Source organism: Mastacembelus armatus, chromosome 15 (assembly GCF_900324485.2).
Source record: "Mastacembelus armatus chromosome 15, fMasArm1.2, whole genome shotgun sequence".
NCBI lineage: Eukaryota > Metazoa > Chordata > Actinopteri > Synbranchiformes > Mastacembelidae > Mastacembelus > Mastacembelus armatus.
In genome coordinates, this window is record NC_046647.1 from 7,252,188 (window position 1) to 7,324,276 (window position 72,089).

A 72,089-nucleotide genomic window follows, 5' to 3' on the forward strand; every position below is an offset into this window, starting at 1 on the left:
GAGTGGCAAGTTTGCATTTGCCCATACCAACAAGCTCCTATCTCATTAACAAACCGCTGAAATAAAAGAGTGCTTTTTTGGCTCACAGCTATAAAAAAAATTATCATAGTGATGATGTTCCTCAGCCGTCAACAGAGCTGTGATAACGTTGTTTGATGATGACTTTCCCATGAATGTTAAGCAGCCGCCACGGCAGAGGAAAGGAGCTTATCAGCGCCTAATGCCCATCTCTAATTCCTGCCCTTCTTGAACTAGCCATTTTCTAACAGCGTTAACTGTCAAATTTACATCCCGTCTTAATGCCACTAAAGAGTACGGGGGATGAAGAGTAAATGACAGCAGTGTAATGAGGAAGGCAAGGCATTCCTTCTGCCACTTTCTCTCCCCCTCTCCATCTCTAAGGAGAAGGAGATTTCCACAAAATGAGCTTTTTTTCCCCTTCCTCTGCCATGATGCTGTGATGGAGAGCTTACCTGTGAACTTACTGTACTGTAGCTACACGAACACAATTAGCAATGAGCTCTTTAATGGAGGAGGAAATGTTTTTTTTTTTCAAAGCGCTAAAAACACATACATGGCATAAAAATATTTAACCATACGGGGGAGACATTCATAAACGAGTATTATGACCAATCTATTGGTAACAAGCATTTTCTTCAGCAACAGCAATTTGTGCTGAAATTTCACAAAAGCCATAATTTTACGATGATAAATGGAGGCCAGGAGGGTGTTTCTGAAGTACGGCATGATTAGCAATCACATCATGTTTGCCATGTTTTGCTAAATAGAGCTTTTTCACATGTTATTATTACTTCTTCAGCAATTATAATCATGCTGCTCTGTAGTTTACCTGAAAGGCAGTTACAGTTATATCTCCCAATCTTCCAAAACCATTTTACATGTTATATTATTGGTCTTTGGTGCCTTGTGCACATAATGAAACAACACAATTAATTACATCAATACTATGATTTGGTACAACTGAGTAATTGTTATCTGGGAAATGACCACTTTCATTTCCTGTTTTTAAATTGTCATTTTTTTTGTATTAAGTCAATTAAAAATGCAGAACATTTGCAAGACACAATTACTTCTGACATTCAAACAAAACAATAGGGAAATTGCCACAGGTTCATTGAGCTTTCACAGCAAGCAGAGATTGAGCCATAAGTTAAGACATTTTATCTGTTTTCTTCTCATTGCTATGTGATTTATAATTTCTACAGTACATTCATCAGGGTTCCCAAAGAAAGCACTTCCCCTATTGCTAAAGAAGCCTTCACATTTAGGCATGCCTCTGTACCTTTTATTCAATGAGACAGATTGAAAGTTTCTGCATGTAATTTAAGATGGCATTTAAGCCTCCTAGTAGATGCTATCATCATAATTAATTCGTTAGGTAATATGTCCCATTATTCCAAGGTATTATTTTATGTCAGGAAAGGTAATGAATAGCTATAAGGGCATACACACTACTTAGCTATAAAGTACTAAAGTGTCCATAGTATACATTATACAGTGGACTGCTGGAAATTTAAAAAAAGTATATATTATATTTAAAACTTCAACTTTGCAATGACACAAAACATAGACTGAGTGGTTGTGTAAAAGCATGTGTGATTTATTCATAGTTACACTTGCCTTTGCGTCAGATCATTATGTCCTTAGGTTTTGACTCAATCAGCATATGGAATTCATATTCAATATTCAATCTTCATTCTCACACAGGAAAATTGGAACAAATAGAAGAAAGGTTGTACCTCCTATGCTGGCATAATCAACCATACAACTGAACCTATGAATATGTGGTCCATTTCATCCAAGGGGTCGGACTCTGGTAGGGCAAGCCAACCCAGATTAAATCTCAGCTCCTCGGATTGGATCACATAAAGACTCAAACTGAGCTAATTTCATGCTGATCTGGTTGCCTCCAGTGAAACTATCCAAAAGGCAAGAGGCTATAAAGATTTGGAAAGCAAGAGAAAACAGATAATAGTGAAATGAAGTTGAAGGGCCTTCTTACCTTTGAGAAGAAATATTTCAATTTAAATGTATCATTTTATCAGGGTAAGGTCCTCCAGCTTAGCAGCTCTGAGATTACACCAATTAAACATGAAATATGGTGAACTAACTGCAAATGAACAAACGCCCGATGTGTCCCTGTTTTAAAGCTGCCATTCTGCTGTTATTCAACATATCTGGTTACAGCTACAGCTAAATCTGTATAGGTAGATGCTTCACATGGTTCATAAACACATCTGCTGTGCTGATACATAGGTCTCAGGTGTATAGGTCCCATATCTGATTTTGAATCTTTGAAGTGATTCTCTTGTATACAGATAATTTGTCCCATTCTACTGTGTATAATAACTATGATTATGTTTGCTTATATTTATTTAACTAGTTTAACTGTATGACTGTATGTTACTTGTGCACTCAGGTGTCAATATACTTGGCCAATAAAGTCGATTCTCAAATGCAAATTCATTTTGCAAATTCAAGCTATTGCTTCGGAAACTGCTCACCTTTGAATAGTTGCTAGCAGACTTTTTTCTTTTACATCTTGTAGAGCCAGTGTTTAATTTAGTAGTCAAGATGTAGAGGGATGGACCGATGATCTTTGGATTATTGAAATCAGTATTTTGGCCCTACATTAAACTACACATAGTTCACATGGTTGAAACATTCTGCTCTACCAAGGGTGAAATGGCATATCATTATCAAACTACAAAACAGCCAAAAGTCACCTGAGTCAGGGTAAACTAGGAAGCATCCAGAAGGCACAGGTTTGTCTCCATCCCTCGCTCTGCAGTTTGCGGCCGCTGAGCTCTGCCTGTGGGTACAATAGATTTGACACAAGAGTGCTGATGAATCTCATCAGTTTAATGTGTTTATGCTTGCTAAGCCCTAAAAGCTTGTTGCTGTTCAATGGAGTGCTACAAAGTTACCTAATTTCCCCCCTGGTCGTCTCTTAGTACGCAGTCTCTTTCTGGGTCTATTGGCAATACAGGCTCCTAGTTACATTATGTATTCTGCAACCTGTGGAAGACAGAAGGCACGCTGTGTCTCAGTGATTTGTGTTATCAGGCAGAGAATAGACCTCGACATAAATACAGTGAGCACATATATTACTGTTTTTTCCACCTTAAATTCAGCCCATGACTGTCTCTCTCCCTCCACATTGATCCCTTTTTGCAGCCTTTTCACAGTAAGTGCTTTAGTCTTATCTTCATTGCCCCCACCTCGCCTGTCTCATATTCTAACCAATGAGAATGGCTGCCTATATGACAGCTAACACCGAGTATTAATTAAAATGTCATGCCTCCAAATCAATATTGTAAAACAGTTCAAACACTGCTCATCGCCACTGCTGTGATAAGTGCTTTTGGTTGACAGGTAAGTCTGAAGAAAAAGATGCAGGAGAATGGTATGACGGAATTATCCAGAGAAAACATGTAACATTAAAATTTATGACTCCTCCATGTGTAACTTCATTGCTCACAATTGCAAATTATCCACACTGTCATGAAGTGCACCGCACTAAACTGACAGATCCATAAGTCAGCAGCAACAGGCCAGGAGGCTCGACGCAAGAACTCTTTAGCTTTAGATGTCTGACTGCAAGCACTAAAAGTGACTAATACACACTCATTTAGGAAGGGGGTTGTCAGAAGTGGGATTTACCACTGCTACAAAAATACATGCAACCCATCTGATTATGTTCTTGTTAACTTTACTCTGTTCAGACAAAATGCAGATTATTACCTGACTCTTTTCAGTGGACTTCTGTTTTATAGGGTATATGCTATAACCATGAAGAGTTTCCATGAAAAAAGTCAATAAAACCAAGAACTACTGGCATTTTCCCCAATATTCCAACTATTAAGAGTGACAAATAGAGTTGATTCAAAACTTTGTCAGACTGTACGTGTTCACGCATACTCATTTAAAGACATTGTTCAAAAGCAATGCTCGGGATATGGATAGAATGTGACAAATTCTGTCAGAGTAAATATGGTTTAATAAATGAATTAGCTTCATAAATAATGGCTGTAATGACATTTTAGGGGACAATAAGCCTAAGCGTTGTCAGGAAATAGTTGATGTATGAGTTTCATGCCTCAGCGGTTCCTCAAAATGAATAGGCTTGGGAAGATAGCAGGGGCCTGCAACCAGCCTATTTCCTCGAATTATCTACTTGTTGTCAATTTGCACAGTGGAATTACACATGCAAATTGAACTGCCTGCACAAACACCACTTGGAGATGATAAAAACAAATTAACAAAGGCTATAGAAGGAGGATTTATTTCACTGGCTAACCCAGGTCAAGCAATACATGTATTTTACGATTGTGTGTACCCAATTTTGGTGTAATTATATCAGCAAATTATTCTTTGTAATCTTATTATTTTCCCCCAACCTTCTCCTTACACACATAATTAACTTCCTTCATATCCTCATGAAAAAAAAAAAAAATCTGCTTGCCTCTGCATCAGAGCAACACAGTTTAATCTGATTTAGGGTTCATTCTTACCACCTTTCTGCAGCTCTAAACCAGAGGAAGGTGAGAGGTCAACAGTTTAGTGACACTGTTTAGTGTAACCGCTTGGTAAAGTAGCTATGTAGCAGAAGTCCCAATAATAAAATCTATATAATTACCCCTTAACATCAGCCCTCATATTGGGGAAGAAATTAAGCATCCCCGGACCTCCACGTTTGCTATTAGATATCTCATTTACTTTGTACACACAGCGCTAATCTGCACTAATGAATTCTGCCACACCAAGCCAGATCGAGATGACTTAAAATTATTACCACTTCCACAGATATGCCTTTCCTCATTTGAGGCTCAATTTGGCTGGCTCGCAAAAACAGTCTGTCACAGTAAGATACTAATAATTAGGGTTTTAAGATGATTAGTTTATCTCTGTGCTCTTACAGTCCTCCCTCTTATCCACCATGGCCAAAACTTAATAAGAGGCTCTAAGTTTTAAACAGCCAACTCCAAATTACCAAGAAATGACGGAAATAATGAACTGGAGTGCATGCCAGGGAGAGAGAGTGACAGAGAGGGAGGGAGAGGCAGAGAGATGGATGGTGGGAAAGCTGGGAGACTTTAATTCAAGTGTGAAATAGAACACAAAGTCTAGTAATCAATAAGGAAATGATTCAGACCTGTAATGCCAAAATTGTTTAGTATTAACAGGACTTTCTGCCTCTCATTTACCTTCAGATGCTGCTGTACTCATCATCAACTTGTCACACATGCAATTAAAGTGACGATAATGCTGAGTGAATGATACCAGTTAATGATTGCATATTTTAGAGGATGAGATAGAGATTTTACATGTTCGTGCTGACATTCAATATAGCATAAGTCTTATCGGCTAAGTTTAATATGCACCGCATTTTGCAAAGCTGAACATAGTAAATCTGTCATCTTAACGTACAAGAGGGTCAAGGGCAGTGCAAGGTCCCAAGGTTTTATTTAATTTTTTTTATATCTGGACTACAAGACAGTTCTGGGTAGCAGATCTACTTTTTCTTAGGGATGCAAATGTGTTCATAACATTAAACACTGAAGGCTGGCATCTAACGTCTGGTCTGAGTTATGGTCTTATTTTTCTCTTTGGTCAGGCTGCACTTCAAGACTATTTTCATTATAGAGTTATTATCTATGTTTTAATGAATTGTCAAGTCTATTAAATGTCAAAAAAGTGAAACACAAGTTGTGTTTGACATATTGCTTCTAATATCTAATTTTTTATCCAGGCAACCACTGTAGGGAATGTAAAAATAAAATGTCTTTAATTTTTTATTTACATTCAAGGCAGACAAAAATTGATCACTATTTGAGAAACTGAACCGTGTTTGACATAAAATGATTTCATGATAAAATGATTTACTGGGTTATCAAATTTTCTGTCCAATCACACAGTTTTCCAATTTTTCCATTTTTAACATTTGAGAAGTTTGACCTCCTGTGTTTTTGCTCGCACACATTCTGCAATAACTCTACTATTAGTTTACCTATAAAACCTTCTTTCCTTTTTATATACAATGTCCAACCTACCTGAGGCTAGCTATTAGCATTTTGATATATACGTTGCTGTTATAGGTCTCACTCTTTATTCTACATTCACATAGCACACAAAATACAGGCTATAATTTATGTAGCTTTGCAGTTAGATGCAACCAAAAGAAAGCCTAATGTGAATGAGTGTGAAAGAGCAATTTAAGGGTAGATGTGCCAGTGCCAGTGCCAGGGGCTATACAAGATTTGCATGCTAATCATTCTAATAATAATGTAATGCCCAAAGCACTGGTCACAGAAGGAAGCTTATCTCCCCGAGAACATGACACAAATATAACATAACATTTAAATGAGTCCTGGTAATTCACGGACCTGTCAGTAGCCTGGCTCACCTCAATTAGGAATGCTCCACAACAGCCCGCTCCCGACTTTACTTTATCACAAAGACTCTTAACTATGCTATAACTCCTTCATTTTGTTGCACGGGTCTCTATTTTGAACAGTAAATGTAAACTTTTTGAGGAGGTTTGAGCCATAAAACCGAGTTAGCTAACTTTAAACGGTTATAACGACCTTCTCACCGAAACAACCAATAAGAGCGCTGGGCTTGGACCTTTTATAAGCGCTGGTATGATTGGATACCGCGACTAGCTGTTAGCCAATCGGTGCTTTCAAAGGGAAAACGTCACAATGTTTATCCGGAAATGAGGATCTCTTCCAGCGACTGCTATCGAAATCTATAATTTCTCTAATTGTAATCGTATTTAGTGTGGTAAAATTAATAATTAACTTATGATCTGATCGTACCTGTTCGTACAAATATGTACAGCGGACTCCTGCCCAAAGGTTTAACAGAAGACGACCTCAGTCCAGATGAGGAGGAGGAGGATGAGCCGGAGGATGATGATGAAGAGAAGAGCAAGGAGAGTAAAAGACGTGGGAGCTCTGGTGAAAGGGTTAGCTCTGCCCCAGTGGTGGAGGCACAGTCGACTCACACTGCCAGTGACACCACGAGATGCAGCATGCCTGGTATATCTCAGGAAATTTGGCAGGTATGTTGATTTGCTATGCAGTGAGCTGACTGAAGCTTAGCAGTAGTGTACCAGTGGCGCAGCTGTCTTTGAGTAAGGCACAACTCCCCCAACGTTACTGACATTTACCATTTCTGTTCAATCCCTGGTCGTGCTTGAACTTGACCTAATAAAATGTTATCAGTAACATGTTTCTGGATCCCAGGTGGTGTCTGTGTATATTACATCATTATATGTGGACAGCAGCAGTGCGTGGAGAGTTGTGGTGCTGCTGTGAAGTCAGTGTATGTGTGTGTGTGTGTTCAAGAAATTCCAGGATCTACAGAAGAAAAATGATGAAATGAAGACAGTGACGGTCCCCAGAAGAAGAAAAAGAAGACACAAGAAAGGTGTCCATAAAAATACAATTAGTATGTATCTTCACTAGTTCTGTGGGCAAAAGTGTTTGAAACATTTCATGACAAAAGGAGAATAAAAAAATACTGTAATTTTTAGGTCATGATCTTGTAGAGAAAATGAATGGTGTACTTGTCCTGTCTTTTATGTGAAGACTTTTGTTTGGCTTATGCTAATTTGTATGACACTACCCTAGAAACCCATTACTATGTGTCATGTCATTCAACAGGAACAGAAAGTGAGGAACTTACAGAGACAAGGTACTGAAATATTACAATGTTCACTCTTACTGTTTTTACAGTGAAATAGCTGACATGAGCTGGATGACATTTCTGCTGATTATTGTCAAAACGTATATACGGTTATCCATGAACCAGTAGTAAATGCTTGTGAACAAAATACTCTTTAGCAGTGTTTTTTCACTTTCACTTCATAATGTCCAGTTACAGGATGAACACAGAACAGTGCTGAAAAAAGTTTGTTTTATCACAACAAAGGCCTCCATGTAATGAACAGCACGCGTTTTCTCTGTCGGCAGAGAGTGTCAGGAAAACCGGGAGAAGCACTGGGATGAGCTCAAGCAGTATTTTGGTGTAAATGATCGATTTGATCCCCCTCCATGTTCCAAACCCTCTCCGAAGGTAACAAAGACTTCTTCCTTCCAACTTATCTGCTGACGTTTAATACTGTGTCTGTCATAGCTGTTAGTAACACCTTCACATCCTTTGTGTTTCCATTCCACCGTATCCTGTCATTGTTTTATGTGATATGACAGATGGATTAGAAGAATCCTGATGGTAACTCACCCTGACACTGAGAAGAATATTAAGGATTATGTTCAGCTACATTTAGTGATAAGATTATGATGAATCTCCCTTTTTTGGGGTCGAGATTAAAGTGAGATGTGGGTTTTTCTTCTGCAAGAAACCTAATGAAAATCCAAAATTTGCTTGACAAAAGGAGAGAGAGGTAGCGTACCTGATACAGCCTGTGTGACTGCAGCTGGAACATTTAAATTAATAGTTAGATAATAGATGGTTGGGTGCTGCTACTTCTGTGGAATTCCTAATTAAAGGAATTAAAACTAAACTTTCTTCCATTCAAATACATTTCTAGACTTAAAGATGAATGGACATTTTATGCAAAAGCTTGCAAATTGCCAATGAAGCAAAATATTTGCCAGCTTGATGAACATTATAGCTGACCGAGAGAATGGGAAGTATTCTCATTTCAATTTGAAATCCTTTTAATGATTATTTTGGAGTATTTTGTGCTTAATTTATCTTACAGCAGCATAAAATTGAGTTTTTGCTGATTTTAGCTTCATTTTGAAAAGAGAAACTATGAAGGGATAAAAGAAATTATTAAAAAGCTGAATGAAATAGAACTTGTCACATCAACATAATGAGGAGCTCCTTCATCCCTCAAATGCAGTCCCTTGTAATTAATATATTTTTTAATTCTGCCAAGTCCTGCACATAGTCCTTTGAGGAAAAAGCTGTCATATCTCAGAGATGTCATTAATTCAGCTGCTAACAGGGTTTCTTCAGTGACCTCAAAACACATTTCATGGCACAAAGGAGGACAGTCTGTCATTTTGAATCTTGTTTGTGCCATAAAACACGTCAATTGGGATCACCAATCAGGTTGTATCAGTGCAAGTTTAAGTATAATTGTGGAGTAATAAATTTTATTAAGCAAAATCAAAACTTGCCAACCAGAGTTACAGAGAACATTGTTTTACAAATTTTGTGTTTTTAAGTCTGATGGTATTGTACTTTTATAATTGAGTAAAGATCTTCAAACAATACATCAGAGGGGACGCATTAATGATATAACCTCTTTCCAGTGTATTTTTAACATGATGAAATTTTTGGGGCTGAAGAAATCTGGTGCTGTGCTCCCTCATCACAGCAGAACTGTGCTACCATCAGTAACCAGGGGCTTCTCTGCACCCCTCCTGCCCCCTCCTTAGGCCTGTAATGGAAATGTGTAATTAAAGAGCCACATTTATGTTTGGTAATCTCCTGTAGCATTTCTAAGATTTTCCCACTAATATCCAATCAAAAAGGTTTTCATTTGTGAAGGAAAATCTACATATTTGTAGTAATGGCAATCATATTAAAAATAAGGCCCTGAGGACTTCTGAAGTTACTCTTTGATTTTTTTTTTTTCTATCTTACCACCATTTCAAAAAAAAAAAAAAAATCTGAATTTTTTTTTTTTTCCTCTTCTGCAGTCCGGCCTAGAAAAGAGCATAGAGAAGGCCATAGCTGAAGGGGACATTGCAAAGGCGGAGGAGATGAGCGACAGACTCGCCACTCGAGAGGTACGTTGTGCTGATAAGAGATCTTTGGGGTGCTCCCGCTGTGACAAATCAGGCTAATGGATCCGTAGCCATTTCTGCTGCAAAGACATAGAGGAACAAAAACACATGCAGACACCCACCATTCAGTCCTGCAGCCCTTTTCCATTGAGTTAATGGAAAGCCCTCCCCTTAGTTTTGAAGTGCTGCAGTGTCTAAAGGACTTTTGGCTCTGCTTTTTAATGAAGGGTACATTGCTTTCAACTGTTAAATCATTCTCCAGGTAAGAGTTTCATACCTTTGAAGTGTACATGTTCCTAAACGCAGTGCCTGAAGTTTTGTAACTAACTGCCTTGGCAGGCATCAAGGATCAAGTGGTTTGAATCTAATTTAGCATAAAATGTAGCCCACACACACATATAATTGTGGTTAAAAAGACATACGGCTGCAGTGTTACTCCTTCACTGGGTGAATTCCTTTACTCTGAGCATCAAAGTTAAACTTCTTTGTTTCATGATGCATGTTGCTTACAGCATCACATGAGCTTTTTCATTTGGTAATAGTAGCACAAACATTCACATACTGCAGGCTCAGATTTCATTGTTGGTCAAGGATTGCAGTAGGATTGCAAAGTAGGTGCAGGAAATATGTTTTCTTATTCAGAATTGCCAGTTTTTATCTTTTAATGATACCCTGAGTGTCACCCAGCTTAGAAACACTGGAGTCTCTCATGTCATTTCTTGATGCCATTTTGGTTTATGTTATGACCACTGTTTACAATTAAGCTTAGTTTCCATGTGACATACAGAGATCTACAGTCTACTACAATCCCCATGAACCCTTTTTGTCATTCCTATGGAAAAAAAAACAAAAAACAGTTGGTTTTGTTAGACCAAAACCAGAACACAAAATCTGAAAGTGAACTGACTTACAGTATTACTTCAGGATTTTAGAAAATAACTCTTTCTTGTCTGTACACTAAACATGAAGCTAGAGCTAGCTGCCAATTAGCTTAGCTTAGCACACAGATGGGAAACAGGCAGAAACAGAGAGCCTGGCTTTGTAGGAAGGTCACAGACTCCAGCTACCTGTACCTCTGAAGCTCACTTAATAAAACTTTATAGCTTGTTCTTTTAATCTGTACAAAAACTGAAGTGTAAAAACAAAAAAATGGCATTTTACAGTCGGGTATGTGCAAGACTGTTATTTTGCGAGCGACGGTATAACTTCCTGCTGTTTCTGCTGGTTGCCTGGCAACTGCTGCCAGACACAGAAATTTAAGCACTGTGATTGGATGTTTATTATACCAAAATTTACCTGAGGAGGAGTTGTCAACGCCTTGGCTCATGTTTTTTATTTCCACAGGTCTGACTTTTAATCAAAGAATCAGTTCTGACACTCTCTTCGGATTTTTTGAGCATCCGGTTAAATGATTCCAGCTGTGAATCACTTTACATTGTCTGAGAGAAATTAAAGAGACGTTTAAGAAGAAGAGCTCCTCATGTCACAACTGCACAACACTGCAGCGAACCAGTCGAAAACATCTGTCATCTCAATTTTAGCCTGAATGTATAATCCAAACGATGATATTAATATTATATGTATTTTTATATTTTTATCAAACATTTTTCTAGAAAACCTCACCTCTAAAACCAAGGATCTGTGTTTAAAAATGCAAAAAAGTCTTTGTAATATTCATTGAATTGGCATTACATGCGTGGAACTGGTATCTCTAGCGTGTAATAGACATTAGTGTGCAGCATCAGAGCCCTTCATATTCCCGTCTTAACTGCTAACAGACTGGTCAAATATGGGGGAGTTAAATGAAAGCTCTTGTGAGTGGCACCTGCGCTGTACTTTCAGAAAGCCTCTTAGAGCACTCGTGGATTGGTTTTAGCCTGAGCCGAGGTTTTCGCCTCCCTGGCACCTGCCTCGCGTCTTGCCAGAACTGTGATGGGACGTGACAGCAGTCTGGCAGCCCCAGCTCATTGTTCAACAGTGATAACTTATTTCATGAGGGTCGTGGATTGACCATTTTGAAATCCCCAGGTGACACAAAGTTGTGCATGGTTTTCTTTTGAATACAAAGAAAGGCAACGCTAGATATATGTAAAATATGAAAAGAAGTGGCAGCTAAAAGCCCAAAAGTTTGAAGGTTTTTGAATCAGAACAAATTATGATGTGTCTTAAAGGATGCAGTCTTTAATGCAGATAGCATTAAGAGCAACATGTTTGTTTACAGTAGCCTACTCCTGTTCAATTTTACCAGGAGCACCATGATAAACAGAGGATCAATAATCCCCGCTGTGGCCAGAATCAATTTTAAGGTTATAATTGAGTGGCTCATTTGGTACAGAATGGCTTAGATGTTTAATTTGTTTACGGTCATAACACCAAGATGTGATTGTAGCAAGCTTTTCACTGGGAGAATAGGAACAGGTTTTCTTTGCAAAAAATGCAAAAGCATTCCGACAGCTGTGAAGAACTAAAGAGGCCTGTTTGTCCCTCTAGGCATTGTTTTGTAAAGAAAATGCTGGTACATGCTGGATGACAATGTTTCAGTGTATTTTCATCCTCAATCTAACGGGTTCTCACTTATCTCCTCAAAGCAAAGGCAAATGGAAGGAAGATAGAGAGCTTGCTGTCAGAATCCCTCCTTTTACGAGACAAAAATGTTTGTTTCTGCTGTTTTGAGCTCCCCCAGATCAATTAATGATTTCCATTTGCTCTACTTTCTTCTTTTTAATCTTACCATTAAAACAATTACAACAAGTAAAAAACCTGTTTTGAAGGCTCCTTACAAATACTGAGATATGTGCTCTTTCATCTGTCAAACGTCTAAGACATGCCGCTTGGATATTACAGGTTGAGGTTTTTTATTCTCATTACAATTTTTAAATATTTCCCAAGGCTGTAATTCTTTGTTTTGGATAATTTCATGAAGACATCCTCCATTTTCAAAGAGAAAGAATTAACACCCCCGAAGATGGCAAAAAGAAATCACATCCCTTTTTTGGGTAACAAAATATTAATGTCTACATTGCTTAGACAGATCTCCCTAATGTATTCCTTTAAACTGTGCAGATGGCGTTTCTTTTCTCACAAAGATGTCTATTGATCCTCAGCACGTAAGAAGCCTTAGAAGACACACAATTATGTAAAAAAATCTTCTCACCTCCAAAGTAGTCTGAGTAGTTCAGTAGAATAAAAGAAGACTGGGTCTCGGTTCTTTCATTGCTGCACATTATTTTACACTGATGCAAGTTACATATAGGCTAATTAATTTTGTAATTAGCATAACACCGAGTGATACAAACAGTATGAACGTCTCAAAGGCTGTCAGGAGGCTTGATAGCATCCAGCAGCTCATATTTGACAGACTGATTTTACAGTTCTTAGAAAATGAAGCAATGAAAAAGGATGATAACTCATCAATAGCAGTGTGACCCACAACACAGTGCGTAATGTACTAGTTTGGTCTGTCCTAAATTACATATACATAAGACACAATTCTAAATCTCTTCGTTACAATTACTTAAAAGGTTTTTAGATGAAAGGACCTGGCTCTAAGAGAACCATACCTACCGTACCTGCCCATTCAGGCAATTAAACATATGATTTGCTGCAAAATACTTAACCCCATTAGAAATGTGTATCCATTCTAGTTATTTACAGTGCTTTAGGTTTAAGGTAAATAAGTAAAGTTTTACCTAAACATAATCAAATGGACTTTTGAACTAACAAAACTGAATCATCATCATACAGAAAAGGCTTCAGCCAGCTGCCGATCTACATAGATTAAGAGCAGTAAGGCCTCCAAGACTGAACATGTGCCAAATGGCCACTCCTGAATCTCATATGATTGTATTAATATCTACATACTGAATAACAGTAGCAATACTGAGATCTGATGTAAACCAAGTAACTACTAAATGATTATCAAACCCAATAGCCACAAATTTCTTGCACCAAATACAATGATTTAATGTATCTAAACTCTTGGAAAGGTCAATTAAAACTTTTATGAGGAATAAAACGTAGAACTAAATATATAATGATCTTTTGCCATGCATCTTGAGACATAACTTGTATTGATATCTTCATTCAGTGCTGCACCATAAATCTGGATGATAAAAATCAACTCACCAAGGCAAAACCTGCTTTGTCTACTTTATGCTCAGTAGCATTTTCTTTGTTTGGCTAATCCACCCTCAGCATCATTCCTTACAATAAATAATTACCCTTTTGCTCTTTTTTTTTTTCTCTTCATAAAACAGAACCACCAAGGTCTTTTGAAATAGTCAGGAGCTGTGTTTTATATACAGTAAGTGGGTATATTTCACCACAAAAGATGGTCACGCCATGTTAGAGCTTACAGTTCCCCTGTAGCAATCATCACAGCTATTAGAGTGGCATTACCACTTCAAAACAGAAACTCTCTATAGTCTGTCACAATAGCTATGTCAAGTCCATTTCATGACTTCCAGGAGCTAAAGAATATGAAAAATAAAAAGTAGTTGTATGGCTTCTGGCCTCTCCTTAACCACTGGAAAAAGGCAGCCCTGCACCAAACACAAAGAAGCATTTAAAAGCCACTGGTTCCATTTCCTTCCTGTGAAGCACAGTGAAAACCAAAACCAAAAGGGTTAGAAGTTTGTGATGCTGCAGTAAGTGAGAAACAAAACAGCTTTACTCATCTTAATTATTACATTTACATGTACAAAAACAAAACCAGGTTATTTCAGTGACCTACTTAAGAGCACTTTTCTCTTTGTATGTAAGTGTAATGATGGGTTTACAATCGAGGTAACACCGACGGACAATAAAATGAATAGACATAGTGGCCAACGTACAATGAGCCATCTAGATGAAAAGTGCTATGAAAACACTTCTTTGCAGCAATTATGTATTCTTCTGGGTATATTTACATGCACTAATGTTATTTACTAACTTGCTTACTTACCTTATTTTTCATTATCTCTGGAAAGGGAAATGAGAGTGTAAAAGGTAGAAACAATACTGTAAAAGGACAAAACTTACTTTCTCTAAAAGGCTGAATAAATATATTACAATATATATACCACATCACATTCATATTTATGGGTGCATACTATTTCTGGGTTTTCAGTGCCTGTTATGTGTTGGATTGTTAACTGATTGCCTGAAACTCACTGGCTCAACAATGTTTGTGTCACAGTAAAGTAGCCTTATCTTTGTCCAGTGTCTTTCCCTACTCTAGATGGCATTTGGGTGGTGGACCTCTCTTTAGATGCTGTTTCGAGTATAATTAGTCTGAGTAGTCTAATTTGTTTAAAACGAGCTCCCTCCTAATAGTTACATCACTTAATGTACAACAATTAACCACATGAATATGTATAAACTGGAGCCATTTATAGTTTCCGTAGCCTTTGAACATTGGGATGGTTATACCATCCCTCATTATGTTCCAGCTCATATTTCAATAGAAGCAGCAGCTGAAAGGAAAAGCCCCACTGTCCTTGAAATCGACCCTTTGGAAAGCCTCGCTTAAATGCTGTGAAACAAAGGTGGCGCGGCATTTTGTCGGAGGAGACATGGTGGCTTAGTTATAACAAAGAGCTGAACTAAGAGTGTTTCATGATATTTATGTTATTTAACACCATTTATTCTCTCCTCACCACCTTCTCCCTGCCATCCCCCGTGTTTGTAATCAAAAAATTAATGAGCAGGCCTTTTGTGAAAAGTGAGCTTTATCAGATTCTGACTTTCCCCGCCCCACATCAGAGAAGGGGGCTGACTCCATCTCCCCTGCAAACTCCCCCAGGCAACCTTACAGAGAGTTTAGGGAAACTCTCCTCTTTGTTCATTTTTCCTTCAGCGTAAGCAATTTATCACTGAATGAACTTTTATTGTATCTTTGGATGACTCACATTAAATTTTTGCCCATTAATTTCAAAATGGATTTTGAAATGGGTGCTAAGCTTTTATCAAATGCCTGGGAATCTCATTTGGATTATTGTATTTCATTAATTACTTGATAGACAAAGCATACTTTTCAATGTAGATTTGTGTGCTGTTTAATTAATTAGCATGTTTTCTCTTTTAATTAAAGCTATTATTTAAAATTAAAGCCCACAGCAAAACACATATATAATTTGTTTGTAATTAGGCCTTAATTGGTGGTAGTGGAAGCTTAGCACCCTCGGTTTCTTTTTTCATGATTGCCATTTTATTGCCAGTCACTCATTAATTAAACTGTTTTTTCTAATTAGCTTATAAAACTGTTGATGGCATATTATTGTAAGTGTGAGTTCAAAGCTTGCTAATAAGCCTACCCTACTCAGAAGAGGCAAGATAATGAAATGCACAAAGCAGGGGAACTTTCAGAGAATTTTTTTTTTTTTTTTTTTTTGGTCTACTCCCTAAAGATGACATGTCATGTGTATCTAGCATCAGATTAGTAGAAGCAAAAATGGAGACATGGCTGTTCTACTGTGCCTTCCCTGGAGTGGCTTTCTTTTTGCTTGCCATGTAATTCTGTTTGTCAAAGTGGAGGCAAGATTACAAAATGCTCTTATGAGGCTGCCCCATGAAAAGCTGATAAACTTTGGTGAGAACAGTGTGGGAATATAACACTACACCAAGCACTGTAATGGAAATAATGGTATATATTGTAATTGTTTTTGCTTCCACATTACAAAAATATAACTGCAATTTTGCTATTTCTGAATTAGTATTGAAGCAGTTGTTGTTGACCTATTTCAGGGTAATATAAATGACTCTCAACGTCTCAAACTGCTGTGAATAAAGTAGTAACAACCTGTGGTGGAAGATACCCAAGTACATTTAGTCATGTATTGTACTTAATACTAATTTTAGTAACTTTACTCGATTATTCCTGTTTCATGGCACTTTGGTCACTGCAAATGACACTAAGTTACAGTAATCTGCAACAGTTTGGATAATTGATTGTTTAAATTTTAAACATAAGTGGCAAAAAAAGTCACTGGTTCTTATCTGTGAGGATTTTCTGTTTTTTCTTCATGGTCTGCGATACAAACTGGAATATCTTGTGCTTGAATTATTTGTTGAACAAAAGAAGCCACGTTAAAGCCTCTCCATTTTCGTTTAGGACTTGTTAGACTTTTACTCAGGGAAATAAGCAGTAGATTATTGTTAAAGGAAGTAAGTGTTAGTTGATGGCCTTCTACCAAAAGAGTATTTTTTAACCCTTGAGGTCAGCGTGGTCACATGATGATGTTTAATCACAGTCACATTTATTGTCTTTGCTCCACTCTTTTACTTTTCTTCACAGATAATAGGGCAGCTGAAAGACACTTCGTATCCCTTCCTTCTTAATGCGATATGGGTGGTATTGATTGACCTCTTGATCTTTTGACTTTCCCAATGTCGCTGCAAACACTAAAGCTTTGCAATCAGGGGCACTTTTTTTCTTCCTCCTCCTCCTCAAGTCTAAGAAATTATGCTGAAATAACACACCAAGCTGCCTAATCTGATATTCATTCCTTTCTTATATAGCCCTGCTTTCCAAAGTTGACTAAGGCCACATTATTTAGGCATTAAGGTAGTGTGATAAGGGAATTAGGCTGGTCATTAATCGTTTACACGTCAAATGCAGCAGAGCAGCTCGGGGAGGTGATTTAGCGAGGCAAAGCCATATAGCCCTTGTTAATCCACCTCTCACACGTTTTAATTGGAAGAGGCTTCCTGGATAGGAAATTTATGAATGGGTTTAAGGCCATTTCTTCCTTAAAGCCATCATTTATTTCATATTGTTAATAGGAGCTTTAACACTTTATCCACATGGAGACATTCCTCATCTTTCATTCAGCTATTGTCTTTTTGCACTCGCTGTTTAATTGCCACAGTGTTCTTGTGAACCTTGGGCTGCACAAAAAAAGACTTCCTAATGCTTCATTTATCAAACACCTCAGAAATGATGCAATAGAACCGACACAGCAATGACAACAGAGTGTGGAACTGGTTTCTCACGTGTATGGCCTACACGGTAGCAATACTGATCGTTCGATTTATTTATATTTTCATATTGAAACCCCATGTTTACGCCTTCACTTAAATCTCCATGACGACCCAAACATGAATGAACCAAAAACGGTACTATTGACTTAACCCTCCTAGTGGCCTTAAGCTCTTGCTGCTGCAGTGCCAGTATTGTGTACAATGAATTTTTTTGCCTTCAAATCTTCCAAAGGTCAGAGAAATAATCCTCTGAATAAACCATGTTTTTTAAGGGGGCTGTGCACAGGCCACACCACGGAGAAGCAATGCACAGAAACATGCCAATGATGGACACTTGATTGTATATTAAACTGTTGTGGAGTGGAGCCACAGAAACAAAGACTGGAGGAGGTTTCCTGTCCCCTGCCTTTATTTCCAGTGTTGTACTTTCATTCTTATTTTTCACAAGCCTCTGATGTGAAGGGATTTGGCGCTATGATGCACGCAAAGGGAGGAGGGAGGGTGAATCCTGAAAAGTGGATCAAAAAAGTAAATGAAAAATAATGTCATATTACTGAAAATATGAGAGGCTAATTTGTGCCGACTTTTTGCTAATTTTCTTCTCGCCACAGAAAGAGGAGCCGTCACCTGCTCGGCGCCACAGCGCTGACAGTGCCAGTGATCCATGAAATAAGCTGCCGCTGGCTTTGTTCAGATAAGAATGAACAAATCTGCACAATGTACTGCTCTCGGAATCTCATTTTCATACTTGCATGCAGGCTAAAAGAAATAAGCTGTTTGCAGGCTTGATTAATCAGACATTTGAGGGGTTTTTTTTTTTGTCTCTTTGATCTGTTCTGTCTCCTAGGTAACTTGGTTGACATTAATGTTGAGCCCCAGTAAAGACAATCAGGGATGGCAGACTAAACTGATAAAAAAAAAAAAAAAAAAAAAAAAAGAGGAAAGAATAAAGACCTTTTGCTTTAAGTATAATAAGGAATATGTTGTGAAGAGAGAGAAATGAGGGGCATGGAAGTTTTAATTGTGCTTTTGAAATGTTTGTGAAGGGATGCTTTCAAGACCTTTTGCTTTTCAAATGCAACCCTACAAGAATGTTGGTAATCCTCATGTAAAAAAATCAAATGAAACCTTTTAGCAGTTTCATTTGATTTCATTTGTGTTTTTTTTTTCTACAAACACAGAGACCAGGAGCTGTTCTTCCATTTGTCAACAATTTATTAATGGTTTATAATCTCAGTGTGCATCGGAGCCACTCAAAAGCATTTAGCACCTACACCACAACAACAAAGAGCAGGGAACACTCTGGTGTGGTTTTATCTGCTGGCAGATCTGCTGCAAACGTAAGAGCAATCACCCGTTATAACACTCTTTAAGAGGAAAAAAACAGGATTTGAGGAATGTAAAACCTATAAAATGGCAAAGAACTGGAGAACTGTCATAGTATGTACGCTTCAGGTTATGCAGACGCTTTCACAAATCTGCCAGTGACTGTATAGATGAATGCCTTGAGGGCCCAGCCGGAGCCCAGTACTTGCAGCCAGCCGAAACCCTTATCTTAAATCCAAGCAAAGTACCATTAATCTTTTTGAAAGACCTTTATGGCTTTTAATGTATCCCAAATTAGAACATTTTACACCCTTGGTTCCTGAAATATGGTGATAAAAAGCCTTTAGAGTTTAATTTTTCCTGCCTGCTCGCTCTGACCTGCTTAATCCCAGCATGCATTAGGAGATATTTTAGTTTCAGTCTTTCTAATAAAGTTTATCCCACTTAATTATAATTGAAACATTTTTTTTCCAGCAGGTCTTTTTTTCAAGTGGCGCAGTGGTGGCACATTTCTTCATTACCTTAAGACATCCTTTCCCCCCTGATTGTACTCTGAATATTACAGAGAATTACCCAAAGGTTTGGTGAAATTGTTCCAAGTTGTTTATCAAAGTTTGCCTTTGCTTGAATAATAAACCTATCTCAGGAGTGACAGAGGAGACAGGATTTTTCCCTTTGTTTCCCATGCTTCTGTGTGACTGGGGTTATTGGGATTATTCTGCTTCACAATACACACGTCTTTCCTGGGATTTGAATGTTTGCCTCTTACAGTCATGGTCATTCTCTGCACTTCTGATTTCAGGCACTGCCTGCAGTTCTCCAAACACTTTTCCTCTGGTGATGAGTGAAAAATGCCATTATAACATTTTTGAGACGGAATAAAAAGGGGCAAAATGCTGAACATTGTTTCTTGTTGTTTATTTATTGAGTTACTTCATTTGCACTTGAAAAAAACGATTGAAAAGTAGTCATCAAAAAAAGCAACAATGTGCCGCAGAGACTGTAAGCCAGGAGCTTAAAAATACGAGTTCTTCTTAAAACACTGCAAACGAAAGGCAGACTAGGATGATTTTAATAAAACAACACTCCTCTAATTTGTGGAGCTATGGTGCACTTAACCCCCTATAGACAGCAAAAACAGGCAATAGTTCACAAACTGAACTTCATAGTTTCCTGAGATACGTTTTTGTGTATATGATGGTATGATTCTCTGCTCTATCTTTCCCCAAACACCAGCCTTAAAGTACTCTGTTGTGAAATTTGTTCAATTCTAGGACAGCAGGACAGCATCCATGTGTTTTTGAGCTCAGTAACATTTCACTCTGTTGCGGAGGAGGCAGCACAGGCAGCAGAGACACTGATGAGAAGCCACCCTGACATATTAGTCAGAAAGCTTTTTCTTGCCACAGACTGATTTCCATTCTCTAATGGCCCTCTCCTCTGTCTGCCTCTAAATAGCTGGCTGTGAAAATCGCTCAAGCCGCTGATTGCCGTGACTTCGTGCAACGCAAACAGGAAGAGGACGCTTTGAGGGCAGCACAGAAAAGGAAGAAGCAAATAGCCTGGGGGTACGACATCTCTCTCTGTCTCCATGTTTATGTTTGCCATCATATCTGCCATGTGTGACACTCTGGGTTCAAGTACAGTTAAGATAGTGCTACAGATGCCTGCATTCGCTGGACTTTGAATGAATGCTTATGCACAGCTGAAAGCTGACAGTTAAAATCTATTCAAAAGGGATGATTGAATGTTTTTCCGTGTTCCAGGTTTGAGGCGAAAAAGCGATGGGAAACCAAAAGCAACATGGGCTTCATGTGACAAACACAGAAGAAAAGGAGAAAGACTGTGCTTTTTTTTTTTTTTTAATGGTGGACTGATCCTTTTTTTTTTATTTATTATTTTTAAATTCACTTTGTATATTTTGAAGACTTCACTCTGGCAGTGTGTGACGGGAGGAAAGTCACACAGTTGGCTGAGAAAAAAACAATTCTGAGAGTATAAGAACGAGAAAAAATTATGGAGCATCCAAATTAATTCCTAAGGCGCCCATTGGTGTCTGCTTTGTGTTATTTTTCATTACATTTCAGTGATTTGAGCATTCTGGCCTTTTTTTTTTCCCCCCTTCAAATTAAATCTGGTGTACATTACTGGATGATGCGTTTATTTATTGCTGTAAAGTGGGTTAATCATGAAGGCGCTCCTTTCTTCTTCCGAGAAAGAGAAAGAAAAGATTAGGGCCCTAATGCAATGTACAGGATAATGTGCGATAGGATTTGGGAGTAGAAAATGAAATTTGGCTGCTGTAAACTGTTGTGAGCAGTCGTAAACTGGAAGTTGAGTGAACAGGGATGGGTGGGGTGTGAGACATGAAACACAGGCTTTGCTGCTGGCCCTCACCCATGCTGGGAGACTTGCTATTGTTTCCCAGCCCGAACAAGAGGCTAGCGCTGTTTCTTGAAGCCTACACTCATTGTGCGATGAGCTTCAGCATCTGTAAACTCGTCTAAAACCGTCGATTCCTCTCACTGTTTGATCTTTTTTTTTGATCTGCATTAGCCTCTGCAGCTACTCAACACTTCTGAAATGCTCATTCAGAATACAGAAAATGTTAATTGCAAACAGCATGCAAAAAAAAAAAAAAAAAGCACCAAAATGATAATTACTTTTATTCATAATGCTACATATTTTTAACCATAGAAAATGATTGCTTTGCTTCAAGGTAATGAGAATTAAAATTAATCCGCCTAAGTTGTTTGCATCGCATATATTTGGGCACTTTGTCCCCTGGTGACGAGCCCTGTTCTCATAGCTTTGCTGTGTGGGCTGAGTCAGCACAAGGACAAATTAATAAAACATCAGCAATAAAAGTTTGTAGGCAATTATGACACAAAACACCTGAGCTGAAGAAACCCAGATATCCACAAGTGTAAAAGCACATGAAAAAAAAAAAAATCAAGCTTTTTTTTGTATTTCACATGAAAGAGGATCACATGACTGTCTGTGAAGCTGTCAGTTGGTGAGAATTGGTGCTAATTAAACTATTAATTATCTCTGTAATGAGACGCAAGTGAAAACTGTGTTAAGCACATCAAAGTACAACATGGGATTTCTTCACTTTGATGACTGCTATGAAAAATACGTCGTGACTGAGGAGTGAGGAAACATCAGAGATGCTTCACCAGCAGGACAAAAACAGACCAAATGTTAGCGCCTTCCAAAGTTTTGGAAAAGTCCTTGAGAACAATATAATAGTCTTTATGATAATAATAATCTATTGTTTATAGAGAAGTGCTGGATGCAGGTGAGCGCAGATACTGCACAGCTTCTCCAAGATAAGAACTTTTCAAGAAGGTCATTTTCAGAAATACATTTATCATTTCAGGGGAAGAAGATTAGAAAACAGAAGCCAAAAAGCATCTGTGAATATGCATTTTCCATATGTACAAGGCCTTTTTTTTAAAGCCTGCAGTTGTCAGTGAACATGACCGATGCTGATCCAAGAGCAGCGTGACACTGTATCAATAGCATCTCACTTTATTAATCTCTTTGAACACAGGATAATGCCTTGAGCAGAGACGCTTCTGCTTTTAAGCTGGAAAATCCACTTTTCCCTCTCACTATGTTGAGGAGCTGTTTTCAATAGTCTGTTACTGGAGGCCAATCTTAGCCCCTGACCTAGGCTGATTTGTTGCGAAACATGGAGACAAATTCCTTGGGCACATGTCGAATCACTTCTAGGAAAAGTGTTTGTTGTGTGGAGCCGGGGTAAGGAAAAAACAACAAACCCCATTATATGGTTGGGAAGCTGCTGCTGTATGAAATGGAACATATGTTGTTAGTAGCAAGACATCAGCACTATCACTTGCTGCTATCACCGACTAGAAGAGGATTAACTCGAAAGGAAGGATCCTTGAGATGCAGCCGATAAAGGGCAGTGACGTTCAAAACGCCTCACACCTGGCACAAAGTGTAGCTCAGAGAGATGTGGCTGCGCTTGTGTATTCTTCAAGTTTTATTTTTTTTATTATTATTATTAAATTGCACAGTAGCTGCAATGTGGTTTTATTGTGCAACTTGTCACATCTTTCTTACAACCTTGTTCAAAAGTCCTTGGTCTCTGGATATTTCCTGTAGAAATAAAGGTCTCAATAGGTTAGATTTTTTTTTGTTTTGTTTTGTTTTGTCCAGTGTTGCTTTGCACAGCAGGGCCACTATAGAAACCTTAAAATGTTAGTTTTTCCCAATTATAACATGAAAACTATGAGCACATTTATATACACTATTTTTGTTTGCTTCTTCTCAAAGTAATGTATTGTGGGAGCAACAGGCAGAGTGAATGTTGATATATTTCTTGGCAGATTTAATGATCTGTTTAATTCTGGCACGTCTGCAGCTCTCAGATGTTTTGCAGTTTTAATTAGTGTAATCATCACTCTTGAAAAAGGCCACAGGGTTGTTTAATGGGTCATGTTTGTCAAAATGCACAGAATTATAACACAAAAGACATGTCATTTATTCAGCGCTACAGTCTGTGTGTGATTATGGGTGTCACAATTGATAATTAGAGAACGAACTGATTCATCTGAAAGCCAAAATGAACCTCTGTGGTGTGAGAAAATTAGGTTGACAGTTTGGAGGAGCCGTGTTTACACTGCAGTGTGGCGACGTGGGAGCACTTACCCACTCCAGTAACTGAAGCAGCGTGCACACACTTGATGCTGTCTCTGAACGGGAACGACTGGATAGTTTCAGCAGCGACAAAACTTCATACAAAGTTATGAATATACTATTTCATTCTGCAGGCTTTGGTATATGATAAGTAGAGGTTATGGATCCAATTTTCAAGCAGCAATAGAACAAAGTGCGATTCATAGTTTTCTCAAACTGAGAATTAGGTCACGTTAACATTTAAAGTTTGATAAAGACAGTTTAAATGCACTTTCTACATAATTAAAAGTCATACTGTAAAGTGTGGCTTACATATAAACCCTCTTAATTGTTTCTTGGTAAAAAACTGCTGGGGAAGCATCTACTTTATCATTTAGCATAACTTATAGAGCAAAATAAAAGAAAGAAAATGAACTTTCAATTAATTTTCTTCTTTTGCTATCGTGAAATAAAAAAAATTCCCGTGCACAAATATGCTGAGCATGCACTCATTACGCATTTTAACTCTGCCAACCACATACTGCATTTTATCTGAATGAATGAATTATTAACCAAATTAATGAATATTTCATTTTTCTTTATGAAATCATTTAACAGTCCCAACAGAGGTAATGACGTCCTGAGCAATGCCAAGTACCTGAAAACACAACCAGGTTTTACAACCAGGTTAAAGAATAAATTCAAATAATAATAAAGTAAGACATTTATAATACATCTGTATTTAACCTTGTATTTAACAATCAGTGTGTGTTAATTTAAGACCTCTCCTTTAGTTACTTCAGCTGTGTAACTTACACTGACTTGGCTTTATTTCCACACTGACCTGAAATCCATTTATAGCTTAAGAATGGACACAGCATGGGGGGATTAATGGTGTAATTAATATTACCTTGATTTGTCCCAGAAAAGACCTCGGCAATTCTGACTTGTGTGGTAATTTACTGCTGAGTTTCGATATGAAGAACACACACCTACTGTAGAGCAGGTAATTACAAACACTGACTTGATTAGAAGGGGGAAGAAACCACTCCAGACTTGTTATTCATCAATTAATACTGTAATAATGTATTTGTTCTACAAGCAGACAGTGGCAGTTCAAAGACTGTTGAATTAACCCCTAGAAGTAGAGGTCTAGAGGGGCTATAGGGCCACACATGTTCATATATTATTGTTTTGTTTATAATAAATACATAGTACACTATTCTGTATTTTACTTTGCACAAATAACAAATGGTCACGTGTTCTTGGGAATATTGGACTTTCCTTTCATTCACTTCTTTGGTGGGGCTGTGGCTTTTAAAGAAAAGGAGAGGTTGTCCTGGGTGACATTTCTCAGGACATCAAGTGTTATTGTTTTCACTACATTTCATATAAATGTCACAGGTATTCTTTCATATAATGTGATTCCTAACAGGAGCCGGAGCTGTACGCCGTATACACTGTACACATACTGTCTATACTACATTTGTACACGTTTGAAAAACATTTTTGAAATGAAACATTGCGTCAATAAAAGATGGCGAGAGTGTCCAAATTTCAGTTTGTTAGCTGTGTTTTTTTCTCTACACTGCTTTAAAAAACTGGTTTGATTGTTGGGGGTCACCTTCGGGTTAATTCGTTGTGTGGTTGGACCAGTTAGACAAAAGAAATGCAGACGTAATTTATTGAAAGCCTACAGGTGTCTGAGATGCTGAATGTCAGCCCAACACTGATTCTTCATTCAGTGTTTCTGAGAGTCAGGTCAAAACTACATAAAGAGAAACACAAAAGCCAGAGCATATTTTAAAAAACTAGCACATAATTATAAAATTGTGAAAAGCTTCCTATAAATTGCCATAGGAAATGCATACAGGCTATTTTTGACCGGATCTTTATACTGTTGAGGGACAAAATTTATTTTTCTTTACTGTGGATCAAAGTTTCTGAACACCACCTTTCCCAACAATCTTCTCAAGCTGCCATGTTGACTCCAGATCTTCATTCACACACTGTTGTCTTTGCAGTTCAGTCCTTTGTGTGCAGTAATGTTGCCATGTTGGTCGCTTGTCTAAAAGTCAGGGCAGCACCAGATGAGCAGGGAACCAATTTGTGTCCAAACCCCAAGGAACTCCAAACTCTCCCAAGTAATTCCCTCCATTCTGACTCCTTAAAACCTTGTCTCGACACAAACAATAGCGACACTTTGTAAAAGTGACTCTAAAACCTCTGCCAAGTATAATTTATCATTTGAATGACAATAGACCACTTAGCAGAGCTTAAATTATTTCTGTGCTCTATCTGCTTCTTGACTGTCTTTGTGTTGTAACAGCGGACGATCATTAACTCCACGGGGTGATGTGGCGTGCGCTTATCTCAGACTCAGTCCTCAGAGTTTACTCTTAGATAGAAATTGCTCGGCCATGACAGCAACAGCTTGTGTTTTTTTTACTCCAAGGCTAGTCTAAGTCATGACTTATTAGATTAAAGTGTAACAGAGTGAACAACGTAGAAAGTGAAGTTCTAGTTTTGTTGATGTTTTGTCATTTGAGAGGCCTCGTGTGATTCGTTTATCTTAAATACTTTTAAATGGGAAGAGGAAAGAGCAGTCTTAATTATAACAGTGGTCAGGAGAATGAGTTACAGAGAACCAAGAGGCAGGACATTATACAGAAAATGGAACTGAAGACGGGCAGCACAGCGCCTTAGTGGTTAACACTGTTGCCTCACACTAAGAAGGTTCCTGGTTCAAAACCCAGCAGGGATCTTTCTGTGTGGAGTTCTCACATGTTCTCCCTGTGCTTGTGTGGGTTTTCTCCAGGTACTCTGGTTTCCTCCCACAGTCCAAAAACATGTATGTCAGGTTGATTGGTGACTCTAAATTGCCCATAGGAGTGAGTGTGAGTGTGTGAGGTTGTTTGTCTCTATGTGGCCCTGTGATGGACTGGTGACCTGTCCAGGGTGGACCCCTGCCTTTCACCCAAAGAGAGCTGGGATAGGCTCCAGCAGATCCCTGTGACCCTAAATAGGAATAAGTGGGTATAGATGATGGATGGATGGAACTGAAGACCAAGCTTGAATCACATTAAACTTCTGAGTTAGAGAAGTGAGGTGATAGAGGTTCAATGAAAAAAATGGAAAATGATGTCAGCAACATGATACCTAATATGTGGATACTGTAGGCAATTAGCTATTCACTGATTAGCTAACTGTATTATATAGTTTAATCAATTGAGATGAATTGATACAGAAAATAATCTTTAGTTGAATCTACAATTTAAACCAAGAGATAATGTGGATCATTTTAAACATATTTTGGTAAAATTCTGTGGCTTTGGATGAAGTTTAAAGGAGCAGTTTAACATTTTGGGAAACATGCTTCATTTTCTTGCTGAGAGTTAGACGAAAAAGTCACTCTTAGATGAGTCTATTTAAATATGAGGTTATTGTCAGGAGTGTTTTGTTCAGCATGAAGACAGAAATAATAATACATAAATAATAATAATACAATTTTGACAAAGATGACCCATAAATAATAAAATCCCAATCCATACCCAGGTGAGGGTAAAGATTATACAGCTACAGTACTTTTGTATGGATGCTGTAAGAATATAAGGTTTCTGAACAATCTGTGATGAAATTCTTACCACAATCTGACCAAACAGTGAGTATCGTGTTCCCCAGCAGGCAGGTACCAGATTCCTGTGCCGTGTGGCTTTGTGGCCCATCCTTCACATCCTGTTCTCCATACAGTGATAACTGCCATAATGAGATTTGCCATTAAGAAAGAAAAGAATGAAAAGGACCCCAGCCATCTGTATAGCTCACCATGGTAAAAGGCTCAGTGCTATCAAGCTAGAATTCAATCGCTGAATTATACCCTCTTTGTGTGCGTAGGGTTGGTGAGTACCTCACACTATATTCATTTCAAAAAGGCCTCAATTTAATTAGTCCTCATATGTTGAAAAATTCATGAATTTGTCTGCAATTCCCGGTGCCATTGTTGAGAGTGACTTAAGCGGTGGTGTTAGGCTGGAAGAGAAAATAGCCCCCCCACAAAAAAGAAACAACTGTTTATGTAAATAGACACTGCATGTTTACTTGATGGAAGAAAGCGAGGGCCCTGAACAGAGTGCTAAGCTTAGCGTGGTTCTGCCAAAGGGGACCTCTCACCATCAACTTCAGTCTTATTAAACTGATTACCAACTCCAGCTAATTAATCAGAGACAGTGCCCTTTCTTGTCATGCAGGGAGGGAGCTCTGTGCGTCTCACAGAGTTCCTCTCTCACCGCTCCCCCCTCCCATCTGCTCGCCTCTGTTCCCCCCTTTCTCCCTTTTCTTTTTCCTGCTTTGATTGAAGTAGGGAAATGGTAATTTTCATGCATCATCTGGGCCAGCAGGATGGGAGGACAAGTAGTAATTACCTTAAACAAACAAGGCAGAGATTGCTTGAGAAGCTACCTCTTTATTCAAGCTTGCGAAGAAAGAAAACGGTCTGAGAGCGTAATGGTTTCAAACCACATTTTACAGGCCGTTTTGTTCATTGTGTTGGATACGGTCTTCATCTTAGATAAGTGGTCGACAAAAAAAAAAAAAATCTTTAGTAAAGACGTGAAAGGTGAGTAATAGTTTGGTTCAGGGGCTGTAATGTTGAAGGTTCAGTGCGTTTAAAACGTTATCTCACAGCCTGTGGTAGAAAATGTGTTGATGAGGACATCCTGCATGACCAAAATGCAAAGAGAAGCCTGCACGATCAAGTGACTGAATTGTAGAGAGGCTTGATGCTGGTTTACTAAGACAATGGATGTGTTGCTTTGACATGAAAACATAAATAAGTGAAGAAATCCAATGTGCAAAAGAAAGGAATCAAGACAACAAATGATTTTCTTGTCATTATCAATTATAAATAAATTACATTTCCTACAACAGAAAAAAATGATCCAAACAATCTCAGTATCTGTTTTGGGTGCAAAGTCAAAAATATTTCCTGCTGCCGCTACAAGTGGTACACGGTGACTTCTCTTGTTTTTGCCAGCAGATTGTTAAGAGTATAACTCAAACAAACCTTAACTGGGTGTTAGTGTAGACGGACTGTGCATATAGGCATATACAATGTGTTTAACTTGTGTTTGGCACCACGCAATCTGGTTTAATTTATGTTCTTTAACCTCCCAGAGTCCAAGCCTCCGCTGATCTCCTCATGCCAGTCCACGCTCTTCCCCGCACTCTCCAAACCGGACGGTTTTATTGCTCTTACACGCTTTTACAGGTTCATGTGCAACTGTTTCTCGCTTCACTGACTTCTGCATTGGTGTTAACATGTTTTACCACATGTTCTAATTGCTTTCAATTTCTTTACCAGCGTTAATTGTTGTGCTGTTTGCTGTTTTATACCTGCTCTGCACGTGGGTCCCTGTCTACTGAACCTTTCTCCTTGATTGACAGTTCTGCTTGCTGGTGTTTGTGTGTGGACCACAAGACCTTTTGCTGTTTTCCCCCATTCTTATTGGACCTTTTTACCTAATTAAAAAAGACCCGTAATAATAAAACAATCAATGACTGAACTGTTTTTGGGACTCATGAGAAGATGGTACATAACATCAATATAAATGTGTATGCACAATAAAACAGCTGGAAGATATTTACCTCAGTCTGTCTGAGCGGGGTGCAATGAGCGTGACTATCCAGTGTAGGTCTTTGCCTGAGGAAAGATGAGCTTTGTGTGGGAATGGGGCTTGAGAAGCTCAGATCCTCATTCTCCCAACTCACACTTCCTGCTGTTTTGTGTGATTGCGTTTTGTCTTTGTCTTAGCCTGATGTGCTTGCCTCCTCCTCCGGAGAGGCTAATGCAGGCCCTTTTTTTCTCCTGCAATCTCACCAAATGCCAAGTGTAACTGGTGCCCCTATTGCTCCTAATTAATGCATGATTAAAGAGTGAAATAAGGGATTCTACCAGTGATTTGTTTTTTCAAGGAGTAAGAAATTAATCCCCTTTGGATCTTGCAGAATCATTTAAGGATTCTCCTTGTTCTGTTTATCAAATAAACCAAGTAATTAGAGACTTTAGATAAGTAGGCTAAATTGATGCCCGCCCTATGTCTTCCCAAGCTAGTGTTCGCTGATAGAAACAGCTGTGTTGCTCTGGTAATGTGCGGCATTATACTTGTCCAATAACAATGCCCTTTGTGTTCGGTAGTCGTGTAATTACGCAGGGGAGCCTCCTTGACCTTGGTGAGCGCATCTATCTGACTTGTGGATCAGTGTATTTCATTTGTTAACTCACAAAGATACATCACAAGGGAGTTTACTCACATCCCCTTGAATGTAATTCAGAGTACAGACTACATTACTGGCAATGCATGATTGTGAAGTATGCAATGGTGCAGTTATCCCGGCTCTGGCTATTTAACAGTGTAATCCTCAGCTAACTTATTGTAGCTCTACTGTGTCTGGAGGGGCAGCAGTGTGGGTTTTATTACTTTCACCTGGGTACCCCGAGGAGGTATCTTATCTCCCCACTTGGTTTTATGCAGTTTGGTTTTGAAAGGTCTTCAAATGTTGGAAATTTGAATTTAGGCGGCATGTCTGACCAGATAGACACATGAGGTGACTTTACTTTACTTCTTTGCCATTCCCCCACCCTCGAAATGGGAAGATGTCGGCCATTTCTGGTGTTGCATCAGTGTTTCCAACATTGCACCTGCAGCAAGTGTCCAGTCTGAGACCTCATACAGACACTTTGAAGCCAAGCAGGGCCGGGCTGTTTAAATGACTTCATCTAGTCCAGATGAAAGAGGAAATGTCAGGTTTCTGCGTCACAAACAAAGATAGACGATGTGCATTACTTCTTCCTGCTCATTGCAACAGCTTTTATTTTGAGTTATTTTTTGTATGAGTAATAGTCTATGAAGCCCTGCTGGTGTCAGAGGGTGTTGGAGTATTTTTTCTTGTGAATTGTAGTGCATTATCTTACCATGTTTTCTATATGCCCACACATTATGTTCACACATTACCATCAGTAATCGTATAAGTATGATGAGTTGGTCATGTTTACCTTAAACTGTGAATTTATTTGTTCTTGCAGCTCCTTATTTCTGCTCCAACTCCTCCTTTCTATTTCGCTGACTTCTTATTCCCTCCTTTCCCTGAGCACACGTCTGTCTGTGTTCTTTATTCTTTCATGGCAGGCCTAGCACCGAGTCTTACTCTAATTAGATCAGGAATTATGGTATGGATTAGGTGATGGAGGGGCATGCCAGTTCTTCTGACTATGGTAGCTATTTCAAGTCACCATTTCAAAGTTATGTGCTTAATGCCCCCCACCACCACCACCCCTCATCCCCCCACCCCCACCCCCCTTGTTGCTTTGCATTATAACACAGCTGCAGGAAGGCTGACAAACACTGTTAATCTCTTGTTTGCTGGCAGTCCATTACAAAGGGGTAAAGCGGGATTTTTCTCCACCGCTGTAAACACTCAAAATTCAGCATTGTCCATTACCTCTTAAACACAGCCGATAACAAGCACCATTAATTAAACTGTGGGAGTAAGTGGGGTTACATAAACTGAAATTAATAATTGGGTCAAACAGAAATGGGATGCATGTTTCCGAATTGTTTCCTCACAAACTCCCAAATGTATCCACGTCGATTAAGGAGGTTTGGCTCCTGTTTTGCTTGTGGTGTTTCCACCAATCCTAGGGATAGGTTTAGTCATGGAGTGCTCTTTTAATTTGTTTGCCACATTCTCACATTTTCCCAGAAAAAAATGATCAAGTAGGCATTTAATTACTTTAAGAATATAAATCACTTCCCATAGCTATTGTTTGGCTGCCAAGTCTATTGCACATAAGCTGCAAAGAACATGAAATAGTTTACCACTTGTATTTGAAATACCCACTGTCGAGTCAACTTGGGACAGACAATGGCAGGAAATGTTGACTCCAGTGTGTGGTTAGGGAGAACATGGAGACCATACAGGCTGTAGTGACAAACTAAAGTATATTTCAGATTTACTGGAGAAACAGAAGCATCACACAAGGCGGAGAGACAACTGATACATTGAAGATGCTCATTGTTGGCCATTATGTCATATCTGATTATATTATAACAGCTCCCAGCATCAGTAAGAGGTCTAAATGTCGGAGGGATGATACAAAGCTAAACTAGCATGTTGTTTTTAGAGTGTTGACATTACATGAAACGCCAGCAAGCCCTCAGAGGGCTTCAGCATGCCTGACTAAAGACACAGCAGCCTGTAGCTCTGTTGTCAGGGAGAATCAAGTCAAGACATGCCCATCAACATCTGACAGCAGGCAGAAAGGAACTGCACCTCAAAAATATTTTTAGAATTGAATGAACTTCGTACATTTGAGGGGAGAATCATTCAGATATGACTGTAATCCATAATGTTCTTCCAATTTGAGCATAGATTTTACAGGTGAGCACCAGTGGCGTGTGACTGCTGCCACGCTAGGTGACTGAGATCACTTTCATGTATAAATAACTGCCACACTGGGCCCTAATTTCACCTTTGGGAAAACACCAACCCACGTGATGAAGGCTGATAATCAAAATCTGAGTGAAATCTCCAAAACTCCCAAAAGGTGACACCAAATCCCTCTTGTGCCAAAGCTGAGCAGTGGGTTGGACAAACATCTGCCAAAAGCAGCAGTTGAAATCCATATGGCTGGGAGTTAATTGGCGTGCGCAGGCCCAGGCTTGACATGAGCATGGATACATAAAATTCTGCGTGGGTGGGCAGGAGTGGCAGGAGGTTTGAGATCAGACCTCTGTCCCCTCTCAAACCATTTCACACAGACAACCTGAAGATTATCTAAGAAAGAGAGAGAGGGGAGATCTTGCGGCACTTCCTGCTGATTGCGTGTTAAATGTCTCATCAACGCCAGTGACATCAGATTCATCTATTGTCCATTTCCTTACGAAGAAAAGTATTGCAGCTATTAAACAGTGACTAATCAGGAAGACATGAAGTGATTTTGCAGATCTTTCCATGTAGTACTTTGTGCCAGGTTTTTTGTGAAATTTTGTAATTTCAGACCACATTCTGGCATAACAAGAGTAAAGAGGGATCTCTTGTGAGTTTGGCAGGTTTGCTGAAGCCTCAGTAATAAAGAATCACAGTTTTTCCCCCTCAGGTCCTTCCCACATTGGAGAAGCTTGATTCATTAGGACAGCAGGTCTCTTGAGGGAAATCTCTAGGGTCTTCTACCCATACAAGTGACTAGAATAACACAAAAAACACTCAAACAGAGACAGAGAGAGGAAAAACCTCCCTATGTTTCACTGGAACACAAGACTACACTGAAATCATTTGCATGTTTTAGACAATTTTTAAAAAAAATGTCTTTTCAGATTCATTCACTGCAAAACAAATGAGTTCTCCTTGTCAAGAAATTGCCATAAGCACTCCACCCCCGCCAGCCATGGGAATTTGAGTCAGAATTGGCGTACAAATAAATGACGTGCTCCTGGGAAATCACGGCAACAAGCAGATACATGTTAAAACTCAGGAGAGGCTTCTCATTCGAGGTGGAGAGGGCTTCCCAAAATCCAGATGTGGTGGAAGCACAGGCAGGGCTCAGGCCTCCTCACCAGTAATGAAGCAATTAGGCAGACAATTATGAACACCTGTGACGCTGATTGGCACCATGAAGCTCCGTCTCCTTCCACAGTGCTAAAGACGCCTGAATGTTGCTAAAGTTAACCTCTAACTAGACCTGTAATGACGACGAAGGCCAAAACACACCACACACCATGCACACACACGCACACACACATATACACTCACAGGAGGTTCGCATTAGGAAGATGGGCTCATCCCACACAGCCAGTTGCGTCATATATTATTGAAACCACCCTTGTATAAACACAACTCCAATAAATTGGGGTCTCAATTTTTCTGATTCATTAAGGCTAATGCAGTTTTAATTAGTGCTTGATTTGAAGCCTATTAGACGCAATTTATAAGTCCTTTTCGAGGACCTGAAAAATGATGTTGCACGGGATTAATAAGATAAAAGACACAAGTTGGAATTGTAGTTCCTCCCTGGTTAAGGCAAAGACTGAGGGATTCCTCTCTTTTCACTGTAACTGCTTGTTTATTTGTACAACTGCTTTCAGGCACATTAAAACAATCTAATGAATAGAGAGCTTATAGGCTTCAGGGATTGCATCAGCCGCTGCATGAACAAATGAAGTGGTGGTTATGGTCTGATTAAAAGGATGCTCAGGAAATAGGTTGAAACAGCTGAGGGCTCCATAATTATAAACCACATAATAGGGTTGTGACAGCTTTTTACCTTTCAGAACAACTTCACAGTTTATTCCTGCTTTGTTTTCAAACAAATTCTGTAATTTGCACAAGAGTAGAATGTGGTTACTTCCAGTGCTGTCACAGGTGAAGGAAATTCAAGCACATGAATAACTTTAAAAAGACGTAAACAAGAATGGGACTGCACTGTAATTTTTTTAAAAATTTAGTCAAAATATTCTATCAAGTGTTACCACTTGGGTAAAAGAAAGTAGCAACACAATATATTGTTTAGTTTGAGAATGACACTAATGTTATAAATCTTTTTGCAGTGTATTAAAATTATGGAAATATTAGATGATGTATTACACCAAACAGTCTTACCATACATTACATTATATATAATCCATGGTATGATACAGTACATAGAGTTTATAGAAAAGAATGCAAACCAAACCTCATTGGCTGATGTCCCATGATGACTTCAGACTTTTATTAAACATGTATTTTCTCATTAAATTTCTCATCACTAACTACAATGCTTGAGAAAGTCCATAATCCTTAGCATACTTCTTTGTCATTATTCCTTTTTATTAGAAGATGGAAATCTGTATGACTGGTGACCTGTCCAGGGTGTACCCCTGCCTTTCACCCAAACAGAGGGTCCAGCAGATCCATACGACCCTAAATAGGAATAAGTGGGTATAGATAATGGATGGATGGATCGATAGAAATCTATAAAGTCATGTTGGTATCATCACCAAACCAAATATGAAACGATTTACAAACCAGTAAAAATTCATTAACATACTGGTCAATATATTATAATAAGGGTCCTAAAATAGATCCTTGTGGTATACCATGCCTTATATCAGTTGGTGTGTTATTACATATTGTTGCCTCCCTTGAAGCTAATCAACCAATTTATTGTATTACCATTGAGAGTCTACTGTGTCATTGTAGCTAGGAAAATATCAATATTAATGATTGCTACTTAAGAAAAATTTTAAAAATATGTCAAAATGTAGTCATTTATAGCTGTGTATTTTTCTGCCAGTTTGTAAAAATCTTATATAATACATGTAGTATTTATTTGTACTACACTAACAAATACTTCAAATCCAATAAAATATAAAGAAAATGTATGTGATTACAGCTGTGTTATGTTCAGTCTTTCATTTGGGGTTTACATACTTACTCACAGGGTCTGATTATCTGTATTACCTGGCTGTCTCTTCACATTTAGAGAGTGGAAACTAGGCTTGCAAGGACACCTTAAACATGGCAGATCAAAATGGTCTGATCATCCTTTCAACATCATCTTTAATTCAGCTGGGCCTCATGGGTGTTTTGAAAGCATCTTTCTTTGTGTTCATACAATGCATAACATCAAAACCAGAGCAAACAGTTAATAACCCCCACAGCTTCAGTATGAGTGATAGTGAGCAGCCTTTTGAAATGGTATCAGTGCAGTGGAGATGGCTGAAAATTACAGGAAGAGAGTGTAGAGCAGAACTGCTGACAGCAACAGTCACAATACATTAGCAGATCCTCAACCAGCTCTTTCTGGATGACGTTCCCACTGTACTCAGTCGAATTGTTAGCACACATTGTTTGACATTGTCACAGCTACATTTTTTTTTCTTCTGTAGGCAAGAAAATTGTGAGGTTAGGAGACAGGTGGAACTCCTGCGTTTGGCTCGCAGGTTGTGGCTCAGAGCTCTCAGTTTTGCATGTTTGTAAATTGCCACCAGAAGTGAATAAAATGGTCCCATCTGTAAACTCCAGCTCCGCAGGCCCACTTCAGAGCCCTGAGATCAATTTTGGTGCATTTATTCTGTGAGAGAGGCACACAATGGGAGTTCGCTGAAGATCAGTTTTCAATTGGATAATAGGGTTGTGAAAAGAGGGGATCTAGAGGGCATTGCTTTCACACATTCTTATAGCTTCATATCTCCGTAACACAAACCGTGTATTGCAGTCTCAGTCTCAACACCTCTATAGGTCTTTTTTTCTTCATCAAATTCACTTTGCAACTACAGGACTGTTACGTCCTATACTAGTAAATTCTTAGACCATACTGAGGTGCTTGTTAATGAGCTATCCAAACACATAATCAAATTGAATCAAATTATGCCTCTGTTTTCTTTTAATTTTACAGTCATTTATAGTCATTTCCAAACTCTCTATTAGTTTTCAATGAAAACATGACATTTGTTTTCCTCCGAATCTATCCATCTATCAGTGGAGAGAGCAGCTATTTGAGGTCTGTGAGATGCAACTGACACTGTCCTTTCTCCTTTCACCCACTGCAGCCACTAGATGGGGTATGATAACCACAGAGAGGCTCTCCCAGTGGGAAGCTCTGGTGGGTGCTGCTACTCCTAGAGAAAGGTGAGGAAATTTTCTGCCAAGTTCGCCACAGATTCCTATCAGCTAAAGTACTGCTTTGCTTGTATTTCTTCTCAATCCAAATACTTCACAAACTAATTTACGTGTATACTCATACGATAAAGTATTTATTACACATGAACAGTAGCTGTAAAGCTCTGTCAAAAAAATACTTCACTGGGACTATTGCTGATGCAGTTTGCTTGACTGTTATCAGTTTCCAGTAGTTGCAGATTTTAATCTGTATTTAAATGCTAATTAATTCCATTAACCTAATAGCAGTTGCAGTTGCAAAGTTTAGAGCTCCAGATTTTATTTATATTAAAATACCTCATTTGTTAAGGGAACTATTGATATAACAAGTGTATGCAGATTTTTTGTATGTATTTGATTTAGATTAAGTAACAGTAAATGCTGCAATCCAGTTCATTTAGAAGAAAAAGGTAATTTAGCTGAAAATAAGATAAAGATTGTAATTAATACTTACAGCTTGGCAGGTTTTTAAACAGAAGAACTAATAACGAACGTGTCCGGTTTTACTGCAATATACAACTTCATAATGCTACATTATGCTGCTTAATTTACACTCCCACTCTCCCACAGTTCCCACATTTGAGTTAAAATACGCACTGTACAAATACACAGATGGTCTTTGACTAACGCTGTGTCACTGTGACATGACTTTCTCCTCTCTCTGCTTGGATCATACCCTGAATCAAGTACACTCAACTGTTGAGCAGAAATATAAATATAGATAAAATTAAATTAAATGTCACTTCTGACCAATATCTAATATTTTAACTAATCTAATTTAATATTTAAACTGCAATATTTTTTATATACATTTTAACAAGGAATTGACAATAAGATGATGGTGACAGCATGTAAATAAACAACATTTAACAGTTACTAATTTGTTCTTCGACTCCACTATGATGCTGAAAACAGCTTTACTTAGATCATCATGTATCTGCTGTTGCTGGCGCCTAAACTGGGGCTCAGAGGCTCCCAGAGGTCGCACAGGGGCTCACAGGGATCTCTGGCATGAAAAGGACTTATTATTTATACTCACTAGAGTTTAAATCTGCAGTGGGATCTTAGTTTCTAATCAGAACATTTTGTCTGTTTTTATCCAACTAGAAAAAGAAGAAAATATCTTGCGTCTGTTCTTTGGGATGTTATATATTGAACACCATGCAGAGGAGAAACAAAACAATAATCATTGGTAAAAAGAGAGAAAGCAAGTGATGTGTTCATTTTGTCAATTGAATTCATCTCATTTATGGAACGCAGCTGGATTACTTGTGTGATCACAAATTGAAACCATAAATGTTGTTACAAAAAGCGTCTCTCTCAGCTTTTGGATAAGTGCTCATGATTGGGTCAAATCAGTCAACATTCATAACATGTACTGTGATTGTGCCTGCAGTCCTTGAAACAGTTAAATAAATATTTTGGGGTAAGAAAGTGACCTCTCATAATTGTATTTCTCCTCTGCTTCTGAAGACTGTTTTCAAAAGCTACTGTATCGTAGATGTGTGTGTGTGTGTGTGTGTGTGTGTGTGTGTGAGACGGAGAGAGCTGTTTGAAGAATATAAACAGCAACAAGATTTTTTTGGAGCTCAGTAAATCATTTCAGACAAATTGAAATTGTAATTTCTCTTGCCAGTCCCTGAGTTTTTGGCTGCAAAACACTTGTAATGCCTCTCAAATTCTGAAAAATGTCTTTTAATCACCTTTTACATCCTATTGGAGACTTTGCTGTAACTGTATATATTCCAGAGCAGCTAATTGTTTTACTTTCCCACCGTTTTATTGACATCTTACTGAGATGTAGAATATTTCACAGTGGGACCTACAGTAATAGTTCTGCGGTAGTCGTATTTTAATGATCTGGGTATAAGGAATACATTTTGCTTTATATGCATTAATGCTTTAAATGGTTCACAGAGAGTTCATTCACATCAATGGCCAAAATAGATTTATTTTACTTGGGGCACCTATGTCAACAGTAGTTACAGGAATTACTCTGGATGCGATCCCATTATAGGATGTCAAATATTTTGAGGCCATTGGTAAATGGCAGAATGGTGTGGGGGACAACAACTGGATGGCAATTCTGCAATTTCTGGATCAGAATAAAAAATATACAGCCTGTCTTGCTCACCTTTGCAATCTCAGGGCTCACCTCAGCCTGCAGTGTAATACTGAACAATGAATTTTAAATAAAGTCAAACATTTGCTTCATGCTCCTCTACAGTTTAAACAAGACATTTCTGATGGAGACGTGTGGATTTATTGTAAGTTAGAGATATAAGAGATAACTTAATCCCCAATTGGATTGTAAACCCCACCTCCACTTCACATGGCTCCACCCCATCACACCGCTTTCCTGACCTTTTGTCTCATTTCTCGGTGAGTAATGAATGCTTTCAGACTATTTCAGACGAAAAGATCTTGCACATAGTCCAGAGCATTGGAATGTCATATCAGAAAATCACCCAATCAGCATGCTGGTGTTGAGAGCAAACAGAGAGCGAGGCCGTAGTACGCACAGAACAGCGGTGGAGTGGGTCGTCTGGATGTCAATATAATAGACTGGCTTATGATGTGTAAATAACACACCACTTAATGGTCCTCTCCCACTCTGTCAGCGCATTTTGAATAACATGGAGGGCAGCGTCAGCCTCTCCACTCCGCATTCTCCACAGGTTCTCGTCATCCACTGTTCATCCTGCTCGCCTCTTTCCATCCACAGAGTATTAGATCAACATCTAAAAGAGATATTTAAAATTAAATAGATAAGAAAGATTATGTTCTTTTATAAAAAAAAATACTGTCAGATATTCTGAGCATGTATAATTAATTCTGTAGTAGGACAGAAGTGAAATATGTTTCTCTCTTGTTCTAATATAAGTGCAAAATCCTTAATATAAATGTTCTCTTCTATGGTTGTATGTCTTTAACCCAGTGTCAACACGGCCTCTTTCTTTTATCATCCTTTCAGACAGTTAAAAAAACTAAATTATAAGCTCTGTCACGTAAACAAACTGAAAAAGGTAAAAACAAAAAACTAGCGGAGCTCATCAAATGGGTCATATTTTCACTACTTAGTCAATTTTATTTTTAAAAAACTGCAGGACTTTTTATAACACTGATGCATCTTTAAATGATTTGTTTGAATAATTAAAAAGTGAAATATTTGATGATGTAATTGCAGATTCCTTTAAATCATGTGAGTATGCTTTATGAAACATTTGGGTTAATGTTATCACTAGTGCCCCTTTCCATATTTTGCATAATTCATTTTAATTGTGTAAGTGCTTTAAGAAAAAAAAAAAAAAACCTAATAAAAGTACATTTATTATCCACTTTTGTTTGCTGCTGTACTTTTTTAGTTGTTGTTTAAGTAGAATAAATATACCTGAGTGCATTCTGACTCCTTGAATGTAAACATTAAAATCCAGCATTTACTAAACATCCTAATTAATTCTGCTAGATGAATGGGTGCATACAGGGCGGCAAGCGCATTTAAAAAATATTTACAAAACAAATATGCCCCAGAGACATAATACAAAACCTAGGGTAATATTTTTGTGAATTAATAATTACAATACACACTTCTTTTTACAAGTGTTTGATGTTAAGCGAATTTACAATGGTGGAAAACAGCATAACATTTATTAGAATAGCCTTGAAATTACTATAAGTCAATGTCACACTTTCTGTATTTGCTTTATTTGTTTACAAATTTGAACAATTTTGACATTAATACAATGCAGTCCTTTCTCTGCTAATTTCACACACTGCTGCATGCAAATGAGATGCAGCTTTCTGAAGTTAGAAGTTAGAGGACAGTATCTTCAGCTGCTCTATAAGAGATGTCCAAAATAAAAGGAGTATATCCGCACATGCACAAAGTGATGTGTTGGTGCTGCCGAACGAACACACACAGGTTCAGTCAGTTGTTTAAGCTGTAGTCACTTGGATAATAGCTTTGACGATGACAAGTCATTCACACCTGCTGATGACATACATCAGCCGCCATTACTGTCCCTTCCATTACAGAGCTGCTGTATACGTGATACTCCCCTCCTGCTGTAATAAATAGATGTGACCTCACTGAACCTATCACTCAAGAGCCGTCTTTGATTTGGTCACTATTTCCGTCAGGCCCAGGAGACAACAGCAGTTCCCACATTCACTGACCTTGGAGTCTCTTCAGAGCTCTTTCCAAACCTGCTGCTCAAGGTTGCATCCAATCTGTCTGTTGTTTTTCTACATTAGCAAACCTCTACCCTCCTTCACCCCGGAGTCCCTCTTGAAAACTAACACCTGAGCGTAAGAGCTGTAGTCAGAGGTGGCGTGGGAGTGCAGGTTGAGGCGGGTCAGACAGGGTGATCAAAAACAAAGCAGAAGGATAAAAAATATAATTTTACCTCCCCTATAATCCCAGGCTTCCAAGAATGACCTTTGATCTTGCAGCATGTGTGGTACGCTGAGCCGCCTGCTTGTGCTGCATGCGCTCTGATCCTGGGAAGCAATCACCGAGCGCGCTGCTATCAGAAAGGCTGCTGGGGAAACACTCTAAGCCCGAGTCTGGAGGTGAGCACAGAGCAAAAAGAAAATGTGCAGGGATGGAAAAAATAACCAAGTGCAGCCAACCACATAGAAAGCCTGATGGGCCAGAGCACTGCATGATAAAGGTAAAGTGGATACTGTATCTACAACACAGCCTGAGGCCAGTGGTGATTCAACACCACACAAAAATGGAACAATCTTAACTTGTGAAATGCTGGTTAAAAGAAGGAAATTATTTCACTCATTATTTCAATTAAGAACTATATTACTTTACTAGTTTAACTCAGAAAGAGAAAAAATCTTACCCATTTTCACTAATTACACCTTATGATGTTATAATGTTTGTTGTGGCTTAAATAACGTCAAAATGGGCTTTTTAAAAATTATATTTATCACATAATCAAAACAGAGGTATAGTTCCTTAATATTCCTTAATATTACTATGTTTTCCAAAGTGTCATGTCCAACCAGGGAATTCATAATCACTGCTTCACATGCTCCATCTAAGGGCCTTGGGCATAGCAAATTCCCAGCATGTGCGTTTATTTGATTGTTTAAGAGCGATTTCCGGAAACCAAGTTTTGGATGGGCAGGAGCTGCCTTGTAACAATTATGGGGTTAAATGGCAGTTGGCCACACAGGAGGGCATTTGCCTGCTGGCAGCCCCTTCCTGCTCAGTGTCAGGGGGTCAGAGGTCACAGACTTTTCAGGAAAAGTCCATTTCTCAAGCACCCTGAAACAGGTGGAGGCCCAGACAGCCCTGTTTACTTAAAAAACTCAGAGAAAATGGGAAAGATTAAACTGACGTATACACTTGGTGAGTACTGTGGTAGGATCACTACATCTGTCACTGATTCTTCTCAGTAAACCTCAATCTCACATCATCTATTCATGTCTTCTAAGATTTTCAATGAGAATCTGCATTCATGCTTCATAGTGTTGAGTCATATTCCCTAAAATATTAGCATGACACTGAAGTTTTTATCACAGCATCTAGAAATCTGTGTTACGAGTTACTACACTTAATTTAGTACATTTAATTTAAAGACAAAGGGCAAAAGTCAACTCGGCCGAACACGACCCCTCAGTGCTCTCACTATTTGGATTGGTTAAATCGCTGGGACCTGCAGCTGAACCCATCATGAAGGGCTTAAGTGTTTAGGATTAGGGATGTAAAAGGCATTTGGAGGCCCTGACTCAAACCTGCAGCACCAGGGTGCAGGCAAACCCTGGTGTTTGGCCTGCACCATAATCAAACAGGGGGAGCCAGGACCTCAGCACACCTGCAGGAAGGGCCCACAGCAAAGTAAAAGGTCCCAGCAAGAGAGGCAGGCCAGGCGGCAGGGCTTTTTCCACGGCTGCAGAGCGACAACAGCTGGGGTGGTGTATGGTGGTGTGGCCCAAGGGCAAGGTCAGCTCGGACTGGGGGTTGGGGGCAGCACATGGATTGTTTTCACTTCACTAGTGAAAACAGCAACCGTGGAGATGCTTGAATGTGCCAGCTGCCGTTGTGGATTTCTCGTCCACAGCCTGACCTCATATTAACACTATGAAGGGAAGCTGGATCGCTAATGACCAGTGGCCTCTGGCCTCACCTGAGCTCCTCCCACACAGCAGTCAGACCTCTGGACCCACACTGAGTGCATGTGAGAACACTATTAACTGTGTTTGTATTAACAGTATAAATTAGGTGTATACTACTTTGCTTTACTTGCAGAAAATAATGCACATTTGGATTTGCAAATTCTTTGCTTGAGCCATTAAACACAACATGTACTTTAAATTCCTAATACTACTTTTAATCTCACTACTATTAATTCTACTAATAAAAATAATTTCATCGTTTAAAATCATAGCAAAAAATGTGATTTAAATTTCTGGGAGAGGTTGGTGTGGGGTTGCAGCACACTGACAGAGTGAACCTGAATCCATCCATGAAAGCTCCAGGATTTACACATGTCCTCAGGCCTAATTGGTCTGGACAGTTAACATCAAAGAAGCTGGGCTTTATATGTAATCTGTTCGCTCCTCTGCCACATTCTCATGCCGCTGCTTTTTTTTTTATATATATATATTTTCAGACGTTGTAATGAAGGTCATTCTCCATCCATTCACTTTGATCTAAAATGACAAAATTTTGCATTTTAATAAAACAAAATTCTTCATAGCATTCACCACTCGGTTTGCTGTCGTCTCACACGCTTTCCCTCACTTTTTAATTTTCTCTCCCTCTTTCTCCTAACCTTTATTTTTCTGTCTCGCAGTGTGTGAAAACAACTCACAGCTTATATAAGGTAACAGGAAAAATTGGGAAAAAAGGTTATACTGAAAATACGCTGTGAGTTTTATAATGCAACCTCTGACAAGCTCTAACACCTGCAACAGATATATAATTAAAGTGTGAAAAACTACCACGCTTTGTAATGATTAGCTACTTTTATGGGTAGTACAGAGTCAATTATGTGTAAAGAATAAAACATTTTTCATGGTAATAAAATTCACCTCTGTGGAAATTCCCTCATAGCAGACTAAAGATTATCATTTAGCCACTTAAACTGGGGGGAGGTTTGTTAACTTTGTTTATTGCCACGCCAATATAAATCAGTGGAAAACGACGGTAATAATCTTTTGGAATTCTCTTATAAATAACACATTTGCTTTGAGATGAAAGTTGCACATCGTGGCATGCTGGGGCACCGTCGGCTGCAGCTGTGTGTTTCTATCAGTCTGCTATAATGAGAAATCAACTGTCTGCAGATCAGCTGCTGAAATGCTGTAACGAGCCATGAGCGCTAATACTTGAGGATCAGTTGCACTGGATGAGGCGGCTTTATCCAGTTATTAGGGTAATGTAATGGAGTCTCCTAATCCAAACCCACCAAACCCTTCCACCGTAGGGGGCACAATAGTGAGGCAACACGTAACTCCAGCACAAAGCTGACTTCCTCGCTAATATAGCAGGACACTGAGGCTCACGGCCTGTTCAAACAAGTCCTTCACAGTATCTCCCATAAAATGATTTTCTCCCTTCTTTCTCTCTCCCCCTTTTCCCTGCTTCCTCTCTCCATCCAACAAACGCTCTGCTGGCAAGGCATATTCTACGCTCCTTAATGCCAAATTAAAGCCCAACTCTTTTATTTTAAATGAGAAAAGGCAAAAGAGAGTGCTGACAATCTTGATTAGGGCAAAAAAAAGGAGGGGAGAGAAGAGGGGCAAAAATTAAACAGCATTAAAAAATATAGAACATTACATTAATGCCGTCCGGCACAATTGGTGCTAATTGGCAGATAATCCAGAAGCTCTGGGCTGCCTAATACCGGGTTGAGTATAGGAACAAGACGGGCCTCTTGTCCTTTCCCACCACAGAGTCCTACAAGCCATGGGATGGGGTCAGAGCGCGGTGGAGGGGGAGGGATTAGCAGTGGCATTGTTGGCTCTTTCCATTGGAACATGACCTTGACGAGAGTTTGGTTCAAACCCCCCTCCCCCTTCCCTTCCCAATATTCCAGCAACATAAACGTTAATAGGGGCATAATGGGCAGTTTTAGAGTGCCAAGAGAAACACGTGAAACATAGACACCCTGAATAAAATCTGACATTGCAACACCTTTGAATTTGAACCCACTTGGGAAAGACCTCTCGTAATAGAGTTTGCCCAATATTTGTACAACCCCACATTGCAAATAGTTTCACAAATTATTATATATGGATTTGAACAGAGTAAAAGAAAAGATATAATTTGTGCACAGACAACCTTTTTAAAAAAAACAGGTTTTGTTACAAGCTTGTGGAATGAAAACTGTTTATCCTGGATGCTGCAAGTATTAGAGCAACAATTTTAATAACACTTTGTGCTCAGAAAACAGCTGTTCCATCTACAACAATAAAGCTAAAGTGTGCCAAAACAAGAGTGGCGATCCAAAGTGCTGTGGGAAAGCCAGTAAATGTTATGTGTTTGGAAAATAGTTCTGATAATCTTTATCCTAATCCCTTAATTGGGAGTCAATGTGGTCTCCAGTGAACATACAAAGCTGCTAGCTGGAAGGAGCCCGGGACACAAAGAAGTTCTTACCATCTACACCTGGGCACTGAGCATGCTTTTCACTACTCTGAGAAGGCTTTCAGGCAAGTCCTTGGCTGTGAAAGTTCCCATGTTAAAAGCACCACCTATTAAGGTACATCCGAAAGAGATGTATTTCCGCACAGTGTTTGAAGGTTTGCCATTTGCATGTAAAAAGGGCCCCTGCAAAACTTGTGAACTGATCAAAAGCCAGAGGCCGCTCTCGAGCTGAATGGCTTTCCCCCTTTGACACGAAAGAGGCTCTCTTGAGGCGCCTTTGCGGCGGTGGCCTTGGAGGTTAGGAAAATGTAGCCTCTCAGACCATACGGGACTATTCTCTGGAGTCTGGACAACACTCGAGGCAGCAACAGAAAAGAGCTGGTTTGCCCCTGTGGATCAGTACTTCACCGGGCCTCACTGACATTCCATAAGAGGCCTTTTACTATTCCTATGGATGGCCTTTCATGTGGAGTGGAGTGTGTGTGTGTCTGCATGTGTGTGCATCTGTTTACATATGTGTATCTGTGCATGCTTATGACTGTGTTGTTTTTAACATGCTAATATTATTTCAAAATTATACAAAAATTACACAGCAAACAAACTAAAATTTAATTAATACTAAATGGATTGTTCCCAAATTTTAAGATTGCTTGTGTTGAAAAAGTAATAGTTAAACCTCTTGTTAAGATTTTAAAACACAAGAAACTAAAGCCACACAAAGGAAAATAAATGACTTAATAGGGGTCACACAGGTCACACACACGCACACACACACACACACACACACACACACACACACGTCTTGCAGAATGTATATTGGTGCAAACATCTTCAAAGTGGAGAGCCGAGCGATAAGAAGCTGGGGCATTTGTTATTCGTTCCAGGTCTGTTGAATGTGTTTTGACTGGATGCTTTGCTTGGGAGAGGAGCTGTGGAGCTGCTGAGCTCCGTGAGCTGGGAGAAGGCTTCACACCAACAAAAGTGTCTGAGCAGCGAACACACTGCTCAGACACTGATGGGCAAGCGAAGCTCAGCGATTGTCAGGCCAATTCAGCCACAGTGCCTTCCCGGAGCCTTCCCACTCCCCTCCAACCCTCGCTCGCTCTGTGACTCAGCTGGTTTCACTTAGTGAACATGGAGAGAGGGGGTCACGGGGTCACACCATGACCTCATCAAATTAGCCCCAACCGAGTGAGGTGTTTAGCACGAGTTAAAACAAGTAATCTGAAGGGCATTAAATGCAAATGCGACGACCATATGCCCACTTCAAACACGGACAGCTCCCATCCAGCCGTGCTCCCCCTCTCGCCCTCTCACATACACACAGCGGAACCATTCACATGTCTCACAGAGTGGGGGGCTGTTAGGATGACAATGGGTTTCTGTCATGCCAACCAGGTGCAAAACATTTCAACTGCTGGCCAGGTCCTAAACGGTTTGATATCTGTTAAAAGAACACTTGCGACAAAAAGTCTGCATCTGAATTACTGTTGGCCTCTGAGAATAGATATCTCTTACATATATGTATTATGTGCATCAATAGCACTTTTCATCCCAGCCTTATATGTGGAGTATGGAAATAAAGGGAGAGATGCTTACAAAGGTTATCCAGCAGTTCAGGGAGGAGTGAAGAGAAAAAAGAGAGAAAATGTCGGGCTGATACTTCTGCTGTGCTTCATAAACGCTACACCATGTGCCCCTGTTAGCGGGAGCAAGGGCCTGGTCAGGCTGTGAAGATTATGGGTGAAGACTGATTTTGCCCCCTCAGGCGGTGACCGGGCTGGGAACATGTGGCAGCTCATATGTGCTAATAAGCACCTGTGGAGAAGGGGGAAGAGGGAGCAGAAAACCCCCGCCGGGCTCTATAGCTGTGCCACCTGCACAGACCTCCACTGTGCTTCTGACTCACCGAGGGCTGGGAAACCTGACGAACATAACTACCAGTCAGACAGGCACAGAGCTGGAAAACTGGAAAAGTTAGCAAATAATCCCCACTGACGATAAATTAAAGTGGTACCTGGGTTTTATTTCTAAAGTATCCTTGGTCCTTGCATGTCGTCGCTGTGTTTTTGTGCCAGAGGTGGCAAGCAAATACTGACACGAGTTTAAGATGCACTTTATCTTTTGTTTTGTGACAGTTGGTGTCATTGTTGGTGTTGAATGCATACAAACATGCTGCCACTGCAAAAAATATGTAAAACACATCACTTCCTGTGAAGCATTCTCCAGATATCCCAGTGCCACACTAACAAAATCAAATTTATCACAGTTAAATGAATCTGTCACTGATTGATTTAAAGAGCTGCATCATTTTTCACTCAAAATGACAACCGCAGTGATATGACTGCAGTTTGTACTGTACACTGACTGAATTTACAAAACTCTCAATGACACAAAATAACACTTCTGAAATGTGTCATAAGTGGCACATTCAGGCTAGTGGATAGTTGGTACAAAAGTCCCACTTGTTTCCAAGTCGATAGTGTGTGTGTGTGTGTGTGTGCAGTGCACATTTTCAGCCTTCATCTCATTCAAAACGGCGCACAGCTGCTGACGAGGAATGTGAGAGCAAAAAGAAGACATTGTGGGAGAGCGCTCTCCTGTCAATCAAAAGAAGTCTTATTAAATTTGTTTAAGCTGTGAAAGCATTTTGAAGAAAGGAAACAAAGTTCTTCATGTGTTCTTCACGACCAGCAATTTTCCTTGACAAAGTTTCCAATCAGACAGATTTTACTTCAAATTAGGGTGGAAAGAGTTGTACATTTATTTTTTCCATTAAAAAAAAAAGAGAGAACGTAGTTCATCACTAACTGGACTCTTAAATCCACATGAATAGATTCTTTCTTTTTCCAGCCTTGAAAACTGATAAATAGATATCACAGGAAAGCTTTGTATGAGTCTAAGTTCATACATAACAAAGAACATGAACGTGTTCTTCACATGTGCTGTCTCATGTCAGGACTGTATCTTAGCAGCATATGTTTATATGTGCGAGAAACAGGCAAGTACCTTAATGTTGACTTATCTGTGTCTCCGGTTTATGAATCTTACTTGTTCTCCCATTTGAGTTCTCTGTAAACCACATTAAAAACTGTCACTGTTTAAAAAATATGAAACTGTAATCTTAGAAATCTGCTTTGAGCCATGAGTGATGTACTTATGCATTTTTCAATGGCCAAATGTAGAGACCTAATCAGCTTTTGGTGATTTATGGGATTTCATATTTTTCACATCTGGATTTCATATATAAAGGAATATTTAAGACAGCGCTTTACTACACCCTACATACTTTATTGACAATTGGACTGCATCACCGCAAATATCCTCCTTTTTACGATTCAGGAGGTAGATGCCAGACATAAGAAAGGCTCCCGACTCCGTGTGGAGATAACATGTCCAGGCACTACTGAGGTGGCAGTGTAATGCAATAACTTCATAGTAATTCAACCCAAACATACTGGAAATGACGCTCTTCAGCTAATTTCACACAATCTATATATATACAATATAAGCAAATGTAAAAATATTTAGATTCAATATTAGGAAGACATTATAGACCTTTATCATGGAAAATGACACTTCAAATAAACTTCGCAGATTCTTGTTATTTTTAAAGTTGGTTGAAACATTATTAATGAAATTTCCAATTTGAATTTTAATTGAACAGCAGTACACTTGAGAGTGAAGATGATATTAATTTCTTCTCCAGTTAAGGATGTTTGAGGAAATTAGCCTGTGTCAGCACAAGAGTTATCATCCATGATACTGCACATTTGAGTTGATGTTTCTCAGCTTCCACAGGACAGAAACATTACCAACATACAGACGTCATTAATGGAATGAACTCACATCATCAGCAAATTACAGTTTAATTCTCCGTTTGGTCTTAATTATTAGCATAAGTTCTCTCGTGATTTTTTTCTTTTTTTTTTTTTTAAAGGAAGCATAAACTTAATTTATCTAACAATTTCTTCTCACTCCTCCCCTCTGTCTTTTCTTGTACTATTGCTGACTTTGTCAAAGTTAAATTATTCTTGCTGCTTGATGTAAAACTGTGGTGGAGCCTTTTGCATTCTGCACCTGAGAGATACCGATGCAATTAACTGCATGAACAAATTTTACCTTTTACACAATGAGAAAACATTCTGATATTAATTTGGCATAAGAGTAAGACCGCTTCACTAACAATAAAAAAACAGAGCACTCATCAAACTGGTTTGCATTCATTAAACTTTACAGAGGGCAAGACAGTTTTCCAAGATCAGGTTAATTTTAGGAAAATAAACATAACAAAATATTAACTGCCAAGGAGCATGTATAATTAATAAATATCAACACACTAGAGGCCACTCAGACATCATGGTTGCAGTCAAGGATGGTGTTGTAGCTAATAACAAAGCAAAATCTTTAATCTTTGCCTCATTCTAACAGTGTCAAAACCCCAGGTGAGAATTTTTTCTGACAAATTATAAAAGCATTAAATGTTGATCTTACACTAATAGAGAACTTTACATTCTGGGCCATCACTAATAACCCTTAGCTTCCAAAATAATCCCTTCTGATCCACCATTTAATAACATTTCTCCAAGTCTTTCATTGACTAAACAAAGGGCAGACTCCCCTAGTTTATGTGATGCTGATATAGTTCTGTGAGAACCGCAGAGTTTACACTGTAGACTGTATTTGCAGTTGGCTTTAAATGAAAATAAGCCCCACGCATCTCAAATCCCTTCCCTGAGTCTCTCTGGGCTTTTGCCCCTTCAAGGAGCACAAGTCTTTGATAGTGAGTACATGTTTTAGACTAGAGCACCCCCTCCCTAAACTTCTAATAAATAGCTTCAAACGTAAGGGATCCTGATCAGTGCTTTGAGCAAAGGAAGCATTGCAAGAGCATGAGATCAACCCCTGGATTATTCTGCCCTCGGCTGAAAAGCAGCCCTCTCCAGCTCTTGGCCCGGGTATAATACCCATTGGCTGCCACAAGGAACACTGTTTGGATTAAGTGGTGCCCCTTTCACATAAGCAACAAGTGACAAAGGAGGAGATTGGGCAACTAACCTGCTGTTTAGATAAATAAAGGTACTCTATCAGCTTTAATAATTGCTAACCCCCTCTCCTCTTGCCCCATTGTCCACTGACAAGTGCTGCTTGGCCTCCGTCTAATTGCTGACAGATTTGATTTTTCAGCGACAGCAGGAGCTCTGTTTGTGGCCTTTACATTGAGTAATTGCACTCTCCCTCTCTCCCCACCACAACCTGTTTTGTCTTTTCCTTCGCCTAAATCCGCCTCATCCTCTGCCTCTTTCTGAAGCTAAATCTCCCACTCCCTCAGACCCAGAGTTTCCTTTCCTTCCTATGTGAACACATTTCAGTGTCATTTAAAGATTCTTATTATCAAGCACATGAGTAGCTTTGTTCCAAGTCTTTGATAATAGAAGTGACCGTTGCACAGGCTGGGCAAAAATATTAACTACATGGAAGTACACTTTAATGTAAAAATAACTTAGTCACAATTAGAAAACAGCTTTATTAAAGAACGTCTTTATGGATTAGTTTTTTTTTTTTAAAAGTAGGCCTAGAAAAAGTCCTGATAGTATCCACCAAACATAGACAAACTACACTGACTATAAAAATGAAAAATGAAATTACTAATAGAAGTATAACATATAGTACTACAGTGGACTGGCAAAATACTGCTCTGTGGTATTTACGATAATGTGCCATATCGGAAATTGTGAATATATTAACAAAATGTATTAATTGAGTATAATTACCTGTTTAACAGGACTTGAATGACCATGTTTAACAATTAGGACCAGCTCTGGTAAAACTTGGAAGCTGATAATATAATGGGCTTTTAGCTTTAGCCAAAACAACACTTTTCATCTAGTCTTAACAAGTGTTGCCTTCCCTGCTCTCCTCTGGTCTGCAGGCTGGATGTAACAAGCGCTACTACCCCATGGGAGAGCTAGAGGGCTCACTCCAAAAGCGGCAGAGCCCAGGAGAGACTCCACAATCACCCTTGCAACATTAAAAAGCTAATTATCCCAGGAACAAAAGTGCACTTTATTTTCACTTAACACAATTAGTCATAAACTGCATTTCTGAGTTCTAAATCTACACGGGCTCCCATTCTCTACCAATTATTCATAGTTTCATGTTCATATCACATTCAGAGTTTCAAAGCAAACGTATTTTCAGTGCTGGTGTCTGTGTTAATCATGCCACCCACACATTTCATGGATTAGTCATTCACATTGCATGAAATATGAACCAGAGTGCGGCTCTGCCAACTATATACATACGTATTATCCTCAATATTTCTATTGGGTAGTTTGAAAGGGTTAGGTAGACACTATATATACACTGAGAGAGAGAGAGAGAGAATCAGTGATTCCTAATCCACTCAACAAGCGACTGTGATAATTATGCATTTCATAAATGATTAGCAAAATACAGGAATATTTAATCCATCTTTGCATTGATGTTCTTTAAACAGCTCTTAGGTACACCAGGGCACATGATGAGCATCAAATTGGCCTTTCTACTGGAAAATAGCATATTTGTGGCAAAAGCCATGTTTGAATGTGACTTTTTTTGCAGGCATTTGAATGAGGTTTTTAACATATTCCTAATTGAAAATGGGTACCTACTAACAAACAGATGGAAAGGCTTAGAGTGCACAGCCTTGTTATCAGAATCAATTCAGATTTAAGGGATTTGTTGTCAGGTATGCCAGCACTATATGTTGATTGAGTTCACATGTAATTGACAAGCAGAGTGGAGCCAAACTGGAATTTTTGATACACTCGTCTTGCCACAGGTTCATTGGAGCAGCAAGACAACTGTTGTGAGTCAAACAACTTTGCTGCCTTGAATACAAATGTTTTGCACAACCTAAAAAAAAGTCTACTACATCATTGTAATATCAAGAAATCACAGTACAGTACTGACTGTGCACATCACAAAAGGTCATGAGCCTCAAATTGCCAATCACTGATGTCAACTCGGCCTAATGTCATCTGGGTAACCTTTAGTGGTTGATATGACACGAAAATTACACAATACTTCAGCATTTCACAGACCTTGACCTTTGTTGTCACATTGACAATATAAAACTGATTTCCCAGTTATCAATATACCATCACCTCACAGAAGTATAAGGACTAACATCAATTAAAATATACTTTCCTACTAAATGTTCAGGAAATAAATGAAGGCAGACTAAAAACAAAGTAAATGTCAGTGAACTAGGCTGCTATGGTCACAACATCTGGTAGTCATGTTAACTCGTGCAGAGATGGACTGTGTGTAGACTAGAACATGTCAGTGATGTGTCCTGGAAAGGAAGAGAAGAAGAGGTACGAAGACAGTGGCGTTTCTGACCTGAGTGAAGAACGACTCCAGGGAACGATGACCCTCACGAGACAGTGATCACACTGTTGTTTATTGGAAAAGTGATTTTGCTGCAAAAAAAAAAAGAGTAATAAATATATGACTGTGACTACAGCTCAGATCCCGTTATGGCAGCTATCATCTGACTTGACAAACAATCCACTGTGTAATCTGTGACAGAATGTGTCATTCCAGGTTGTAGATGCTCACACTTTCTTGGCCTTTAGCAGAGTGAACACAAAGGTCATCTCTGTGGCAGTACCCAGGGATGGGGGCACATTATCTTTTTATTCATTACACTGCACAGGAAAACATCTAAAGCTGTTAAAGTATAATTATCACTGCAGACATGAACCCCCAGTTCTTAAGAAAAACACATTTATCATAAGTACATATTTACTGAGTTCTAGTTGTAGATTTCCAGTCTATGCATAATCCTATTTAATTCATATTAAACGTAGCTCTTTAAAAATAGTATATTAATAATGTTTCACCATATTTTGGTTCTGGACCAATGAACAAGTGAAAAAAGTGTGTGTCATGTTAGAGCACTCAGATAGTGTGAGAAAAAAATACTTTTATTCATTGCACTTTTTCACAACTGGTGCTCCAAATGTAATTCATTATTCAACAAATATGTTTCATATTTGGATTAGCCCAAAAATAGTTATTCACATTTGTCTTGGTGTGCCACAGTGTAAGTGATTGCTAATACATGGCCTATTTGTCATATCCCTTGACTTTGTTGTGCAATTGCAATCAAATATAAATGACACATATATTTGAATATTTTTGGTTCAGTCAGTAGTCATGAGTTTGCTTTAAAGTCTGTTCTCGTGAAAGGATTTAGGCCAAAGATCAACATGACTTGACATTGTAAGATCCAGATACATATGACAAACGTCACTATCAAAACAACACGGACTCTCTAAAGTCTTTCTATTATTGAGATTTAGATTTTCATCATGTTTGATTTTCTTCTCTTTTTGGTAAATACTGCAGATAATTCACACATTACATATTCAGACACATCCCACAGGAATTTTTATTCTACAGTTTCATCTTTTCAATATGAAGGTCTGACTTTGCTATATTGTGTTAAATGCGTGTATGTGTGTAGAAGAAAATGTTAATTTGATTCTTAATATAGGCAAATTGCTATAAAACGGTGCACACTGAGTAGATGTGTGGGATGTTTATCCTTGTAGAAACTGGTAATAAGCTGATTCCATTCTGCTCCTAGCTTGGTAGACTGGTAAACGCAATGATACAACCTACTCATTTTTTTTTTTCTGAAGGGCTAAGGTAATACTACTTTATACTTGCAGTATTTGTTTTACATTTTCACAAATGCTGTATATATTCTACTGGCTATGCTAATGTCTGTTCACTATACATTCCTCCTTAGAACGATGATAATCTGGAGCGACTCATTTAAAGCATGCTTTACATTCATTACTTTAAATTACTTTAAATCTTACCTCTGTAAAATAAATTTGCATTTTTATTTTGACTATGGAAAAATCTGTCTTCGGCAGCTGGATTTGATAAAATAAAGTATTCCATATGTTATACTTTCAATTCATAAAATAGCACTGACAGGGATTGTAAATAAGCAACACACTTTCTCCAACATTTCTCATCTTTTAATATCAAACAGGCTGAGCAACAGAAAAACTAGACTGAAAAAATCCACACAAGCCAAGAAAGCATAATGGATGAGCCATGTGCTACAAAACCCCCAATTTCTTTTGGACATTTGCAAGCTCTCTACATGGATTATACACAGATACAAGGAGGTTGAAATGGCCTAACCTCTCTTCTGCCATTCCCAATTCATTCATAGCTGGCAGTTTTCCTTCTCTGTGTGAACATGCGCTTGTCATTAGCATGCCTCTGAACTTTGCCTCACAGTGTCTCTGCTGAACAGTTCTGATGAATTATTTCATCCTGTACATGGCTGACTGCAGGGCATACACATTTGGGAGCCTTCTCTGGCCCAGGTAGAGTCTATTTATACTGATGGAGGGCGGACACCTGTTCACCTGCCCCGCTAAGCACGACCTCAGAGTGTGCAAATTGTGCATGAAAGAATGCACTAATTTAAAAGCATACAGAATCAAGGCCACTATGGGTGTTTTTTACATTTATGGATTTCAGAAGTGTCACCCTTTACATATGATCAGTCCTTAAAAAAACACTGGAACAATTCAATCAAAATACAGATGTATAGATCATTGCTGCCACAAAGGGCAACACACTGTGTGTAGTGATAGCAGCTATATATGGAAGATTGTGTGAGTGTGTGTTTGGAACAAACCTAATATTGTTTACTACTACAGTGTAGAGCTTTGTGTGTTCACTGTTATATTCAGGTACGACAGGTTCAGTAGTGTCTCTGAAGAGACAGGTCTTTCTTTGCTACACTGTAGCAAAGAAAGACTGATTTGGGTGAGACTGGTGATGAGGACTATTTATTTTTTCATTTTCTTTAAAATATGATTACAGGCTGCTTCTTGTGTTGGAATCAGAACATTTGGAAAGCATTTCCGATTTAATGAGGAAATAATCAGGAGCTACAGACAGAGATCGCATTCTTTCAGACACCAGCCAGCGCACATGATGGTAGATGAGGGTTGGAACTTAGATCGACTGATTAATGACTTCACCATGACAGTTCAGGATCTCAAGCTCCATCTCGGCCTCCCTGTTGAACACGATACTATAATCTACTCTAATTTCTTCACTTAGGGTAACAACTTTTTCCTATCCACGGGGGCAATCAACTTTCCATTAGACCATAGTGTCAGGCTGACCCTTGTTCCGATCACTTCATACTCCAGTAAGCCGAGCTTAACAAAACTACATCAAAAAGAAAAAAACATTCCTGTGGTCACCAAACTAGAAACTCTCCTCTCCTTAACTGCACCTACAACCACTATCCAACAAAATCACAAACTGAATCTGAGACACAAAACATATCAACTGAGCTCTGTGCCTACTGCCACTGCTGAGAAGTGCAGACACAACAGCAGTTCTGGTTTTAGAAGGAGCAGCACAGCTTTCACAATGCACCCTTGCAAACAGGGTTGTATTCTGCAAAGGTAAAAATAAAAAGAGGAATTTGCAAAGCTTTTCCTCAGTGACACAATCATATAAGGTGAACCGAGGAAAAGTGCACCTTGTGTAATGGCTGGTTACTGAGTAGAGAGCTGCACACACAGCATGATTGACATATCAGCAAAGGAACACCTCCTGCACAAACCAACCTGTGCTACCTCTGAGTTGTGGATGTTGTAGTTTTTCCGGTGTTAGTTTCATTTACTCTTTTTGAGGTTATGAAGTAGAGGTCAACGCCTTTAGGGAGTCACCGGGCTGACATGTTGCCCCAGCTTAGCAGCCCTGTTTAGCTCTGGTAGTCATGCTGCAGTTGCACATCTGCACCTATATATCAAAGCTGTGCACAAAAACATTCCTGAGAGCAAAGCAGATGTGATTTGTGTGCCTTTCTCCTTCTTTTTTTATTAAAATTCATCTGTGATCTAACTGTTCATTCAGCTAAGAAGCTATACCTTTTAAATCAGTCATCTGTCCAGAACTTAGATCTTCACCATATTGAAACCAGCTCTGACATCACAACCGTTTCTCCTCTCCTCACCCTGCCTCATGGCTCTTTCATATATTTTCTCTTGTCCTCAACAGATCTCACAGCCAGAGATTTTTTCAAAGTGTTTAATAAATGTAATACAACGTATATAGTGTTGAAAAAAGGGGCCTAAACCAGAACCATGTGCACCGAGCGGATGGCAGCCGTTAGGGGCCACAGCTAACGTGGTTCAACATGTGGACACAGCCATGCAGGCAGGTTCACTTACATGCTGGACAGTTTATGACCTTCAGCGCTACTCAGACTTTACATTACTACTCTCTAATTTATAGTGTGATGTTTAAATGCACCGATGTATTCTCTCCTCAATGAGAGCAATAAAAGGATACAGGTGATGTTGGAATGCAGTGTCTTTCATGTTTTATCTTACATAGGAGTAGTGGTATCATGTCCCTATGGAGAATAATATATGAAAGTGTTTTACTTATTGTCAAATTAAGCACAAGTGTCATGACCTTGGTGGTGTAATGCATGCCTCTGGTCATTATTTCATTCAACTCAAGCTGACACTGCTAACCACACCAGATAATAAAATATGCCTAAAAAGGAATGCAAGGAGTAATGGGACTACATAATTCATTTAAAGCCAGTCAACCAGGATCTGTACAGTGTGAATACTTTTGAAGCATTCTCCATTGTTAGGCACACAAGCCTTATCAGCTCCTGTCTTCAACTGCAAACAATGTTGACCTTTTAACAGATTTTTTTTTTGCTTGTCTTCAAACTTTGTCCTTGTTGCCTACCAGACGCTCAACAGCAATAGCCAATCATCAGTCAAGACGGTGTCCTGTAGATATTATTTTTGACTTATTCAACTCTACTGTACTGTGCAGAAAAACACTAAATTCCCACAAGCTTTAAATTAATTGGATTAAATGCTCTATCACACCATACATAACTTTAGATTGTCATATCACTGTATATCATGAATGAATGACTTATAAAAGTGTGAAACACTGTGACAAACCATTTAACATATAAATAAAACACCATTGTCCACCATGGCTGACACCCAGATGGAAAGAGATAGGCCTAGCTCACAGGGTTTTAATTATAATATGGCTTGAATAATTGATAAACGTGTATTATCTTATCATACATAAAGTATCCTCATATTCCCCAACCCTAAATTTTAGTGAAGATATAGCATGATTCATTTCAGGTGAGCTAAACTGTGATAAATAGCTTACACTTTGTCACACACCTTAAAGCTACAGTTACAAAGTGACACTGTGCTGTAATATTCACCTAACATTTACACCAACAGTTAATGCAAAACATCCACAAATGTATTAAATGCTATCTGACTCACATTTTTGTACAGCCCAATATTTCACTAAGCCTTAGCATTTCATTTAGAGACGTACTCCAGATAGCTGCAATAATCTCAGTTTGATGGATGGCCCAGCTGGAGCCCCAGGTCAGTGGTGTGTACACACTGCATGGTTGTGCTATAACGATAAAACCAACATAGGCAGGTGTGTTTGGTTAAGATGCACTTGTCAAGTGGGGTGACAAGCATGTCTGTGTTCATTCAAGTGAACCCCTTATCTGCACCTCCATGTCCCACTCATGAGACAAAAGCTCTTCCCATGTTTGTATGATTTACCTCTCAAGCGGAGTGCACGTACACAACCACATGCTACTGAGGATAACCTGAGATACAGTCACCTGTGTAGCCTCACGTTGCCGCTTACCTGTACGTAAACACCACAGTACATAATTTCTTTTTGTTCGCTTTTACACTTACGCATTTGTATCACAGGTGAAGGTTCAAATTTACATTTTAATGCCTTTGTAGCCGCAGATTAGCGTATGAGGTCTTTTTTTTTTTTTTTTTTTTGACGCTTTAATATTCGTTACGGAGGAAGTGACGTCAGATCAGGAAGTAAGCTGGCCGCTGGCAGACAACAGCGATGGGCAGTAGCAGCAGAAGCAGCAGCGGGAGGAGTAGGGACTAACACTGGCTGGCGTTTGTCTGGAAAGCTGTCTCATTGCTGGATGTGTGAAGCCGGTGTCTGATGAGCTGAAGTGCTGAAGGTCCTTGCGGTGTGGGTTAAAATGACACCGAGGTGAGCGCTTGTGTGCGAGGCTCTGTGTGCTAGCTCACAGGCTAGCAGCATATAGCTAACGTCAAGAAGAGCTACATGTAAACCTCATAACTCCACATTAGCTGGAGTCGTTAGACCTGAAGTTTGAATAAAAGCTGCTCTTGTAAGGGGAAACTACATGTAGCTGTGCCGCTCCCACAGTATGCATCTGGGCTCTGAATGTAAACATTGTTCAAGCTGACAAGCAGAGACAGATGCAGAGATTAGTCATCTGGAGATAAAAGCTGGAGCTGATTTCAGGCATTTAAAAAGACACTTCCACTGACAATTTACTGCACTGTGGGTATATGTTGTTATTCTACTGAAGTAAAATCAGTTTGTTAGTAACAGGTGGCCATCATGCCTGTATCACTCAGGTCAGTCACTAATTTTGTGACAGTGTGTGTCTCTAGATGAGATCAGCGGTTTCTGTCCAGGTTAGAGAGATGTATTTGTAGACACTGTATACTATCACATACCACAATCTAATTTGATTTTTAATCGTTTTTTTCTTCTAAATGTTTTCAAAATCGTATGTTGCAGCTCCCTCTGCACCCACATGAGTCATGCTGTGGTTCTGGGAAAACTACTGATGCTGTTCTGTGTCTTTCTGTATTTTTTCAGATGACTCATCAGTGGCTTGGACATCTGTGATTTGACAGAGGATGAGGCTTGCTCAGTTTGTCAGACTTGTCATTGCTTGTAACTATAGCGATTGCAAACCAGTTTGACATGGATCAAAACTGAATCATGATTTTTGCCTTTTGCACATCACACTCACAAAAAAGCCAACTGCATAAATTATCGCTTAGTTTGTTTTGAATGGTTTTAGTTAATAACCCGTGCTGACAATGTCACTGGGTGAGCAGTCTCAAAAGTGGTTTCCAACCCATGTCCAAGCCACTGTTCTTCAAGCAACTGGTTTACAGCCTAAGGGCAAAAATGGCACCAATGATGCCTACACTATCATCCAACTTGGAAAGGAAAAGTACTCAACATCTGTGGCAGAGAAGACACTTAACCCTGTCTGGAGAGAAGAAGCCTCCTTTGAATTACCTGGTCTACTTTTGGAGGGCAACCCAGAAGTATATGAACTTTGTCTTATAGTGATGCACCGGTCCCTGGTTGGGATGGACAAGTTCCTGGGTCAGAGGTCCATCAACCTCAATGAAATCTTTGCCAACAAGGAACGAAAGAAAACTGAGTAAGTGTCATATGACCATAGGCTGTAATAGGCCAGCATTGCATTTACTTTCCAGGGGTTAGCATTGTTTACTGTTTATACTAATTAACATGCAAAATGTATTAATGTGATCTGTTATTACAATTATTCATTTTTATTTTAATGTCATTTATTACAAATGATATTAAAATGTGCAAACCACCAACTCAAAATTAGAAAACCAGTAACTAGCTCCTGCAAGATTGTCCCCATAATTTTTTGCTTGGTTTATTTTCTAGGATAGAATCAACATTTTTAGGATAGAATGAACTAATTAACACAAACTAAAATATTAAACTGATGATCTGTCTCTATATTACTTAACATTTGGACAATAGGATATATCTGAAAATTTTGAAAACTAAACTGAGTTGTCTTGTTTGCATCTTTGCCTTGTATATAGTACATTTCATGCTTAATGTCTCATTGTAGGCTGAGCTTCAACATGAGTAAGAGGGGGCAGGAAATTCTGCACTGTTTGTTATTAAAAAGAGAGTATATGAACGTTGTTACAATTAAGAGAGATGGAGAAACCAGAAACCAAAAGGTATAGGTGATATTGAGGTCTGCCTGCATGGGATGCCGTGTTAGGGATACAGACGAAGGTCAGGGGGAGCAGACAGGTAAAGGAGGAACAAGAAGCAGAACCTAGTAGCACACAAGTGAAAAACACGCCGCTGTTGTAAAACATGTAGAAAACACTACAGAATACACTTATTTGAAAGTACTTATGTATAGATTATGTATATGAAATTAATTTCAATTGTCACATGGGCATAAAAATAACAACCGGAAAACAAAACAAAAAAGTGGCTATCCTTAACTCCTACGAATGCGTTGTAAACTTGTGAACTGTGATAAGCGTTCAGGTACTGCACAACTTCAGCTCAAAGTCATGCAGCAATGTCCTGTGAGTATGGGGACAGAGGAAGTGGAAAATATTGGCAGAACTATTCCAGTCATAAGTGGATTATAGCATTGGCTATATAAGTTATCCGTCATATTCACCACATGTTATTTCCATATTAGGCCACATTCTGCATTGTGTGGTGATGTGTGTGTTATATTCCATACTCTAAGATTGTGACCTAACTCTTTCACACCACATGATGTAAAACACCATTGTTTCCTCCTCATTTATTAGAAAATCTGCTTCAGTTTAAAGAATTAAACTTGAATTGTTAGTGACCCAGTAGGTGATCTGTTGTGAGATACATTGTCACAAATGTGGTAGTGCATTCATGCTCAGTTAGTGACCACAGATTGGTTGAACTTAAATTTTTCCATCTTGTTGACCCTGTTTTGGTTGAGGTTTAGCACTGAAATGGCCTTTGTTGTTGAGAGATTATTTTTATCTTAATCTTTGCCATTGTGAGTGGTAGTTGGTCTAATTGCAACTAGTGGAGCTGGCCAAACATGTCTAGTTAGTCACTCCTATGCAGTCAGTTTTTAAAGGTGTGCATGGAGTATGCCATTTTCTTCACATCAGAAGTGCCTGGGTTTCAATCTTAGGCTGTGCTCTGTAGATTTAACATTTTCTTCTCATATTTTAATTTTGTCTCAGTAGTCATGTTGCTTTCCTCTGATCAGAATGAATACAAGTCAAGTGAAGTGGAGACACTCAGTGGGCTATAGGTGTGGTACTGGGGGCCAGTAGTGCATATCTATTTAACAGTCAGTCAGGCCATTGATGAATAGCTAACCTATCTAGGCTGTTTACCTGTCTTATGCCTGGTGCATGCTGGTATTAGTGGTTTGTTCCCTTGTGAATTACTCCAAAAAATGTTTGAGCAGTTTGAGTAAATGAATAAATGCAGAGTAAACTAAACCAGCATACTTTACATACTAGCATAGCTTTAGGAGGTAGTGTTATATTTGGCTTGGGATCCTGACCCTTACAAATCCAGCACACACATGTTTCTCAACCCTACATTAAGCAAACAGAATAACCAGATTGGATCTGGTGCTAATTAGCTCACTGCACATTTCAACATGGAGAGACGTTAACACACTTCCTCTTTGTCCATCAGTTGGGAGAATCACAATATGTTCTAATCAGTGTGGATGGGTTGTATTTGTTTTAGGTTCCTGAGCCGATGCACCCCGAGGCAGTGCACTTTTTCAACAGCGGGTTTGTAATGGATACACCTGTGTTGCCTGTTGGCCTAATCCCACACCACATGTATACTTAACAATGACATTGGGACCCTCGATAGTATATCCACAGTGGGTCTGTCCATCCACAATGTTTTTGAACTGACATATTGGGGAGAAAGGCCTGTCTTGATATCTGAGTAGGCAGCCCATAATTATCGCACACCTGTGTTTGTTGATTGTGAGGAGTTTCCCAGCGGTCTGGACCCGAGTGGGAGGATTGTAGTTCCAAGCACAGGGAGGTTTATCTTGGCCTTGAGGCACACGTGAGGTGCAGCCCTGGCCCCATGGCAGCAGCATGCTGTGGCTGCTGATCAGACCGAGCATGGCGCACAGCCTGGGAATTGGATCCGGCAAGGCCTTTCATGGCTGGGCTCCTGGGCCACGAGCTAGACGGTTTAGAATAGCGTTCAACAGCTGTGTTTTTTAAAGAGCCAACACAAACACTTTTTTTTGGTTTGAACTGATAACTGAGATTTCATACTGGAATTCAAGGGGTACTATAAATCCTAATTGCAATCCAGGAAGAACTATCGGAAATTGTATTAAAACAAATATAATTTAAATATGTTTTCAGTTCAAGGCTTCATTAGATTAAAAATTTATTACATTGACAGAACTGCACTGTACTGTAGGTGGATGACTGTACAGGCCAAGTGTAAGAACACACTCCCATTATTTCTCAGCTTTACACTGATTTATGGTTATTTCATTCTGATGCTGGTTTCCTAAAGGCCATTGTCACAAGCCCTATAACACTGAGGATATGTCTCATTACCATGTATGAACTGTTAAATTTCCCTGCAACATGGCTTTGCAATTTCCCAATTGCTTGTCATTACATTTCTGAACAAAGGCCAGATTTGTGCAAATGCCACTATATTTTGCGCAGAGTGAAGGCATAAATCCCATTACTTCTAGTTGAAGAAGCAGAGAGGTTAAACAAACAGAAGCCCAAAATCAGCCTGAAATGGTCTATATTATTCAGCAGCAGGCTATTTTTTATGTTTGCAAAGAATAATGTTTATCCTCTGAATGATGAATTGTATTCTCACTTGTATTCTCACTTGTGTCAAAAAATTCAAATGATTTAAGCCTCTGCATTTGTGTGTAGCTTTTGGATTTCGGATTAGTCTGCTCAAATTAGCCTTTTCAGTGGTGTCCACAAAAAAAGTAGGCAGAGTACATAAAAAAAATGGGCTATTTTTTATTTGTTATATTGTTTGATAGTGTAAGAACTACATTCTGACTGTGTATACTTGCTCTATTATCTGAATTGTCTCATTGACTTTACTCACACTAAGTTTACGCCACTCTGGCCATTTTAGCTGGTATTCCTTGGAGTCCAAGGTGGGGAAAAAAAGGAAAGAACGAGGCCGTATCCAAGTCAGCATCCAGTTCATGAGGAACAACATGACAGCCAGCATGTTTGATCTCTCCATGAAGGAAAAGCCCCGCTCGCCTTTTTCCAAACTGAAAGATAAAATGAAGGGTCGCAAACATGACAGTGGCTTTGGTGACACATCTTCAGCCATCCTGCCTCGCTCTGCCGTGTGTGATTCGGAGCCCAGCCGCCAGTCCTTCACTCCCGAACCACAACCCCAGCCCGAAGCGAAGGCCAAGAGACCACTACTTGCTGGGGCCCATAAACTCTCTGCAGCCCACTCCATGTCAGATCTCATTGGGACCCATGTTCGGCCCAAACTGGACTCCATGAACTCCATAGAAGAGAGTGGTAAGCACCAAAGTTATTATTATCCAGATTGTTTCTTTAATAGCCAGTCAAATTAGTGCATATTTTTGATGTGTCATGTATGATTTGCAGCTTGGCATGTATGACAGAGCAGTGTTATAATAATACTGTTTTGCACTGTGGTATGGTGTCTCTTACCAAGATGTTATTTAAATGTATTATCATAGTGACGTGTGACTGTCTTAATATTGTCGGATGCTATATGTATATATATATATTATACACGTATACCACATGTATATAGGGCATGCAGTTACAGTAGGATTTTTTTTTTTTTTTTTTTTTTTTTTTACAAGCTGCTTTGTGATCACTCAGATTGGCATGCAGGGGAGGGGAAGTTCTGAAAAGAAGGAGTTACGCAGATTTGGCGAATATAAATAATACACTGCGCTGTGCTAAATCACTGCTTCCAATAAAATGTTCCCCTTGTTGTGTGGAATTAGTTGGAAGAGTTAACAAAGCCAGCTTTGAAAAGTGGGGATCTTCATATGTTATACTAAGTTACACATGAATGTTCACATGAACAAAGCTTATTTCTCTGTATGAAACATGCCTGTTGTAATGACATCAGATCAGTGGGTATTGGCCCTTTTTTTAAAAAAAAAAAAAACCCAATCTCTGACATAGATGACACAAATTAAAATTGATTAGATATTTGCATACAAATTTTTTTATCATGACTCCATCATAAGTTACTGTATTGGTTTGCTTTATTTGCCAGGGAGTACAGGTGGACCTCACAGGCGTTCCCAGAGTGAAGTGCCAGGGTGCCAGGACAGAGAAGCACACAATGACCCTTTCACTGATATCACTGACACCCTGCCACAGAAGTATGCCACGCTCCCACGCAACCGCAACCCATTTGAGGGGGAGCACGGGCAGCTGTGGGAGCGGAAGGAGAAAAAGGAGAAGGTCAGCCTACTGGAACGCGTGACAGGAAAAAAGGAAGGCCGCAAGACCAATAATGGGGGGCGTTCGGGGAGCTCTGGAGACCTGCGGTCCCCCAACCCCTTTAGCAGTGATTCCCAAGTGGACACTAACCCATTCAGCTCTAACTATAAAACCAGGTAGTTTCCTTTTTTGTTTCTTTTTCATACATTACACCACCCTTTATTCACCGGGCAGAATGTTTTCAGTTGCCTTTCCGTCAGCATGGTGGTTCCTGAGTTTATTACTGGGTTTCTCATAAGCAATCTGTTAATCAGTCATGTGACCTCTAAATCATCAGAGATACCAAATTTCTTTTAACTTTTATACAATGTTTTTTACAAAAATACATTTATTATTAGAATTTTACAAGAAAAATATAAATGATTGTTAATACAAAACATAATATTATAGCTATCTTTTAGAGTTTAGTAAATACAGTTTTTCATTTTAACCCATTAATTGTCAAAATGATCATTTTCAATAAATATGCTTTAGTCTTTCAATCTCATAGCATAGTTCAGTCTATTTGTTAATATTTACAGTAAAACTAATTCTAAAATCAGCATTTGACCTTACCATGTCCATTTTTTAAATCAATTTCCCATTGTTCCCAAATACTTCTCTTCTCTAAGAACAAATACAGTCCAGAGATGCTTCAAAAATGGTTTTAAGTCCAATTCCTTCTTTATCCCTCCTGGGCTTTGACTGCCTAGTTTAGAAATCCAGAATATTTCCTTCTGAAGGAGCAACTTATAGTTAATATACATTTACTACAGTTACTAAAGTTGCCTTTCCGTTTTTGCATCTCACGTCAACAGACATTGTACGTTGCTGCAGGATTTTAGTTTGATGTTTTTAACAAAATCAGCATCAACTTGGTGTGTTTCTAATAAACAGCACTGACTTCCTAGTATGTTCCACTGAGAGTTTCAGTTAAATATAAAATAAATATTACTCAGTTTCTTCCATGCCTTAATTTCAGCCTTCATACACATGACATTCAGCAGAGCTTTGTAACATACTAGTGCAATATATTTGATCTATTTTATATCTTATTTCATACATTGTCTTGCCGTTCCTTGTACTACAGGAAATTGGTCACAGCATTCTCCTAAGGCTTTGAATACCTTTTTGATTGAAATCTACTTCCTGGCAGATCCTCTTCTCGCTGTCATTCTGTTGTTGTTCAAACATTTCCACAGAGCCAGTTACTTCTATTTCCTGTGTTACATGAGGCATTGGTGAGCACTATGGCTAAGTTCTGGTTTATCAGACTGGAAGGTGTCATTAGTGGCTCTTTAGAGAGCTTGGGCTTGATAACAGAGCCCTCTGAGCTATAGTAATGAGATTCTCTGCAGAGATAGACCACCCAATTAACCACTTATCTCTGTAGGCACTAGTTCATCATCTTTAGTGCTGCCTTTGTCATGCACTAGCTCAGTGGTCATTTATAATGTGGTTCACGAACATACAAATGCTCTTAAAACTATATTTATTGACAAATTTATTAGAGCTGTAACAAAATTAAGCCATGGTGCATACTTTTGTGTTTGATTACATCAATTATCATATTCTTTCTGTCAAAATTTTCCTTATTAAGAGGGGATAGACACCGCAGAGCATCTGTATTAACAGAATGTTGATAATTATACCTCAATATATACTGATGTTTTTTTTTCTTTTCTTTTTTGCTTGCTTTGCAGTGATAAAAAGACAACAAAAAATGAAGACACCTTTGGCCACAAGAAAAAGGACGCCCATGGCAAAAAAAATGTAAGAAAAGCAGCAAAAACCTCTTTGTAAATTGATGATTATTTTTCAGGTGAGATTGTTGCATGTTGTCGAAGGCGATGAAAGAGGAGAAATGACCACAACAGTTGTAACGTTACTTCTCATGTAGTGTCATGCAGATTTTTAATTGAGAACTCCAAGTTTCATTTAACGTAGCAGCTGGTGAGACTGAACTCTGAGGCCTCTGAAAATTCAGATGTGCCACTCAACTAATTAGCAGCTGCACACATCGGTCATCGTGTCTGATCGGATCATAATTTGAAGTGGCGTGAAATTTCGGTCTCTAAGGTCAGTCATAGTGGTGTGCTGCACCACTTCTGTAATTGGAGTTTTTTTTTTTGTTGTTGTTGTTGCAAAAAGATGAACAAATAGCAGTTGTTTTTCTTGTTAGCGATCATCATATTATTCGTACATGATGTTTTACCCTTTTATAGGTTGTGTTCTTTCTATGTTTCCAATTTTTAAAAAAACCTAAAATTTGCTGACTGTTGTACAGCAAAATTGGTACTTACAAGGGAGTGGTGGGAGCCGTAGCTAAAGTGATGCCCAAATGAGAAAGAGAATGCTGATAATGGCTTTCCTCACCTTTCTTTGTGGGTGTTGAGAGCTGTCAGTATCCACACATGTGCCCCCGTGCATGCCGCGGTGCCTTGCAGAAATGGCAGCTCCCATTTCCTCTGCTTCAAGGTCCTAATTAACCACACACGGGGGGTGGGGGGGGGGAGGCAGTGAGAGATTTCAAAGGACTGAGCTTTTAGATTCTCAAAGCTGAGCTCATTAGAAACTGTAATGACACAACTGGAGAATGCCAAGTGTGTGCCTTATCTTCTCCTCACTACTGATCGCAGAAAAATGGTCATCATTACTTTGCCAGTTCATGGTCATTTCCAGGCCTTTGTCACCAGCCACTAAAGCTGATTATTATGCTCTGTATGTGTATGTGTAATGTGTGAGAGAGAAATACAGCGTGTCCATGTACACACCCTCCTATGTAAAACCAACATCCACTTCCACATGGCTGTCAGTTCTCCCAGTCCCTCTCAGATGGCTTAAGTGCAGTATCTTTCAGCGAGATGCCCTTTTTGTGTTGTGTGTGAGGTTACTGAGCTGTGTTCTTGAAGCCCTGCTTACACTGGACATTTAATCTCAGTGGCAAATATTTCATTTTGGTTTGTGTCGCCCCACAGTAGCCTCTATGCTGTTAGAAGCGATAAGATACCTGGTAAGCAGTCCTGCTCCAGGTCTTTCTGCATTGTCTTTAGCCAGCAGTAGAGGCTTGGATGGTGCATGGGAGTGGAAGCTGATAAGTGTGGTATTTTAAACAGGGTGAAGGCTTTGCTGCTCTGTCCATCCGAGGGAGGATGCCCAGCACTGAAGCGATAAAGTGGGCCCTCATTAAAAACGATTACAGCTCCTCTCATACCCACGCAATATGATCTGCACATACCGTACCACACTGCTCTGTCCAAATACATTGTCCTCAAAGAGCAAAGCTGGGCTTGGGTTGCATCCTTATTTTGGTATTTAATAGCCTGACCTTTAATTGCAGAAATATGCAGCTTGGCATTTCCCACTCAAAAACAAAGATTCCATTTTGTTTTTGGGAATTCTGTTGTGTTAAGTACTGCGAGGCTTGCAACAGTTTGAGAGATAATGTGTTTTGATGCGTGAGACCAAAGAAAAAGGAGAACAACTTTCTCAAGATACTAGCCGTTTTCTGTAGTGTTAACTCCAGTTAGTCGCGTTAAATGCTTTTGTTTCTTTTTAAACACTGGTTGACAGTATTAGATCAAAACATCTGCCATATAATTCATCGGCAGGGCTAAATCCCTGGAGAACAGTCTCATCTTAACAACTCTCAATTAGCCTTTATTAGCAACAGAGAACAAGAGATACACACGACTTATGCCAACACATCTAATTAGTCTGTTTTCTCTGTCGTACTGTGAGCAAACTTAAAGAGTGTCTTTACCCTTGCCTCCGTTATCAGATGCTGACATTTCACAATAGATCGTCCAGCCATTTTGGTCTACTTTTACAAAACATGTCTATACACAATATGTTCATTATGGAGCATGTAACCTCAAAACCTGCTGGGGTTAAATTGAGCATTTGCTTGTTTTTTTTGTTTGTTTTTTTTGTTTTTTTTACATTTAAAGGAGGTGACACAAGAAAGCGTGGCCTCCTATAGCAACCTATCCTTTGAAGAAGTTGTGCAGGAACTCATCAAGCAGAAAGAAGTGGTGAAAAAGAAAGACGCCCATATCAGGGAGCTGGAAGACTACATCGATAACCTACTAGTACGCGTCATGGAGGAGACGCCAAGTATTCTACGGACACCCTATGAGCCAAAAAAGAAGGCGGGTAAACTTGGTAAAAAGTAGAAGGAAGCAAAGCAACAAATGATCAAAAGTCACTAATAAAGGTTTAGTGGCAGCTCATGTACAAGTATGTTGGGAACAAATAGGATTGATCAAAGCCAAACTGAATTGTTTTTACTTTAGAATATTTTTTCTCCATAGATGTCATTAATTGACTTTATTTTCAGCCTTTTGGTTATTTTAAGCCATGTAGGTGTTTTTTTTTCTCATTGTTTCAAACTCTTATGTTTCAGTTTTGAATGACTTTATACTTGTGCTGCATTTTAGGTACTTAAAGAGGATGCGATACTTTTGTCAGTTCATTCAGATCAAATGTGTATTTTTGGCAAAGACTACGTTTAGCTTTATTGTATGCACTTGTGAACCCACACGAGGTCTGTTGCACATACAGCTGCCATCTTCTGCCCAGAAGCTCTTTAGGTGCAAATATATCTGAAGTCATGTTTACCTGATGCTGTAGTCTCAGACGTGTGCTGTTTGCTGAAAAGGTAGTCGAGTGGTCGATAAGAAGAAGCTGTAGTACTTTGACTGCACTCAAGCACTGGTCTTGAACTTGCCACCTAAACTATGATACATATTTAGCAGAGGCAGCTTTGTTCTTACGTTACAGATGTGGATGAACTCTACTCTCCTATCCAACAGCCCGACTGGTGAGTGGCTATTCTCAGAAGACTGGAGCAGAATTACAGTAAAACATAGCTGAACTGTATGTGTGAGTGTAGTTTCTGTCTAGGTTACTGGTCCTGCATTTTATTTTATTATTTTTTTTTTTTCAAGGAAACAAACGAACACGAAGACATTCCTTTTATCAGTTACTGACTTTTCTTTTTTTTTTTTTTAATTTTGTTTGTGATGACTATCTTTTAAGTTTCTTGGACCAAGGGTCTTGGACTTTTTTTAGGTGCAATCATAACTTCAGCATCTTTATGCTCTGCTGGTAATATTTTTATTTACGTTGTAGTCACATCTTTGACTTGACCTCATCGCTTAATATTGATTTGATTCTTTAGAAAAGCTTGGATGTCTCTTCTTCACAGACTGACCAGATATAATCTCCAAGTACAGTTTGCTGAAGATTATATGGTACCAAGCTGCACATGTGGATACTTGTTTATAAATGTTTCATAGCTAATTTGCATATTTTCAGATTATTTTCATGCATTTGTAAGGTACTTTATGGTAAAAAAAAAAACACTACTGTATCCCAGTACTTCCTCTCTAACCATGTGTACCACTATACAACTGTATTAACACTGTATAGTTAGTGCACATCTAATCTCATTTAACTAAGTATTCATGTGTTAAGGACTACATTGCTACATTTTTAAAAATGTAATTCACATTGGCATATCTATACTTTTTTAAATGAAATTCTAGTTACAATTTTATGCTGTACTGTACCTTGGTGTATTTCAGCTTTTTTTTTTTTTTTTTTTTTTTTAAACAGTCAATTTCTAACATTCATAGAAGTGTGTCTTACCAGGTCACTGAGCACTAATGAAAATTCATGTTGGAGCCAAACAGCCAGTCATTCAGCTCACAAATAAGCATTTAACAGCCTGTGTCTGAAGCTGACTGTCCCTTTTCCACAGTTTTATGTCATCACATATGTTGCCTCAGTCATAACATTGTTTTAACCTTAATTCTATTTTTTTTTTTTTTTGTATTCCTACCGAACAAATGCTGAGTGAGCTACAGGGCAGCTGTCAGATCTCACTGCTGGTACTAAAACTAATTAACTAGCTACTTAAAGTTTTTAATCACTTATTCCTGTTTGTGTTTGATGTTACTGGTATAATTATTTGTTTAGGTTTACATTTTTAGTTTGTTTTTTTTCCTGTTTAATGGCATGCGACTTCATGTACAGTGTTACACACATGTTGTATTATCATAGTTATATCCTTTACACAACATTGAACAGCAGTTTTATTGACATATCTAAAATCTTTATCAGATGATGATTCACCTTGTCCTGCTGCTGCTATTATTTGATTCATATTTTTGTAATTACTTTCCCATATCAAACTTTGAAAATATTTGACCTTTACACTGTATGATACCAAATCACAGGCGAGACAACGTGCTGCACTGAACCTGTGAAATGTCAAGAGTCAAAAACACTTGTCAGTTTAAATTTTCATGAATGTTGCATCACTCAGAAACACATTATCATCATCATCATCATCGTCGTTATTATTATTATTATTTACTGCTGCTGTGGTTATTTTGTCTGGAAGTATGTGATCTCTTTTTGAACTTGAAAACTAAAGCTCTTGTTACTGAATGTATTCTGGTTGACTTTGAAATACATAATTCTGAGATGTATGCTGATATACAGTACTCTAACAAGGCCATTGAACCTTGCTTGCCTTTGAAGTATTTGGTGTATCCAAAGAGGTCATTTCCTTTTCTTTTACTCTGACCAAAGTCAGACACCTTTAATATGAACAAAAAGTTACTGTTGATACACATGGTTTTGTGCGATAATGTATCACATGTGGTTCAATTCTTTTGTGTTGGGGAAATGGTTATCTGATCTGCATATATTTTGTAAAGCTAAAAATGTTTGAATCAGTTTGTACAATAATGGAAATTATGTGATGCTAATTAAGAAGATATGTGGATAAAAATCAGTTTTCCATTATGAACAAGCTTCACTGGTTGCCTTCCTATATTGAACTGTCTCCTCATGCTATAGGCTTTACCAGCTGCTTTAACTAGTTTTAATGGCTAGTTAGCCAGTTGTTCATGGACCTTGCCAATCTCCTAATACTTCCATTGTGCATACTGTATAGTCACTTTGTAACATCAGTTCGCCTCCCTTGACTTTTTGCACATTTTGTTCTGTTGTAAGATGTTGAAATTGTGTTTCCTGGGGATTTATTTTGTCCAAGGTTTAGCTAATGTATGAGTTAAGTTAAATTAAATTTCAAAGCTGGGAATAAAAGTGTAAAACTGAAGAAGTATTTACTCCTCATCTTTCATTTGAGCTAAACTGAAATTGCTCAGCTGTGTTTTAGTTGTACGGCTTTTTAATCGATTTTCTTTCTCAGGCCTGATCATACTCGTACAAAGTTACAAGTGATTTACATTGATGCCTATATGTGCCCTAAAGCATCTTTGCTTTGCTTGAATGTTGAAATAACAGAAGAAAAGGTCTGAGAAACTTTGTCGAATACAATTGGACCCTGAGGTTGTTTAGTTCAATGAAAAGTGAGGAGGTCAAAATATTTTATTATATTATTATTTTTAGATTGATTACTAAATTTGCCTTATGCTTTAATCTAGTTTGGGGCTTTATATTGAACAGCATTTTTTCAGATCATGTTTGGTACAGCCATCTAGAGGTGTACATTGCAAAAAAAATTAAAAATCATTCTTGCCTGTTTGCATATTTGCCATTCAGTTATGCTGTTCGAATGCAACGCACTCAAAGTGCTGTGTATAGGTGAATATCCACCCCATCCAAAAACAACAACAAAAAAAAAACTGTACAAAAGAGTAGTGATTTGTTTTTTCATGTTGACGAAGCATGCATTGAAATTTTTGATGAAGATGACATAAAGCTTGAGTCGGATCTCGCAATCCTCCTCTGGCAGTCCTTTAAGTCCTCTACTGATAATATGATGCTGTTTGCCATAGGCCACATACAGCTGCCAGACACTAAGACTTGAGCTCCAGCTAA

At 38.8% G+C, this 72,089-nt stretch overlaps 2 protein-coding genes across 4 annotated transcripts; both read left to right on the top strand.

The window, feature by feature from the left end:
* Window positions 1–6,719: 6,719 nt before the first annotated feature.
* On the top strand, window positions 6,720–21,225 carry fam204a (family with sequence similarity 204 member A). 2 transcript variants are annotated; one of them, XM_026309717.1, is made up of 7 exons: window positions 6,720–7,087; window positions 7,374–7,476; window positions 7,692–7,722; window positions 8,001–8,103; window positions 9,702–9,791; window positions 20,532–20,641; window positions 20,840–21,225. In XM_026309717.1, the coding sequence occupies exons 1-7, from the start codon at window positions 6,857–6,859 to the stop codon at window positions 20,889–20,891; spliced, it is 720 nt and encodes a 239-aa protein (XP_026165502.1). In that variant the 5' UTR covers window positions 6,720–6,856; the 3' UTR covers window positions 20,892–21,225. The 2 variants fall into 2 exon arrangements, with proteins under 2 accessions (XP_026165502.1, XP_026165503.1); XM_026309718.1 differs by having other exon boundaries at window positions 7,374–7,455.
* Window positions 21,226–57,989: 36,764 nt separating this feature from the next.
* On the top strand, window positions 57,990–69,819 carry rab11fip2 (RAB11 family interacting protein 2 (class I)). Of its 2 annotated transcripts, none has more exons than XM_026310198.1 (6): window positions 57,990–58,155; window positions 58,798–59,377; window positions 62,878–63,284; window positions 64,024–64,369; window positions 65,936–66,005; window positions 68,183–69,819. In XM_026310198.1, the coding sequence occupies exons 2-6, from the start codon at window positions 59,025–59,027 to the stop codon at window positions 68,405–68,407; spliced, it is 1,401 nt and encodes a 466-aa protein (XP_026165983.1). In that variant the 5' UTR covers window positions 57,990–58,155; window positions 58,798–59,024; the 3' UTR covers window positions 68,408–69,819. The 2 variants fall into 2 exon arrangements, with proteins under 2 accessions (XP_026165983.1, XP_026165984.1); XM_026310199.2 differs by having other exon boundaries at window positions 65,936–66,002; window positions 68,179–68,355.
* Window positions 69,820–72,089: the final 2,270 nt, after the last annotated feature.

Excerpts from the sequence above, each read along its gene's own strand:
- fam204a (XM_026309717.1), top strand. The coding sequence starts at position 6,857 with ATGTACAGCGGACTCCTGCCCAAAGGTTTAACAGAAGACGACCTCAGT. Across the intron at positions 7,088-7,373 it reads TATCTCAGGAAATTTGGCAG|AAATTCCAGGATCTACAGAA; the intron begins GTATGTTGATTT and ends TGTGTGTTCAAG. Across the intron at positions 7,723-8,000 it reads GAGGAACTTACAGAGACAAG|AGAGTGTCAGGAAAACCGGG; the intron begins GTACTGAAATAT and ends CTCTGTCGGCAG.
- rab11fip2 (XM_026310198.1), top strand. The coding sequence starts at position 59,025 with ATGTCACTGGGTGAGCAGTCTCAAAAGTGGTTTCCAACCCATGTCCAA. Across the intron at positions 63,285-64,023 it reads GAACTCCATAGAAGAGAGTG|GGAGTACAGGTGGACCTCAC; the intron begins GTAAGCACCAAA and ends TTTATTTGCCAG. Across the intron at positions 66,006-68,182 it reads ACGCCCATGGCAAAAAAAAT|GAGGTGACACAAGAAAGCGT; the intron begins GTAAGAAAAGCA and ends TTACATTTAAAG.